The sequence below is a fragment of the Haliotis asinina genome, chromosome 11 (genome assembly GCF_037392515.1).
Source record: "Haliotis asinina isolate JCU_RB_2024 chromosome 11, JCU_Hal_asi_v2, whole genome shotgun sequence".
NCBI lineage: Eukaryota > Metazoa > Mollusca > Gastropoda > Lepetellida > Haliotidae > Haliotis > Haliotis asinina.
In genome coordinates, this window is record NC_090290.1 from 4,101,604 (window position 1) to 4,173,692 (window position 72,089).

Sequence of the window (72,089 nt, forward strand, 5' to 3'; positions counted from 1 at the left end):
CAATGTATCTCAAACAGATTGGTCTCAAATTACAACTTAAGAGACGTTTTCCATTAGATTTACCTTACCAGAAGACTTGATTCCACGAATTAAACAGAGAAAGATTATTACATAGCATGCGCAAAGACATCCAACTATGTGCCACTGCACCGCTCCCACGTCCTCTAAACCGGTAGAGACATTCAGCACGTTATACCTGAAAGGCACACATTGGCAGGGTCAGTTTGGTATAAACATATGTAATATCGTTGGTTCTGGCGCTCCTAATGGTTGTAAACGACTGGTCAAGCATGTCTAAACGTAGTTTTGCTATATACACCTTTGAGCGTAACAGATAAAATGTCATTCCTATTCTGTACATCATATAGGTTTTCTACCTTCAGTTGTTGGCGATCTATAGCCCATTTTTATACTCTCTTGTCGGAATTTGAAATCAAGGTTTGGAGGTTGATTCTAGTTTTACTTGTAGAACAATTGGATATTCTACAGGTTTTACGTAAGTCCCTCGTTAACAGGTTTTTATACTCTATATGTATTTGTCGGGTTTTACAACCTTTTTAGACACGATATGGTTGGAATACTGCCGACGTGACTAAAGTTTAACTAACTTACGCACTGTACATTGTTAGGAGAGTGGATTTTCCTTGATTTGAGTTGTTACTAATTATTACGGCGGTAGTTGTAACTGGGTCAAAATGTTTAAGGTTTTAGTGGTAGGTATTTTAAGTCACATTTCCTACAGAGAATTATTTAAGCGGCACGCCTCTAAGACCGTACTTTACAGTTACCCCCCTTTGAAACAAATAAACACTACCGTACTAGAGCATTCAACATTAGTGGCGATGGTCGTAAGTGCTCGAAAATTCTTGAAACTATGACAGCATATCGGACGGACACGTTAACTGGAGTATACACCATCAATATCCGCCAACGCCTGATCTACATTAACTGCTTGGCCAGTTCGCTGCATAACTGTTTCTCTCTCGCACTAAGACTTTGGTAGTTGTCTTGTTGGACGGACACATTCATATTACTGGAGTACACATCATCAATCGCTGCCAACGCTTTATCTTCATAGCCGCCGCCAGACCGTTCGCTGTGTTACGTTCTGCAGAACTGTTTCTCTCGGGCACTAAGACTTTGGTGAGTGTGCTATACATTTGTGACCCATTGACTTAGATTTTGTCTCACTTGTATTGTATTTGAAATCGGTATTGTGAAATTGACTTGTAACTATGTATAACTTGCTCTCTTTGCTTCATAATACAATATTTGAATGTTTTAGGGGATTTCTTACACCTTTTGTCACGGCACATTTTTAACCGTAACAGCATCAAACCTTTGAAAATGGACATTCAATTCAAGTGTCAGTGAGGTAAATAAGATTCATAGTAAGTGCGTTTGTATTGTTCCAAGGTAATATCCAAGCAATATCACCTGGGGGAGAAGGCAGAGTAGCTCCACATCATACATATAGAGTGCAGAAGAGCTATACGGAATCACTTATTGTAATTCGCGATAACATAATTTGCTATGGACTGCAATACACAGCAAATGACATCGACCACTTCAGGGTGTCATCCCATTATGACTACGACCAGGTATGGCTATTCCTCTAATATACAAACTGAGCGGCTCAGTGATTTCAAATTACTAGCAATGAGCTCTTGCCATTATGTTTTATAAGAATTAGATTTGTTAACCGATTTGTAAACAGATAAGTGTTACATGATTGGAAGATTGTTAGGGGCTGCATCGTCGAGAGGTACTTCAACCCGCCTCGAGGATACAACCACTAACAATCTAGTTAGTTAATAATTCAACCTTTCAATCATAAAATACTGATCTATTTATAATTCATTTAACAAATTTAAATCTTTTAAAAATGCAATGATTAAATGTTAACGGTTGTTGTTAAAAAAATCCTTCATAGTTCTTGGTTTAAAACATGTATCCCTTGTGTTAGAATATTCAACACTCAAGCAAGATATGCTTGACTGTCATTCTGTCATCAAAAGGGATACAAAACGGAGAATGCTCACCCTGCAATAGGTATTCATGAGTGTATCTGGTGTGGCCAATACATCGTCGCGTGAGGCACCCGTGGCGAGCCACCTCCTCGTGGTGGGTGCTGGGTAACGCCAAGAGCTCGCCGACACCCCCGTAGTGAACCCGGGGGGATATTTGGTCCACCAACCCGTTTGCCGTGGGTTGCGGCCCTGTGTCTTTCAAAACTTCACCTATTGATAGTCTCTACGTTGAGGCCGATGAACCATCTCTTACTCAACGTCGTATAAAATTGTCTTTACAGTACATTACTAAATTATATTCTAATGAATCTAACCCTGCCTATAACTGTGTGTTTAATCCCCTTTATGAGGATTTGGATAACAAAAAGGCTTCTCTTGTTCCACCTCTTGGGCACAGAATTTAACCATTTATTTCTTCTGCCGGTATTGAGCTGGAACGCATATCGTCCCCTCTTCTTTCTTCTCCTCCTTGGCAGATGGTTAGGACACAAGTTGACCTAACAATAACATCATTTAAAAAATCAGAAACTAATGACTTGCTATATAAACAAGAATATAATCAATTAAAACATAAATATAGCAATTACAAACCCTTATTTACAGATGGATCCAAGGACGGTGGCGCAGTTGCTTGTGCCACTGTCATTGGATCCAGAACAATATCTTCTACATTACCCGATAATAGTTCTATTTTTACAGCAGAAGCGAACGCCATATTAACAGCTCTCAAATATATTCAAAGACACCCTAAACGTAAACAATATATAATCTATTACGATTCTCTTTCTTGTCTTCAGGCTATTAAAAATATTTCTTGCAAACATCCACTTTTAATAGAAATTATTGAATTGTATAATGATCTTGCAACTGGCCAATACGACATCGTCTTCTGTTGGTTACCCAGCCATGTAGGAATCTCTGGTAACACATTGGCAGACCTTGCTCCTAAGGCAGCACTCAACATATCTGTGACACCACTTCTTATTCCATACAGTGATTATAAAGCTTGCATTAGAACTTACATCCATGATCTGATGCAGAAGAAGTGGGGCACCCAAGTAGGAACAAATAAATTACATGCAATAAAACCTTATATTGGTTATACCCACTTGGGTTGTCAGTCCAGATTTGAAGAGGTAATCATGCAGCGATGTCGTATTGGTCATACTAGATATACTCATTCATACCTATTGAAAGGTGAGGATCCTCCATTTTGCATCCCTTGTGATGAGAGAACCACGGTCAAGCATATCCTGCTTGATCGTGTTGAATTCTCCATCATAAGGGATAAATATTTCAATGTAAAAACAATTAAGGATCTTTTTAACACCGTAAGTTCTCATTTAATTCTTGGATTTTTAAAAGAAATTGATTTCATCTTTGAATTTTGATTATTATGTTCTTTAGATAGCTGCATTTTAATTCATGGTAGCTTAGATTAGTAACTTGAATTGTTAGTGGCTGTACCCTCAAAGGGGGTTGAAGTACCGTAAAATTATTGTCCTCCTCAGAGAGTACGTAAGTCCCAAAACATTTCCTGTACGTTTAGACTTCCACTGTTTTTAATTGTAGTATATGTGTATTTTTAAATTTTGGCTAGATGTGACTAAATTGCTAACAGCTGATGGGATGATGTAAATCCAACTAGGGTCCATGCAGGTAGCAAAGATACTGTAAGTCCCCATGGTCCCTAGTATGGTGATCTACCTTCTGTTGTTGGCAATCTATAGCCTGATTTTATGTTGTATTGTCCGAATACTGATATTATTTTTAACTTTCCACACTAGTTTTAATCATATTTGTGATATTCTAGTTGTTTTACTGTCCCTCGTTGACAGGTTTTTACGGTATCCATATATTTCACTTCAGTATTAAACGTTCTCGTCACGATATCTCTGAGATATTGCCGATGTGACGCTAAATATTAACTCACTCACTCACATTGTCGCATGATGACATCAAATCTGGACTGACAACTATAACCAATGTAAGGTTCTATCGCATGTAATATATTTACACCCACCTGGGTGTCCCACTTCTTTTGTATGAGATCACGGATATAAGATCTAGTTGTAGCTTTGTAATGGAATGGAATGACAAGTGGTGTCACAGATTTCAAGATGGCAAAATCGGCCAACGTGTTCCCAGAGATGCCAGGATAAGGATAATGTCGTATTGGCCTGTAGCAAGACCATTATACATTATACAATTATACATTTATACAATTATACCATTATACAATTCAATAACTTCTACCAAAAGTGGATGTTTACAAGAAAGATTTTTGATCGCCTTAAGACAAGAAAAAGAATCAGAAAAGATTACATATTGTCTATATTTAGGGTGCCTTTGAATATACTTAAGAGCTGTTAATATGGCGTTGACTTCTAGTGTAAAAATACTTCTAGCCTAGCCAACGGCCAAGTAGGAGAAGAAATAAGCCGGGAGGGAGCTATAGTTTGTAGCTCAGTGCCTGCAGCAGAAATGAAAGGTTTAATGCTTAATCCAAGAGGTGGTGTAAATGAAGATTTTGTATCATACAGATCCTCGTAAAAAGTATTAAAACACAGTTGTATGGAGGGTTGGACTCAATGGAAAATGTTTTTGTAACATACTGCAAGGAGAGTTTGATACAACGATGTTTTAGAGAAGGCTCATCGGCCTAGACATAAAGACTGTCAACGGGAGAACGGGAGAATTTCGAAAAGAGCCAAGGCAAAGACTTAGACCTTGGTGATGAACAGAATCTAAAGTTTCAAGGCCATACACGATGGAGCCGTAATCAAGTTTGGATCGTACAAGAGCTCGGTGCAGTTGCAAGAGGGTTTTCTGATCCTCTCCCCACTTTGAACTAGAGAGAATTTTCAGCGAGGTTTATATATTCGGCAAAAGTTGATACAATTAGTTTTTGATTTTGAAAATTTAAATCCATTTTCCAAAAACAATTTATCAATCTTATTTACGCAAAGTTGTAGTTGTTCAACTGTATGCATATTTTCCCACGACATGAAATATTAAAATCATCCACAAACGGGATCCATCAATTGAATCGTTTAAAACCTTTGCTAAACTGTTAATGTTAATGCTAAACAAAGTAACAGACAAAAAACTGCGTTGTGGGTCACCCTGGTCCTGATTATAATAGTTAGACAATGTAGAGCCCACTCGGACTTGAAACTGTGTCATTTAGAAAGTTTGAAATGAACTGAGGTAAACCACCTCTCAATCCAAAACCATGTAAATTTTTTAAAATGCCATATTTCCACGTAGTGTCATATGCTTTTTCGAGATCAAAGAAGATAGACACAGCATGTTGTTTATTGATTAAAGCATTTTTAACAAATGATTCCAATCGTGATCTATGGTACTTCTGTTTTTGCGGAAACTACATTGAATATCTATAAGAAGATTATTAGTTTCCAAATACCAAACGAGACGATTATTAATCATGCGTTCCATGGTCTTGCAAACACAGCTTGTCAATGAAATTGGTCGATAATTCGAAGGATCGGTATGATCACGTCCAGGTTTAGCTATGGGGACAATAACAGCATCACGCCATGAGGACGTCCAATGTCATCAAAAATATTCAAAAGGGTCTCTAAGCATGATTCTGGCAAGTGGATGTTATCAGCTCCTGTAGCAGTATCGTGAGCCTGGTCAAGAGCAGTATGGAGCTCATGAATTAAAAATATTTCGCTGTAATCTTACCCATTATCTGAATTGAAATTAATAAAATATGTGCATGTTGTTCATACTTTTGCTATTAGGTACACAATTAGAGAAAGAAGAATGTTTAGCCAGTGTCTCATCCAGTTTATTTGCAATAATTCAGTCCCATCTTTCAGATGTTGAATGCTAGATCGAGAGCCCTTACCTTTAATTTTCTGGATCCTATTCCATACTCTGGAAGTTGGTGTATGCGCATTGATTTTAGATACATAATTTATCCAAGATTTACTTTGCTTGATAGCACGCCTTGTTTTAGCATTTAAAAAAATAAGCTTGTTCAAATTATGGACCATAGGATGGCGACGGAAATAATGCTCAGCCTTTTTCCGTGCCTTAGGAGCCTGTTTGCAGTCATCGTTAAACCATGGTTTGCGTACACGAGGAATTACAGAGGACTTGGTAATACACTCGTCAGCTATCATATTCAGTTCATCAGAAAAGTATTTTATAGCATCAGGAACATTAATGAAAAATTCCGGTTTAAGCTTGTCAGTACAGATAGTTTCCAGTTGGCCTTTTTAAAATTCCATCTTGAAGATTCAAGAACATCAGATGGATTGACAGGTTGTAGTATGGTAGGACAATGGTCACTTCCACATAGGTCATGATGTACTGACCATTCGAATTCACTTAATAGGTTGGCGTCAGTAATTGACAAACCAAGAACTGAATACTTTCCTGTGCCAGGATGTAAATACGTATTTGAACCATTATTATAAATACATAAATCATTATTCATAATGAAATTTCCAGGATTTTGCCTTTAGCACCCCAGAGAGGACTGTGCCCGTTTAAATCACCCATGATTATAAATGGTTTAGGCAATTCACCGTACAGAACTTGAAGTTCCGCTAGTTGGACAGTCGATGAAGGTGGAGTGTATAAGGAGCACAAAGTAACGGCAACATGTAAAGTGAGTCGTACAGCAACGGCCTGCACATTTAAGTATAACGGGGTTGTGGATTACACCATTCCAAACAAGGATTGAAGATCCTCCAGAGGTACTTTCCCCTGGATGAGAGAAATAGTGGTACTCATTATACTGACGCCATTTAGTGATCTGTCTGCTTTAGATATGTTTCTTGTAAGCAGACGGTTTAAAATCTTGAACTGAAAGATGTAAATTATTCAGATTTGTCCTGAATCCTCTGCAGTTCCATTGCACTAGGGGTGATGAAGTTTTCTCTTCGGGGGATTACCAGGAGAACGACCCCTCGCTCTTCTCGATTTGTACATAACTTGCCATTCTCGCATGTTCCACCAGATCGATGACAACCGGCTGGATTATGACATGACAAACGTGGACAAACTTCTGACAGCTATAACATCTCAAGGGATTCGGGATGAAAACATCTACCCTTAAGTTACAGTATCCAGCCTTAGGTGATTCAGGACGAGCAGTAAGACCAAATTGTAAACAGGTACGTGTTTTTCTTTACCGTTTCATTCTCTTTCTTCATTGTAAAACGTTTTACTTCAATAACACTTTGTGATTTTAACTCTGAGACAATGTCAGCTTCGGTCATGTCCGAGAGACAACGGATTGTATCTCCCACAATCCCCTTGCTGCTGTTCAAAGTCCTGTGAGGAGAATCTGCGACTGAATATGTTTCCTGCACACAAAGACAGCCAGAACGTAACATTTTAACTTCTTTAACTTCCCAAGCTAAACCTTCGACACCCTTTGCAATGGCAAATGAATTCACCCTTAGAGGATTTCCATCAGTGGAAGACATGACTAGAAATCTAGACCAGTGATCAGAGTTCATTTTTTTTGTTGAAGGATCGTCATCTTCCAACGAGAATGAATCTCCTGGTTCATGAGTATGTTTTTTGTAAGGGGTGCCATGTTAGTAGTAGTTATGTTTCCAGCCTGGTTCCCTGGGTCTGATGCGCCTGCGCTAACGCTCCAACACTGACCCAGGCAACCACTGGCGCATGGCGGCGTTCACTGCAGGGAGACGCACCATGCATTTACTATAGAAACATCCGAGGACGGGTGGTTAGAAGTTTTTCATAGCATTTTCATCGATACAGTGGCAAAGTGTGTGCCACCTGAACAACGTCCATCGTTACTTTCAGTGTTGGAAAACGTTATTTAAGCAGTTTCGAGACAATCAATCAATCAATAATCATAAATAGGAATCTTAAATGTTGTGTGTGCAAAAAGTCAGCTAGAAACGGAAAAAAAGTATTTATGTGTTATACATTTATTATGTGTATCCAAAAGACTGTTTTCACGAAACAAACACCATCAGACGTAACACCTAAACCTTTAACATTCCCACCAATGCCACATTGTACATGTGATTTGAGTCAGTGTATATATACCACAAAAAGTATAGGAACACTCTAAAATTCGACAGTCATATATAAACTGACGGTCAGGTCATTTATAATGACACTTTGTGTATGATTAATGGGCATTCTGAACGGTATGTTAGAACAGTGAAGCAACTGAATCAATATTCTTTGAGGTTGAGTGAAATGAAACACCGTCATAAACAGCGAAATACAAGGGTGCTGAAACACACCAGCACACGATTTGATTCAAACCCCTAAACACATCAGCCGAGTGCATGTGGAAGACACATCTCCCATGCAGCTAGTCACTGGCAGGTGTGAACTGGTTCCAAATTGGTTCATTTGTCTAAGAATATAAATGACCTCACAGCGTTTAAGTTTATATATGACTGTCAAATTATAGAGTGTTCTCATACGTTTTGTTTGTAGCATGTAGAACTTGTTTTTTTGTGTCTGGTGCCTGTATTTTAAACACAAACACTGAACACGTTTTTCATGACATTCACGCTCAGCAGTATACCATGTAGGGATAAAATGACATACATTTACTAAATCTCCTCAAAATATTAGCTTGGAAGACAAATAATTAGATCTGCTACTATACTATTAGTCCTTGGTAAGACAATTTCAAAGTATTTATTTGTTTATTTCCATGTTTATATCAATCTCTCACTGCATTCATGTTGTTGCTCTGTTTCACCTTAGAAATTTCACTCATTCTGTGACATAATTTACCTGAGATATTTTACATATTCTATGATTGCATAATTACCTTAGAAATGTCACTCTTTCTGTGATTTCATAATGCACCTAGAAGTGCATAATTCATCTTAGAAATTTCACCCATTCTGTGATTACACAATTTACCTTAGACATTTCACTCATTCTGTGATTGTGCAATTCATACACTCTGTGATTGTATTATTTACATTATAAATGGAAAGACGTCTTCAAAACCCAGAGTGTATTTTATTATAATATTGTAATTATTATGTGGTGATAAACGTTAATGTGCAACTGTTACATGGTAGATAAATGTTTTTGATTAGCCATTGTATCTTGGATAAACGTGTTTTGTGTGTGTGTAACTGTGCTATTTTATGGTGGGTAAACATTTGCGTATAAACATTTGTGTGCAACTATGCTTTCACTTGATGGATAAGGTTTGTGTGTAACTATTATATGGTGAATAAACATTCTTGTACGGTGGATAAACGTTAGTGTGTAACTGTTACATGGCAGATAAATGTTTTTGATTAGCCATTGTACGGTGGATAAACGTTAGTGTGTAACTGTTACATGGTAGATAAATGTTTTTGATTAACCATTGTATCGTGGATAAACGTGTTTTGTGTGTGTGTAACTGTGCTATTTTATGGTGGATAAACATTTGTGTGTAAACATTTGTGTGTAACTATGCTTTCACTTGATGGATAAGGTTTGTGTGTAACTATTATATGGTGAATAAACATTCTTGTGAATTTCAATTTGCGTTGTTTTACGCAAACACATTCGTGATGACATCTAGCGAATTTTTTTTTCCTGTTTAATGCCAAGCAGCACTTTTTTTTGTCATATGATGGTGGTCATTAGTAATCCCGTTATTAACACCATGAACATCGAGACATTGGAGATGCTATGGCAACCATCCAGGAAGTTAGCCATCCTGGCCACTCTTCACGTGAGTGAGTGAGTGAGTTAATATTTAACGCCACGTCGGCAATATCCCAGCCATATCGTGACGAGAACACTTGAATGAACACTTAAATGAAATATATGCATATTGTAAAAATCTGTCAACGAAGGACAGTAAAGTAACTAGCATATCACAATTTTAATTAAAACTAGTATAAAAAGTTAAAACTAATAGCACTATTTAGACATTACAATACAAAAACAGACTATAGATCGCCAACAACTGAAGGTAGATCACCACACTAGGGACCATGGGGACTTACAGTACCTTTGCTACCTACATGGACCCTAGTTGGATTTACATCATCTCCTCAGCTGCAGGCGATTGTACGAAAGGTTAGCCAAAATTAAAACAACAAGAATACTACAATTAAAAACCTGGTAGATTTAAATTTACTGTGAATGTTTTTGGACGTACGTACCCTCTCAGGAGGACAATAATTTTACAATACTTCAACCTCCCTTGAGGGTACAGCGACTAACAATTCAAGTTACTAATATAAACTACCAATCATTAAAATACATCTATTTACAGCACATACTAATCTTAATTCTACCAAGAAATCAATTTCCTTTAAAAAACCAATGATTAAATGAGAATTAACAGTGTTAAAAAGATCCTTGACAGTTTTGACATTGAAATATTTATCCCTTGTGATGGAGAATTCAATACAGTCAAGCAGGATATGCTTGACCGTGATTCTCTCATCACAAGGGATACAAAACGGAGGATCCTCACCTTTTAACAAGTATACATGAGTATATCGTGTATGGCCAAAACGACATCGTCTTAAAATAACCTCTTCAAATCTGGATTGACAACCCAAGTAGGTGTAACCAATATACGGTTTGATTTCATGCAATTTATTTATACCTACTTGGGTGTCCCACTTCTTCTGCATCAGATCACGGATGTAAGTTCTAATGCTAGCTTTGTAATCACTGTAAGGAATAGGCAGTGGTGTCACAGATTTGTTGAGTGCTGCAAGCCGCCAATGTGTTACCAGAGATTCCTACATGGCTGGGTAACCAACAGAAGACGATGTCGTATTGGCCAGTTGCAAGATCATTATACAATTCAATAATTTCTATTAAAAGTGGATGTTTACAAGAAATATTTTTAATAGCCTGAAGGCACGAAAGAGAGTCGGAATATATTATATACTGTTTACGTTTAGGGTGTCTTTGAATATATTTAAGGGCTGTTAATATGGCGTTAGCTTCAGCTGTAAAAGTAGAACTATTGTCTGGTAATCTAGAAGATATTGTTCTGGATCCAATGACAGTGCCACAAGCAACTGCGGCACCGTCCTTGGACCCATCTGTAAATAAGGATTTATAATTGTTATATTTATGTTTCAATTGACTGTATTCTTGTTTATACTGTAATTCATTGGTTTCTGATTTTTCAAATGTAGTTAATGTTAGGTCAACTTGTGGCCTAACCAACTGCCAAGGAGGAGAAGAAAGAAGACGGAAAGGAGCTATATTTTCCAGCTCAACGCTAGAAGCAGCAAGAAATGGCTTAATTCTGAGCCCAAGAGGCGGAACAAGGGAAGACGTTTTCTTAAACAAATCCTCATAGAGAGGATTAAAGACACAATTAAATGCGGGATTAGACTCATTAGAAGCTAATTTTGAAATATATTGTAAAGATAGTTTGATACGACGTAAGTTGAGAGAAGGCTCATCAGCTTCCACGTATAGACTGTCGATAGGAGAGGTTCTAAAAGAACCGAGACAAAGTCTTAGGCCTTGGTGGTGAACAGGATTAAGTAGGTTTAGGTTGCTTTGACAAGCTCCACCATATACGATGGAGCCGTAATCAAGTTTAGATCGGATCAGTGATCTATATAAGTGAAGAAGGGTAGATTGGTCCCCTCCCCATTTTGAATTTGAAACAACCTTTAATAAATCGAGTGCCTTCAGGCATTTGGCTTTAAGGGATTTAATATGCGGCAAAAAGGTCAAATGTGAATCGAAAATAAGTCCCAAGAACTTGGCCTCCTTGACCACTTTGATTGGGGAATCACTGAGAAAGAGGTCTGGGTCTTTATGGGGTTTGTATTTACGACAGAAGTGTATACAATTGGTTTTTGATTTAGAAAATTTAAAGCCGTTTTCAAGACACCATTTATCTATTTTGTTTAAACACAACTGCATTTGCCGTTCAAAAGGATGCATATTCTTACCACGGCAAGAAATATTAAAATCATCCACAAATAAAGATCCATCTATTACATCGTTTAAAACTTTAGATAAACTGTTGATCTTGATGCTAAAAAGAGTGACAGACAAAATACTGCCTTGTGGAACACCCTGATCCTGATTGTAATGATCAGAGAGGGTAGAACCTACACGGACTTGAAATTGCCTATTATTTAAAAAATTGCCTATGAATTCAGGCAAACGACCTCGCAAACCAAAATCATGTAAATCTCTTAAAATGCCATATTTCCAGGTTGTGTCATATGCTTTCTCAAGATCAAAAAAGATAGACACAGCATGTTGTTTATTAATCAGCGCATTTTTCACAAATGATTCTAGACGCACTAAGTGATCGACAGTACTTCTGTTTTTACGGAAACCACATTGTATATCTGTGATAAGGTTATTAGTTTCCAAGTACCAAACAAGTCGATTATTTATCATGCGTTCCATGGTCTTGCAAACACAGCTAGTTAGTGAAATAGGTCGATAATTGGACGGATCCATATGATCACGTCCAGGTTTAGGTATTGGTACTACTATGGCGTCACGCCATGGGGGAGGAAAGTTACCCGATGTCCAAATATCATCAAAAATATTGAGAAGAGTTTCTAGGCAGGATTCTGGTAAATGCTGCAGGAGTTGATAATGTATGTTATCAGCTCCTGTAGCAGTATCATCAGCTTGATCAAGAGCAGTATGGAGTTCATGAATAGAAAAAGTTTCATTATAATCTTCCCCATTACCTGAGTTGAAATTAATAGTTTTCTTTTCTTGGTGTTTTTGATACTGCTGGAATTTAGGTAAATAATTAGAAAAGGAAGAGTGTCTAGCAAGGGTTTCGCCCAGTTTATTTGCGATATCTGATTTATCAGTAAGTAACTGATCTCCATGTTTAAGGTGATGAACAGTAGATTTAGTACCTTTACCTTTAATTTTCTGGACCATGTTCCATACCTTGGACATGGGTGTCCGAGAATTTATTTTAGATACATAATTTTGCCAAGATTGGCGTTTGTTCTGTTTAAAAGTACGCCGCGCTTTAGCATCTAAAATTTTAAATTTATTTATATTATGCACCATAGGATGGCGACGGAAATAATGTTCTGCTTTTTTCCTTGCCTTCCTAGCTTGTTTGCATTCATCGTTGAACCAGGGTTTTCGAATATGTGGAACTGCAGAGGACTTTGGTATACACTCATCAGCTATGGAGTTCAATTCATCAGAAAAGCATTTAATAGGATCAGGAACGTCAAGAAAAAGTTCAGGTTTAAGTTTTTCAGCACACATTGTTTCATATAAAGCCCAGTTAACCTTTTTAAAATTCCGCCTTGATGATGGAGGAACATCGGATGGAGTTGCAGATTTTAATATAGTAGGAAAATGGTCACTTCCACACAGGTCATCGTGGACTGACCATTCAAATTCATTAAGTAGTTCTGAATTTGTGAGTGACAAGTCGAGAGCAGAATAGGTCCCTGTACCAGGGTGTAAATATGTGTTAGAACCGTCATTATATAAGCATAAATCGTTATCTGAACAGAACTCTTCTAATAGTTTACCTTTAGTATTCGTAGTTGTACCGCCCCAGAGTGGGTTATGGCCATTCAAATCTCCCATAATAATACACGGTTTGGGAAGTTGATCGTATAGGGTTTGAAGGTCAGTCTTCTGAAGAGTTGTAGACGGTGAGACATACAAAGAACATAATGTAAGGGTAACATGTAAAGTGAGTCGGACGGCAACTGCTTGAAGATTAGAAGTGAGTGTAATGGGGCTATGGATAACATTCTGTTTGACTAGGATTGAAGATCCTCCAGTGGCTCTGTCACCCGGAGGTGAGAAACAATTATAAGCATTGAAATGACGTAGCTCAAAAAGATCTGTCTGCTTTAAATAAGTCTCCTGCAGACAGACTGCTGACGGCGTACAATCCTGGACCAATAACAGTAACTCATTATAATTATGCCTTAGTCCTCTGCAGTTCCACTGTACAATGTTGTGGGAGTAAACTATCTTTTGGGGGGGTTGACTGGGGATCTACCCCGTACTTTCTTTGAGGGCGACAAGCTATGTGCCCTGGGATGGGTGTTATCACACACTTCCATTTCTTCCATTGAACCATATCTATTATATAATTTTATCTTATTTTCTGACCCCTTTGGAGCTCGATTGGGTTTAGTTGCCTCTGTTTTTGCTTTGGATTTGGATTTGACATTTTGTTTTTCACTTCCTTCAGACTGAGCTCTAGACTGACGAGAAGCAGTCAACTCGATCTGCTGGATAGTACGTGGTGCTATCTGAGTAGAGAGAGGTTCTGGATGCTCCGTATTCACCCATGTCAAGTCTGTCTGACAGGAGTGTGATGAAGTGATCACGGGTGTAGTAGTGCCTTTTGAAGCTGTTTCGGGTGTTTTGGTGATAGAGGCATATGTTTCCGTCTGTTCGGAGGACTGTACAATCTTTTTTGCCTCAGCAAAACTGATGTTTTGAGAAAATTTGATCCTGTTTATTTCCATATGCTTTTTCCAAATTGGACATTCTTTCGAAAAAGCCGAATGACTTCCTTGACAGTTGGCACATTTTTTATGGTTACTATCACAATCTTCTGTTTCATGTGTATTCTCAGCACAGTGAGCACATGTAACAGACAATGTGCAGTTAGAAACGCCATGTCCGTATTTCTGGCACTTAAAGCAGCGGAGCGGATTTGGAATGTATACATCAACATTCAGATTGCAGTAACCTGCCTTGATTGACTTAGGAGGATTTGGAGCCGAAAATGAAAAGAGGTAAGTGCTTGTTTGAACAGTTTCATTATTTCTTCGTGTAAACCTTTTGACACACGTTACTCCTTGGTCCTTCAACTCAGAAACTATATCAAGCTCAGTCATATCTGAAAGGAGGTGGTCACGGTCTCGGACAATGCCCTTGCTAGTGTTCAATGTTCTGTGAGCTGAAACTAGAACAGGTACTCCAATAAACACATCAATTGATAACAAGTTTGTCGCTTGTTGTTTCCTGTTACACTCAATCAACAGTGAACCATTTCTCAAGCGCCTGATGTTTTTTACTTCTCCTGCTATCCCAGAGATTCCTTTAGAAATGGCAAAGGGATTCAGTTTGATAGGAGTCTTATCAAGAGTCTGAATAACTATAAACCGTGGCCAATAATCAACAGATACAGAGGGTCGTTCCTGATCATCATTTTCAAGTGGACGCTTTGTTTTTTTTGGTAGGGGTTTGGTATTCCATGGTTGAGATTGAATGGTTCAGCACCCAAGCTCCCCACCCACCACGGAGTGTCATAAAGACAGTGCTCATCACAAGTGGGTCTCCGACTTGTAGCACCAGGGATACCCGGATGGTATACTCCAGTAGAAAAAATAAATCATTCTACCAGATTGGCCCATGAGCCACCGCCTTCTGGGTATAGGACTCTAGGCAAAATACAAAAGAGAAATAATGTTAAATTCAAATAAATATTTTTAAGCCAAGTCATCTCACAAAACTTTTTCTGAAGTGTCCGAAATTGTGTATCAAAAAATGCATACACAGGGCTTGGCATGACCAGCCGATTGGTTGAACCGGGCCCATTCAACCACCCGTCTAGGTGAAGTTAGGGCCGAAGTAGTGTGTTGAGCATAAGGAACACTGGTCCTGCTCCCATGCCCTCAACCACCAGGATCCCCTCCTCCACCGACACAGGGCTGCAACCCACGGCAAACGGGTTGGTGGACCAAATATCCCCCCCCCCCCGGTCCACTACGGGGGTGTCGGCGAGCTCTTGGCGTTACCCAGCACCCACCACGAGGAGGTGGCTCGCCACGGGTGCCCTCTTCACGTGAGTCACCTCTTAAGCCAAACATGACCTGTGCTGATCTCTCACCCCTGGTGATCTGGGGGGTAGTATATGTGTGCAGCAACCTATGCTTGCAGCAATAGGCGACTAACGGGATCGGGTTGTTCGCTGACGCATGTCTCCGGTTCCCTGTTGTGTACATCGATGCTCATGATTTTGACCACTGGATTATCTGGTCCAGACTCGATTATTTATTATAGCTTGAATATTGATGAGTGCAGCGTGTAAAACTAAACCTACTCATTTTTTTACATATAGATGATGTAACCAATAACATTTGTTTACGGAAACTGGAACCTGGTATTAAATCCGGAAATAGATTTGGAGAACTGTAAACATATAGCACTGAAGCCTGAGAATTGCTGATTGTAATGAAATGAAATAAATAATTAGTAACCCGATTACAACCTATTAGATGTTACTTGGTTGAAAAATGACCCGGGTCTTCGGCATGACGAGTGCAGACTTTAACAACTAGTCCACTCCACCTGCATTATACGACTGTATTTGAAGATATCTGTAAAATATGAATGAGTCGCCCTGAAATGACCTGAATGTACGTAAAACATATTATGAACAAATAAAGGAAATAAAATTAAAAACATACCAGTTTCAAACTAGAATTAAGTGGTATGCAGAAGTTAAAACACCTACTAAATATTTCGATAATTTCGAAAACACGATCTTCGAAAACAAATTTCAACTATAAATCAGTTAATGGAGAATGCATCGGGGACGGCAACATTATTCTACAAAAACAAAAACACTTTTATGAAACCTATACTCATCCTCAATGGAACTGATAATATTAGACCTTTAACCTCTTTAAGAGCGAGAAACTCCAACTTCACCAAAATGTCGGCAGGATACTCTCGAAAAATCTGAATGTTGTTGGCTGACACATGTCATCGGTTCTCAATTGCACAGATCAATGTTCATGTTGTTGATCACTGGATTGCATGGTCCAGACTCGATTATTTACAGACTGTCGCCATATAGCTGGCATGTTGCTGGGTAAACGTAACAGGTTGTAGGCCCTATCTCAGCTCTGAGTCTTAACGTTACTGTGGAGGCATTAATAACATTGTAACTACATAATACTACATAATACTGGCACCCATGAAGAGCCACCTCCTCGTGGTGGGTGCTGGGTAATGCTAAGTGCTCTTCTCCCGTGTGGACCCGGGATAGAATGTGTCCACAGCACCCCATTGCTTGTCGTAAGAGGCGACTAAATTGGGCAACCTGTTGGCCGTGGGTTGCGTCCCGTGTCGGTGGAGGACGGGAACCTGGTGGTTGAGGGCATTTGGGCTTTAAACTCCTTTCCATTTGTCTAACACACCACTTTGGCCCTTACTTCACCTAGACGGGTGGTTGAATTGGCCCGATTCAACCAATCGGCTGGTCATGCCAAGCCCTGTGCATGGATTATATATATATGTCATTGCACAAATTTTATTTGGACTTTTAATTTCGGTCTTGGCTGAATTATTCATCGACTTTTCTGGTTTTGGAATGTATTTGAAGTTCTGAATTTTGCCTAGAGTCTTATGCCCAGAAGGCGGTGGCTCATGGGCCAATCTGGTGGATTAATTCTTTGTAATTCTTCTACTGGAGTATATCATCCGGATATCCTTGGTGCTGCAAGCTGGAGGCCCGCTTGCTTTAGCATTGTCCTTGTGATACTCCGTGGTGGGTGGGGAGCTCGGATGATGAACCATATTACACTAACTATGGCGTATGAAACCCCAACCAAAAAAACAAAACGTCCACTTGATATTGACCCTGTTGATACTGACCATAGACCGTCTGCATCGATTGAATATTGGCCGCGTTTCGTTGTTATTGAGACTCCTGACAAGACACCGTTAAAGTTGAACCCCTTTGCTGTATCCAAGGGTATTCAAGGTGTTGCTGGAGAGGTGAAAAACATTAGACGCTTGCGTTCGGGTGCCCTGCTAGTCGAATGCGGGAAAAAGCAGCAAGCAACGAACCTGATGAACATGAAATCTTTCGTGGGCATTCCGGTCACGGTCTCTGCTCACAAGACCTTGAATACTAGTAAAGGTATCATCAGAGATCGTGATCGATTGTTTGCTGATACGTCCGAAATTGACATAGGATCAGAAATGAAAGATCAAGGTGTGCTGTATGTGAAGCGATTTTCAACCCGAAAAAACAATGAAACATTCCAAACTAATACCTATCTGTTTACTTTTTCATGTCCAAATGCTCCTAAATCAGTGAAGGCAGGCTATTGTAACATACAAGTTGATACCTACATCCCCAACCCGCTCAGGTGTTTTAAATGCCAGAAATATGGACATGGCGTGAATACTTGCCCATTGTCTGTTGTGTGTGCTTACTGTGGTGAGAAGACACACACAACAGAAGATTGTGACAGTGATTATAAAAAATGCACCAATTGCTCAGGCGATCATTCTTCATTTTCTAAGCAATGTCCTATTTGGAAAGAGCAATTGGAAATCAATAAAATCAAATTTACTCAAAATATCTCTTTTTCCGAGGCCAAAAAACTGGTAAAGACATCTGATCTTCCACAAACTTATGCTACAGTAGCAAAAACATCATCGGGATCTAAATCTAACACTACATCAACCACAGGCTGCCAAACTACCTTGACTTGGGTAAATTGCGATTCTCCACAGCATTTGTACACTGCTATATCATCACAGACTGAGGGATCACTTCCTAGTACCTCAAAGTCTTCTTCTGATAACAAATCATCATCTCAGTCTAACTCAAAGTCTCAATCCACAGCTGATAGTCAACAAACTGTGAAAAATAAATCGAAGCCAAAGCCTGATGCTTCAAAACAACAAACTGGCAGAGCTCCAAAAGGGTCACAGAACAAAATTCAACTGTTCAATAAATACGGGTCTCTTGAAGACATGGACGTTTCTGAAAACGTCCATTCTAGGGCACATAGCTTGTCGCCCTCCAAAAGAGTGCGGGGTAGATCCCCAATAAATCCCCCTAAAAGATAGTTTATTCCAATAATATTGTACAGTGGAACTGCAGAGGATTAAGGACTAATTTACATGAATTACAGCTATTAGTCCAAGATTTTATACCTTCAGCGATATGTCTCCAAGAGACATATTTAAAAGAAACAGATACATTTAATTTTCGTCAGTTTAATACATATCATTGTTTTGCACCTCCGGGTGATCGGGCCACTGGCGGATCGTCCATTCTAGTCAAACAAAACGTTATTCAAAGCCCTGTTTCACTTAATACTAATATGCAGGCTGTTGCAGTGAGAATTACGTTACATGTAGCGTTTACGCTATGCTCTCTTTATATTTCTCCGTCTTGGACGTTTGCTAAAACTGATCTTCAAGCTCTATGTGATCAGCTCCCGAAGCCCTGTATTATAATGGGAGATTTAAATGGGCACAACCCACTCTGGGGTAGTGTAACTACAAACACTAAAGGGAAATTGTTGGAGGACTTTTGTTCTGAAAATGATTTATGTATTTATAATGATGGTTCCAACACATATTTACATCCTGGTACAGGGACCTATTCTGCTCTTGACTTGTCACTGACAACTTCCGAACTACTAAATGAATTCGAATGGTCAGTCCACGATGACCTCTGTGGAAGTGACCATTTTCCTACTGTATTAAAAGCTGTAACTCCATCCGATGTTCCTCCATCATCAAGACGAAATTTTAAAAAGGCTAACTGGGCTTTATATGAAACACTGTGTGCTGAAACTTAAACCTGAACGTTTTATTGACGTTCCAGGTGCTATTAAATGCTTTTCGGCTGATCTGAATTCCATAGCTGATGACTGTATACCAAAGTCCTCTGTAGTTCCACACATAAGAAAACCATGGTTCAACGATGAGTGCAAACAAGCTAGGAAGGCAAGGAAAAAAGCAGAACATTATTTCCGTCGCCATCCTATGGTGCATAATTTAAATAAATATAAAATTTTAAATGCTAAAGCGCGGCGTACTTTTAAACAGAACAAACGCCAATCTTGGCAAAATTATGTATCTAAAATAAATTCTCGGACACCCATGTCCAAGGTATGGAACATGGTCCAGAAAATCAAAGGTAAAGGTACTAAATCTACTGTCCACCATCTTAAACATGGAGATCAATTACTTACTGATAAATCAGATATCGCAAATAAACTGGGCGAAACACTCGCTAAACACTCTTCCTCTTCAAATTATTTACCTAAATTCCAGCAATATAAAAAACAACAAGAAAAGAAAACTATTAATTTCAATTCTGATAATGGGGAAGATTATAATGAAACCTTTTCTATTCATGAGCTCCATACTGCTCTTGATCAGGCTCATGACACTGCTACTGGAGCTGATAACATACATTATCAACTCCTTAAACACTTACCGGAGTCCTGTTTAGAGACGTTCTTATATATTTTTGATGATATTTGGACTTCAGGTAAATTTCCTTCTTCATGGCGTGACGCTATAGTAGTACCAATACCTAAACCTGGACGTGATCATACGGATCCATCTAATTATCGTCCGATTTCTTTAACTAGCTGTGTTTGCAGGACCATGGAACGCATGATAAATAATCGACTTGTCTGGTACTTGGAAACAAATAACCTAATAACAGATATTCAGTGTGGTTTCCGCAAAAACAGAAGTACAGTCGATCACTTAGTGCGTTTAGAATCTTTTGTTAAGAATGCCATAATTAATAAACAGCATGCAGTGTCGATCTTTTTTGATCTAGAAAAAGCATATGACACCACTTGGAAACATGGGATTTTAAAAGATTTACATGACTTCGGATTGCGAGGCCGATTGCCTCAATTTATAGCCAACTTTTTAAATGATAGACAATTTCAAGTCCGTGTGGGTTCTACCCTGTCTGATCATTACAGTCAGGATCAGGGTGTACCACAAGGCAGTATTTTGTCAGTTACACTTTTTAGCATCAAGATAAACAGTTTGTCAAAGGTTTTAAACGATTCAATTGATGGATCACTTTTTGTGGATGATTTTAACATTTCATGTCGAGGTAAAAACATGCATACTATTGAACGGCAAATGCAGTTGTGTCTGAACAAGATAAATAAATGGTGTTTGGAAAACGGCTTTAAATTTTCTAAGTCAAAAACTAACTGTATACATTTCTGCCGTAAATACAAACCACATAAGGACCCTGAACTGTATCTAAACGGCACACCTATTAAAGTTGTTAAAGAGGCCAAGTTTCTGGGTCTTATATTTGACTCCCACTTGACGTTCTTGCCACATATTAAATCCCTTAAAGTTAAATGTTTGAAGGCACTCGACTTGTTAAAAGTTGTTTCAAATTCAAAATGGGGAGGCGATCAAACCACCCTACTTCACTTATACAGATCACTCATTCGCTCCAAACTTGACTATGGTTCCATTGTATATGGTGGAGCCTGTAAAAGCAGTCTCAAAATGTTAGATTCTATCCATCATCAAGGTCTTAGATTATGTCTTGGATCTTTTCGAACTTCTCCCGTTGACAGTCTCTATGTCGAGGCAGATGAGCCATCTCTCACTCAGCGACGTATAAAATTATCTTTACAATATGCTACAAAACTATACTCTAACAAATCTAACCCGGCATATAACTGTGTTTTCAATGCTCTCTACGAGGATTTATACAACAAAAAGTGTTCTCTTGTTCCACCTCTCGGACACAGAATTAAACCCTTTCTTTCTTCGGCCGGCATTGAGCTGGAAAACATAGCTCCTTCCCGTCTTCTTTCTTCTCCTCCTTGGCAATTGGTTAGGCCACAAGTTGACCTAACATTAAGTACATTTAAAAAATCAGAAACTAATGAACTACAATACAAACAAGAATATAATCAGTTGAAACATAAATATTGCGGTTATAAATCCTTATTTACAGATGGGTCTAAGGGCGGTGGCGCAGTGGCTTGTGCTACTGTCATTGGATCCAGAACAATATCTTCTAGATTACCAGACAATAGTTCTATTTTTACAGCTGAAGCTAACGCCATATTAACAGCCCTTAAATATATCCAAAGACATCCTAAACATAAACAGTACATAATCTATTCAGACTCTCTTTCTTGCCTTCAGGCTATTAAAAACCTAGCATGTAAACATCCACTTTTAATAGAAATTATTGAACTTTATAACTATCTTGCAACTGGCCAATACGACATCGTCATCTGTTGGTTACCCAGCCATGTTGGAATCTCTGGTAACACATTGGCTGACCTTGCTGCTAAAGCAGCGCTCAACAAATCTGTATCACCACTTCTTATTCCTTACAGTGATTATAAAGCCACCATTAGATCTTACATTCGTGATCTCATGCAGAAGAAGTGGGACACCCAAGTAGGTATCAATAAATTACATGCAATAAAACCATTTGTTGGTTACACCTACTTGGGATGTCGGTCCAGATTTGAAGAGGTCATTATACGACGATGTCGTATTGGCCACACTAGGTATACGCATGAATATCTTTTGAAAGGTGAGGATCCTCCGTTCTGCGTCCCTTGTGATGAAATAATCACGGTCAAGCATGTCTTGCTTGACTGTGTTGAATATTCCATCACAAGGGACAATTATTTTAAATCAAGAACTATGAAGGACCTTTTTAGTAATGTAAGTTCTCATGTAATTATTGCATTTTTAAAAGAATTGAATTTATTGACTGACATGTAAATAAATAAGTATTTTATGATTGGAAGTTGAATTAGCAACTGAGATTGTTAGTGGCTGTATCCTCGAAGGGGGTTGAAGTACCGTAAAATTATTGTCCTCCTGAGAGGGTACGTAAGTCCCAAAACGATTTAATCGTAGAATATGTGTCATTTTAATTTGTGGCTAATCTAGCATACAGTCGCCAACAGCTGAGGGGATGGTGTAAATCCAGCCAGGAACCATGCAGGTAGCAGAGGTACTGTAAGTCCCCATGGTCCCTGGTATGGTGATCTACCCTCTGTTGTTGGCGATCTATGGCCTGTTTTTATATTGTATTGTCCAAATAATGATACTGTTATATTTTTATAAGTTTCCACACTAGTTTTAACATTAACTGTGATAGTCTAGTGGTTTTACTGTCCTTCGTCGACAGGGTGTTCATAATATGCATATATATTCTTTTTTGTCATGTATGTTCTCGTCACGACATGGCTGCAATATTGCCGATGTGACGTTAAATATTAACTCACTCACTACATAATACTACATAATACTACATTACACTACATTATAGTACACAATACTACATAATACTACATTATACTACATTATACTACATTATAGTACATAATACTACATAATACTACATAATACTACATTATACTACATAATACTACATAATACTACATTATAGTACATAATACTGCATCATACTACATTATACTACATAATACTACATTATACTACATCATACTACATAAAACTACATTATACTACATTATGTTACATTATACTACATAATAATACATTATAGTACATAATACTACATCATACTACATTATACTACATAACACTACATTATACTACATTATACAACATTACACTACATAATACTACATAATACTACATTATACTACATAATACTACATTATACTACAATTATTCCGACCCGTGAAGGTCCCGGGGTAGAATAGGCCTTCAGCAACCCATGCTTGCCATAAAAGGCGACTATGCTTGTCGTAAGAGGCGACTAACGGGATCGGGTGGTCAGACTCGCTGACTTGGTTCACACATGCCATCGGTTCCCAATTGCGCAGATCGATGCTCATGTTGTTGATCACTGGATTGTCTGGTCCAGACTCGATTATTTACAGACCGCCGCCATATAGCTGTAATATTGCTGAGTGTGGCGTAAAACTAAACTCACTCACTCACTCACTCACAATTATTCCATGTTACAACTTCCTTTCAGTGGTACATTCTAACATAGATTAATTTACGTTCAGTTGTGATGAAACATATATTCATTAAATCAGTGAAAGTTTTCACGTGAGCTGTAAAATATTTCGCGGCCACGTTCGTTACAGTTTGTAGATACTGGAGTATACCGGAAAAACTTCCGATTACAATGGCAAATCATGAAGTCCTTGGACATTTATTGTTTTCCATTTTGTCCAGTTACGCACGTGAACATTAGACTCGCTGTGGCAGTAGTGAGCTGAGCTTGTGCCGAGAAAGTTGTTGTCATTGGCTGACAAGATGTCACTCTAAAGCAATAACCGACTACCACACCTGTAAATGTCTCCTTTAACAATATTAATACGAGGATTACTAAAGCAATGCATTGTTTGAATACCCTAGACCATCTAGGACGTGCACCAAACTGAATATGTCAAATATGACAACTTTTCAAGAACTGGACAATATCACCACGCACCACGTAACAAAGCAATATAATTTTATTTATTAATACATTCTTTGTGGACTTGTTCCATGATTCTTTAGCGATCTTCTGAATGAACTTAATTTTACTTGCAGAGATGATCTATAGGCTTGACAAAATGTCCTCTGGAATGACTTGAATGGGTTTTTTCACAATGAGTTGTCCCGTTATCTGTAAACCAAAAGAGATCAACCATTTAATATTCCTAAGGTAGTTCATCGAAAATAATAAATCCTAAAACATGCTAATGCTTCCAGAATGGGGATAGGAACCCCGATTGCTGAGCAGAAAAAATCCAACATTACTGCAAGGTGTTTTACACAAATAAACGTTTAGGCTCGACATGTCTAATGACCGATTGCTGATGAAAACAATGAAGTGTGACAAATAGAATATGACTATCGATTAGTTATATAGAAAGAGATCTTTGAAGAACTGAAAAACTGTAACAAAACACAAACTTCCAAAGTTAGACGTTACTAAGTGATACGATTCGTTTAGAGAACTTGTAAACTGATCTAGAATATACGCATGCCAAGAAACGCAATACGAGGGTTGATTTTATGTCACGATTATCATGATTTGACGGTCATGTCATCACAGAGTTTAATGTTTACACAACTGTCATATATCGTGACATCTCAGTTGTGAAGATGACCATGCTGACCAATGGACTTTCTGGTCTGGACTCGACTGTTTACAGACTATCACCACATAATGTCGTTTAGCGGCATTTAGAAGTTGCATATATGTCTAAGACAATTTAGGGATAAATCTTCTTTGTAACGATATGAAACACAACGTTTGGGGGTCATTTCAGACCCCTTCATCCGATGAACTCATTCCAGAAATGAAATGAAATGACCCCGAAACGTTGTGTTTCAAAGAGTTATAAGACGATTTATCCACAAAAGATCTCGTCATCGCCATATAGTTGGAATTTTGCTGTCTGCTGCTTTAAAGAAGCAAAGAATATAGTGAGTGTTATGACAACGCAAATCATTAATCGAACTGGAGGACTATTTGAAATGTTGTCTTGAGATATGATAATTTTCTCTATTGAAGTGTAAAATGATATCTTTAGGGTCACTATGTCCAACACTTGGTTCTAAACGTTGAGCAGTGCTCAATTTTGCATTCTAAACAAGAGGGAGCTTTTTCATTTCCAAAGAAGACGATTTAAAAAAATCGATTAAATCATCAGTACCTAAGGCCTAAGAATCACAGAATTCAACAACGTTCCAACGACATTCATTTTCTGTGTATCGAAAAGTGTAAATATATGAATGATTGCGTCTGTTTGGGAGATGGCAGACAAATATTCACATCGTCGCGATAAACTGGTACTGTACTCAGTATTACAGACGTTAAAGTTCCGTCTTTTTGGATGAATAATTCACTCATATATTTTTATCCCCCCGTTCACACAAGAGGTGGAATGAGTCGGAAGGGTTTCGGAATGAACATTTCTGGAAATTCCTGGAAATTCGAACTGAATTCTAAAACTTCTTACTGCATTCTAACTATTCGGGTAAAAAAATTCGGGTTAAAAATGTCGAGGTACATTCGAAGGGGGAAAAAACATGGAACTGCATTTGAGGTGCATTCGAACTGCATTCAAAGTATTCTGACTGCATTCTAAATATTTTTAATTCATTCTAACTGTATTCTATCCACTTCATATCCTGTCAGAATGTCTCAAATACGCCTCGAATGAGACGGAATGTATCTCAATTGCTGCAGGATTTCAGGTGGAATAGTCTCCAGATATATCGGAATATTTCCACTGATGCTGGAATGCAGCTCGAGTGTACCTTAAATGCACCCGAATACAGTCAGAATGTCCCGAATGCAGTCAGAACGTCCCGAATACAGTCAGAACGTTCCGAATGCTCTTCAAATGAGCCCTGACGTCATCAGAACACTACCGAATCGCATACAAACGTGTCACTGAAACGTCAGATGGCATGTGGGCGTCGTATTCTTACAAAGCTTGAAATATTGTTGTTTTGACATTCTCTCCTGAATGCGATTGGAATTTGGAAAATATTTTTCTTGCTGATTCTCGTTTATATCTCTCAATTCGGAACACGTGCGAAGAGGTCTTAATAAATCTGCATAGCTTCAGCAAAGTAACGCTTATATAATTATTATCAGAACATACATGTTTCAACACAAAGAACAGAAAATGCCTCTTCAATCTTTCTGAGTATCCATAAATGTTCTTGCGTTTACTACTGCGCGTATTTGGGAGGTGACATTTATTATTGTACAAACATGAACTACTATTAGTGTACTCAGTTAAAATATAGACACTGTTCAAACATTAAAGTTCAATCTGTTAATTTGAACAGTACCGTGAGGGCTGTCTTGTGAGATAGTTGTTATGTTGTAGATTCATTAATGTAATCCTCTCGGCTTTGAGGTCGCCATTCATCATCTGGCCTCAAGGCAAGTCGTACACTCTGTCAACGAAAGGGAATCGTATCACTCAACAGCATATCTTTCCCTCAGCACATGCAGGCAAATTGTCCACTTTGACGTTTTGGTACGTTGCCAATACGGACGATGTCCACATTTTTTTTTAATCTTGCCAGTCACATCAGAATCAAAAGGGATGGACAATTTAATGGAAAAATGGTTTCATTGGCCATGTGATAAAGTACAAGATCTGGCTTGGATTTTTATGACCCTGGGTGCATTGCAATAAATACTCATGAGTATACCTGCTGTGGCTAATGCGACATCGTCGCATACAGACCTCTTCAAATCTGGACAGCTCAGACAGCGCAAGTAGGTGTAATCGATAGTAGGCGTAATTTGACATAAGTTATCGATTCCTACTTAGGTGTCCCACTTCTTTTGCATCAGATCACGGATATACTATCGAATAAGAACTTTGCACTCAGAGTGTGCAATAAGAAGTGGTGTCACAGATTTGTAAAGGGCCCCCTTGGTAGCAATCTCAGCCATTGTGTTACCCAGAGATTCCAACATGGCTAGGTAACCAACAGAGGACGATGTCTTATTGGCCAGTAGCAAGCTCATCATATAATTCAAGAATTTCAATTAAAGTGTTTGGAAGAGTTGAAGGTCCGTGATAGAATAGGCCTTCATATTTTTCACTTTTCTGAACCCCTGAGGATGCGTTTAGTTGTTGAGGTAACACAGATATCCCTGGGCAGCAGCCAAACTGACAATAGACATTGTCGGAACTGATGGTTGCCTTGAAACATCCTGGAGATAAACACTGAATGTGATATGTTAAACAGTTCCTGTCAGTTGGGACCCGTGAAGGTCCTGGGGTAGATTAGGCCTGCAGCAACCCATGCTTGCCATTAAAGGCGACTATGCTTGTCGTAAGAGGCGACTAACGGAAATGGGTGGTCATGCTCGCTGACTTGGTTCACACATGTCATCGATTCCCAGTTGTGCAGATCGATGCTCATGCTGTTGATCGCTGGATTACCAGGCCAGGCTCGATTATTTACAGACCGCTGCCTTACAGCTGGAATATTGCTGAGTGCGGCGTAACAATTAACTCACTCACTCATTAACTCACTCAATGACTCTTATAACTTGAACTTAACGGTTCTGCAAACAACAGCCATGGGAACCAGCAAAGGACATCTCCTGAGAAGGGGTAGGACGGTATAGTTACTCCCACTGCGTGTTCTTCATTTCATGTTAAGACTGGGATGCTAGGTTGATGTTAATACTATTATTTAAAATAATTCGATACAGTTGAGTTACAAGCGTGTTTACCTTCTTCAGGGAATTGCTCGCCATGTGCTTCCTGACAGTGATGACCATATAGATGGGTATCGGTAGAAGGGGCAGCACTGCTATGAACCAGCCGATTGTAGAGGCGTAGCTGGGATACTCGTACTTGCCATAGGTTGGCGGTTCATAGCGGAGGAGCGCCAAGATGAAAGTTACCTGGATTTGTAACAATTATATCATATTCATACTAAGAAAAGGTACATGATTGCACAGTTAGTGTTTAACATTTCCTGACACATGTTTATATATATATAAAGATACACTTTAAATGCCCGTTGCTACTCGTATGTTCAAAAAACATTTTACTTTAAACTGGTTCCCGTCGGTGTAGAATATGCTCACCTTTCACTGAAGTACCTATATGATTAGTATCTAATCTGATAAACGTTCACATAGCATGTACACTAATTCTTGATTTATGATGATTGTTTTTGAGACCCGAGAAGGTACGGGTAGAATAGGCCTTCAGCAATCGAGGCTTGCCATAAAATGCTTGCCGTGAGAGGCAACTAACGGGGTAGCATGGTCAGGCTCGCTGACTCGGTCGACACGTCATCGGTTCCCAATTGCGCAGATCGGTGCTCATGCTGTTGATCACTGGATTGTCTGGTCCAGACTCGATTATTTACAAATTGCCGCCATATAGATGGGATATTTCGGCGTAAAACTAAACTCACTCACTTGCTTATGTTTGAACAATATCATGAAGAAGTTTGTTCGGTGTAATGGTCACAGATTCAAGAACATGTAGTTCACCACTGTGCCACCACTGTATCGTTCACCTTTTTCACACTTACTATCAAAATTGTCGGCGTTACCAAAGCCCAGAGGATCTTTACGGTCATCGGCAGTGGCTTACCAATCATCATCTCCACGTCTTTACTGACTCGTTTTAAACCTGACAGAACATATGTTCACATTGATTAGGAACATTGTAAAGTCACGTTCATTACTGATTATTGTGTGCGATTAATATGTGAACTCTGTCAACATTATGGCTATAATACTACCTGCTGTGCATGGTTCTCTACGCCATGGATATAAAAGCAAAGAAATCTATTCGTCCTTCTTGTAAATATATTTTACAATAAAATTTCTCTTGAACACGTGTCTGGTAGAAAAATTTCTTTCTAGGAACTGAAAAAGTCCCAACTTGCTCAAAGATTATAAAATACAAAGAATGAGTTTCACAATTCCATCAATTTTGTCAAATCGTTTATTTCCAAACCCAATATTCTCTGTATAGTTACGCACCTTTTCATGTGTTCATTCACAAGAAATGGCCTGTTTAGCTATTGTTTATGAGGAATTCTTGAATCCAAATGAACTAGTAAATATACGCACCATATATCCACGACACGACTATGCACTCCATTGTACTTATCACCATGGGCCCTAGAGACAACACGTACCAGTCGACCAACTGAAACATGTAAGGCCCTCCCTGCAACAGGAAGTCAGCATGTCCATATCGTCCTTCAGACAATATACCATTTTCACACTCTTGGGTACATGCTCCAACTTCTGCTGTTAAAACAACTACTACTAATTTTGCCGTTCACATTACAGCTAACAGTGCTACAACTAGCACCACCATCTTGCCTGAAAATACCACCAGCTCTGACACAGATGCTGATGGGAAACCAATACACTAACTTGTTTGTCCTACTGAATTGGGTAAGCATAGTGACCTGGGTACAGAATATGATTCCAGTCAGAAATACTGTCAGGCAACATCCGCCTGTAAGGAACACCCTCCTCTTGCTCAGCTGCCGCGGATACTGGTCAATCAGGGCAGTAATAATGACTTCAGTACTCAGGAACTGGAAGGACAACAGTTGACGTTATATCTCGGTGCAAACCAGTAATATGTTCATAAACTATATCTTATTCTGAATTTCGTTGCTAATGTTAAGACTTTGCGCTTGAAATGTCATTTAACATAACCTTCAGACAGACACATTCCTTAAATTGCATTGCTGCTTGCAGATAATATGCTAAACAGGGACGCGACCATCAGTAGCTATTGTCTGTGTGTTTTTACTCCACGCTCAACTTGGAGAAAAGGATAATTTTATGAACTTGTTCAGGCTATGTCTACTAAAGTGTGCGATATCCGTTCTGAGTTTGGTACTGTTTGCTGTCAGCACTGCACAGGATGCGCACTTTGGCACATGTGAAGGTACCATTAAAATAACCGAATATGAACCCAAGCATTGGTCCGGTTACTGTTTTAGATACGATGACGTGCCCACTTGGTAACGACCAGAACACACTGCTCTAATCTAGACTATCCTATCCCATATACCAGCATTAGTCTGCCAGTTTTATCTGGACCATGTTTCTTTCTGAGCTGTCATGATGATGTAGAACATTGCATTGAATACTTCATATTGTACCTGTGAATCCAAACCAACCATGAGCAACATCAGAAAGAACATGAATGACCACAGCTGTGGGAACGGGAGTTGTGCAAGGGCGTCTGGATAGGTCACAAATCCCAATCCTGGACCTTCAGTAGAAACGTATTATGCATATAAGGATCTCTTATGACAGTGCATGGTTTTGATACTCAAGATATGACTGGTTCCATTTAACGTTCGGACCAACCTTACCCACAACTTTGTAAAAACTGTGAACTTTGCCTGTATTTCACATCCAAGACATATCGTGTGCCTATGTTTTTTCTTTCGCTTTTTTAAAGATTTATATTTATATAGCGCCAATATCCAACTCCTGCAGCCACAAGGCGCACCGAGTCAATGTGACTGTTCCATCCTTACCCATTCACAGCTGGGTGGACTGGGACACATAGTCACAGCATTTTGTCCAAATTTACTGCACGTTGCTGTACTCGCAACTAGGTGTGTGCACATATTCGTGTGGCCACCATCTGGTCATAAACCAACAGATTGGTTGTTTTAAGTGCACAGGGTTGTGTACTGCACACTAGGGATTGTGACAATACTGAAATAGTCTGTAAGGTTTTAACACCCGGTCACAGGTGGGCTCGATCCCATCATTTCAAGCTAGCTGAATCACTAGTCTGGCGCTTTAGCCTGGATTAAGGTTACAACATTCAAGGTGTCAGTAAAGCTTTCAAAGATGTTTTATAGTGGATTTCTAACAGTTTGCAGCAGTCAAAAAGTAATGTCAGATTCATTTCCCAATTTTGACCGGTACCATACGCTACTGTATGTATACTGTATGCTGTGAACAATTGACTAGCCTCGCACCTGTTTATGGTGGGTGCCACTGGTGGGGCAAGGTATGCCCACATCGTCGCGAACATCGAGTATCAACAGTATTTGATAGTGATTCATAAACACATGCTCAGAAAACGTTTCGGAATGTTGCAAACATCGACTCTGCCTTAAGCAGCGATTTACAATGGATAGTGAAAGGGTTTGATTTCTTATATATATTATTATCTAAATAATCTACATGTGACCACACAGTAAGTGGACAATCAAACCTTTGGAAACTCTAAAATACAAGCCGTACTGGAAGAGTCGATCCACGATTGTGTTTCTTTAATACAAAAAAGACCCAGGTTATCTTCCACCTGCGACAAGAGTTTCAATTATTCTTCATTTCTTTAATCCTATTTCATATTAATGAAAAATAACGAAACAAATAACCTACCCCCTGTCACAACACTTTCAATTGGGACACCCGTTTTCTGGGACATGACCCCGAGAGCAGCAAACGTCACAAAGCCACAAAAGATACTGGTTCCTTCGGAGATAATCGTCAATATTATACTATCTCTGTGAAAAGAAATGCACAATTGTGTAACATTCTAATCCTTTCACACATTCAGTGACTTTCTGGGATATTATTACAGTCAATAATATTACTTTGAGAAAGTTTCCTGGACATTGCAATGATGAAGAAACGTGTAGGTCCTAAGTGGTTGTTAGTAAAACACGCAGAAGTAATCACCAAGCTTGTTGTCTTTATGAATTAGTCATGTGAGGTCACATTTTGATACTGATGTGTTCATAACTCACCGTAGACACGGTTCATGGAAGTTGTTGTAGCTGGCAGCAGTACCGATCATTCCAAGGCCAACACCCAGTGAATAGAACACTTGCAGACATGCTTCCAGCCACACCTACGTCAGATGGTAGCGGTACGTCATCGTCAAACAGAATTATTTGTACTTCATTGTTTCTATCAATATCCGTTACTATATCTAATCAGGGAGTTGATATTGAATAATATTTTTATCACATGGCTAAATAGTGAATGCCAGGCCCGTTCGGACTCAGAATTGAAATTGATTTTATCGGCTGTCGTCATAAATGCACTATTTAAAAAATATGGCGATGTTAGCTTTGGCCCTCACTCTTGTGAATAGTATTGGTTGTCACACTTGATCTGCTCTTAAAATCACTTGTAGACGGTTTAGATTCAGTAGACGTGCTTGTTCACGTATCAAGACTGGAAGCCTAGGGTTGTAAGGAAATACGTAGAACTGCAAATTTATTACTCGCCCGTTGAGGATACTACAATGTAATATTTTTACGGCAATATTGCACTAGTGTAATACCGCTTGACGTATGACGCCAAAATGGTTCCAAGATGTAACGTCACAATGCTAATGCCGATTTCGCAATTTTACTAGACCTTGCTTGACTCGAGGAAAGCTGAGAGTCCTAAAACTGTAGGGAATTTCACGGCAGTTTCTGTCAATTTATGTTTTCGAGTAATAAACAGAATACTAAACTCGCTTCCGTGAAATACCATTTTTATTAAACTCGTTAAAGATTTAGTATCAAACTCGCTTTCGCTCGTTTGATGCCAAATCATTGACTCGTTTGATAAATATAGTATTACACGGAAGGTTGTTTAGTATCCTCTATGTATTACACGGAAGGTCCTTTAGTATCCTCTATGTTTGCCTCACGTGATTTATGATTACATTTAGAATTTCGTCAACTGAAACACACCTGTATATCAAGTAGTTTGTTGAAGTCAGGTACGAAGAAGTAATACACGCCATTTAGAGCACCTGGCTGCAGCAGTGTTGTGATGCAGATAGAGATGAGGAGGATGTACGGCAGCAGCGCAGTCACGTACACAGCCTGCAGGGAGGAAAACCCAGAGTTATCCTGGACATATTGTAACTTTCATGGCGTCTATATGATTTGAATTAAGACAGGGTTTAGTATTAGCATGTGAACAAGTATTACTTACATTAAAGATAACACGCCATAGCTAGCAAAGACATAATCAAACGAATTTGTGAGAGAATATGGTATTTCGAAGTTGTATGTTTATTCTTGCAATACCACGGTAGGCACCCATGTAGAGAATCCAGCCCGGGTTTTCGGTTTAACCATTCGGCTGTCCTACACAACCCCCATAGCCATCCTGTCCTACACAACCCCCATAGTCAGGCTGTCCTACACAACCCCCATAGCCAGGCTGTCCTAAATAACCCCCTTAGGCAAATGGATACACTTATGTGTATTTCCTTCTGTTAATGTGAATTACTTTCTTAGATAAATCCCAGGCAAGACAGATTATATTATTAATCGAGTTTGATTAGTTCAAGATTCAAGATTTTTATGAAGGCTTTAGAGGCTTCCAGCCCAAAGTACATGTTTTCTGACAAACCTCCTTTTACAAAATCTTTACATTAAATACAATATTGAATACAAACAAATAATACAAATATAATTTGAATAGTGCGAGAGAACATTTCAAAGATTTCAAAGAGCTTTAAGCAACATATGGACCATGATATATTTTACAACCCTTTAGTCACTTTTGATATTTATGTTTATCTCCCTTTAAAGACTTTCTTGCTTTGCTTGAATAAGTAGTTATTTCTGTTTCTTGTGGGAGATACAATTAATCTTGACGTTTCAAATGTAAAGACATTCATAGCCTTGGTGAAGGTATTGTTACGGTTAATAATATGCCGTGACAAAAGGTATAAGAAATCCCCTCAGAACCAGCAAAATATAACACACTGAGAAGTCTAAAATTTTCAATATTTTGTATTGATCTAAAACAAAGGCAAGATACAAAGATTCACTATAGAGGTTTCATGTACAATGCAACTGAGTCAAATCTAAAGTAATTGGTTTGAGAGTGAGAAACAGTTATACTGAATGTTACACAGCGAGGTGTCAGGCAGCGGTTATGTAGGTCAAGCATTGACGGAGAGGCAGGCTGACTGATGCATTCCATTTATCCGTGTGTCGTGCGTGTGTAATACAACCAGCTTTTATATACACAGTCACTCTCTAACACTGTGACCCAACAATAATTATCACTTATTCAGTAATACAATTTACAGAAAATACATTCTCGTAGCAGTATCAATGCATCTAAAGATGTTAGTAGCAACGACATGAAGAATTTCTGATAACATTACCTTACCAGCAGACTTGACTCCACGAATAAGACATATAAAGATTACTACACTTGAAAACAAGAGACATCCAGCAATGTGCCACTGTACAGACCCTACGTCCTCCAAGCCTGTTGAGACTCCCAAGACATTGTAGCTGAAAGGATAACACAGGGTAGGTTAGGTGTCAGCTACAGGCCGTGGAACTGTAGGCTGTGGGCTATACATTAACTGGTTTGGACTGGACAAAAATAATATGAGCACCCACCCCGATGGATATGTTGGTCTTTGCGTAACTTTAATCAAACAGTTATATACATTCATTTACCTGCATTAGGTTTGTGGATTGGGATTGGGATGTTTCGCTTATATTTGAACCGTGAGCACCATGTTGATACAATCTTTATACGGGAAACGCATTTTGACAAAGCTTGTCCTAACAAAATTATTATGAAAATGTATCGTACTGCCAAAACTCCTCCGCAGGTGTGTGGCCTAGGGTCACGTTTTCCCACTTTTCGGATTTGGTGATGGTATATGACGTATCCGTGTTGTTACTGCCATACGTTGTATTCATGTAGTCAATGCACATGTCTGTGTTCCAGCTGTTGCCGCAAGTTGTCCAGGGCAGGACGCTGGAGCAGCACTTCACCATGTAGTAGACGGGCCAGGCCAGATACAGATTGTAATAGGGCATGTATGTGAATGCAACCACAACAGCGCCAACACCAACTCCTGGTAGGCAATACAAAACACACTGATGCACCTTCATCAAGAACAATATATAACCTTACTGATCCTGAACTTGGACTTTGGTAGGGGAAATACACAGGTGCAAAATATGCATGTAGGTAGTGGAAGAGTTTTTAGTCAGATCTTGAGGGAGTGAAAAAGTGAGACGTGGAATTTGAAATACTGATTGAGTTTTCGATTTATTAGGTGACTGAATAATTTACGCTACCAACCCAGTTTTATTTTAACACCAAGCAATGTCTGATTGATGTGGGAGAAAAACCCGAAGTACTGCAGCTGTTAATGCTTACAATCTGGTTAAAATATCCAGGAGGACCGTTCACTGATGTTTAAGGGCAGTTAGACTAAGCTGTAGCCGACCTGCAGTTCGTCCACCACTAACACCACATAACGGCGAGTTTGAGCTAGTATCAACAAGTTTCCGTGAGGTCTACCTAGATGAGAGCAGATTCAATTTGTTCTTACATGATGTATTGCCAAAAAGGAGGGCGAATCACAGATGCAACTCTGGCCACGCGTAACCAATTGGCTAGGCGTCAATTATGGTTTGGTCTGGTATTGCTCCTAGTGGATATACGCCAATGCCAGTGGTCTTACAGGACAGCGTATCAGGATGAGATTCTGGGTCCTATAGCAGTGTCATTCCTGCAAATTCCTACAAGTGGTTTTCACGGCCGACCCTCCTTAGGGCTTTCTGAACTTTGAACTTGTCTTGTCGTGTCTGTATGTCACATTTTTGAGAAACTTGTCTTTAGTATGCATGTACTGTATATATCACTTGACCCTTTATAAATGACGCCTAGTACTATAAACATATTTCTCATCAATGTCAAATTTGTTTTATATTTATACCGCCAATGGACAGTAATCAACCGATGGTAAGCGAACACATCAGGACGACACATTTCAAACACAAAGATAGCCTGCTAGAAGTCATTATATAAACCTGACATGTCATCAATACATAATGCATGCAATGGTATTGTTCAGAATAAGAAGACTTTGGTGCCACTGACCTTTAAACATGGGACAGAAGCTCCAGACTTGTTTGGCAGCCTTTCCCGAGAACTGCGACATAGTCGCCTCCACGAAGAATGATGGGAACCCAGCGATGGCCAGGATCAAGACAAATGGGATGAGGAAAGCGCCTATGGGTATATGTAGTCACGTGTTCATGTAATCACTGTGTTTCAAAGGGTAATCTTGAAAACATACCGAAAACAGAAACAACACACCTTTTTAAGATGTTGTCCCTCCTCACCAACCAAACAAAGTGTTATGTTACAAATAAGGGGCATATGTGTCAGGGGTGTGAAGCGTGTCGCAATTCTCTGTGCAGAGTTGCCTTATTTGAGCACACTGGATTGTGGGTTCATTTTTCAACCATGCATTCAGTTTAGATACGTCGGGAACGATGTTAAAAGTGACATCAATCACAATTAACTCACTCCTCTGCCGAAGTCACCATTATACTTGACACCTCTATGGTATCTACCAGCAGGTGACTTTCAGTTACTGGTGTAATCTCAAATTAAGCACATCAAAGATATTGATTAATGGAAATTGCTAAGAATATTCAAGAACGACTGATTAAACATATGTTGTTCTCCAGTGACCCTTTACATTCCCCTCAGGTAGAACAAGAAGTGTTTGAGATCTCATCTTAGCGGTCACATTTATCATAGAGTTTTCCATCCTTGCAGATGGAGCAGTGATAACGTGAGACTGTAAATCCTGAAACTATTCAGCTTCGTAAAAGTGGATATTTATTGGATTGTGTGTTTGTGTCGAATCGTTTATAGATTATACAGGCATCACAATTTGCTGTCTCCAGAAAATAATAAGAAACAATTACATATATAGTCTTACCTCCACCGTTTCTGTTGCAGATATAGGGGAACCTCAGTAGGTTTCCTAATGCAACACAGTAGCCAACCATTGTCAGCATGTAGTCCAGATGTCGGCTCCACGAGTCTCTCTGCGGTGTAGGTTCGCGTCCATTTTCTCCTTTACAATGTAACTCTGTCATGGGAACCCCTACTTCACTGTCGTCTTTGCTCGTCATTGTCGGTACTAGATGTTGTGTCACCCTGTGAGGTAATTTAACAATATGGAAATTAGTCTGCACAGGGACAGAAGGAAGACGATTTAAATACCACCAAATACAAACAGTGTTAGTAATGAGCCACTTCACTCCTATGACATTACTCATAGTCAAATAATGCCCCACCCATGGTCGATAAATAGAGAAAACGGCGTTGACAATCATTTGATGTCTCCCAATTTTTATATATTAAAATGTAGTACGTTTGGATAGACCACATGAGGTCGGTGGTGATTGATTAAACAGTTTATAAGAATCATATTTATGCTAGGGCAGCCCATTCATTCAGCAGCCACTTTTTTTTCGACATGACACCAAGACAGGTATATAAGTAGCTGTCACCAAAGTTGCTCCAACTTTTTTTTTACCTTGACTGTTTTTTACCTTGAAAGTTGCCGATCCTCCATTTTCATCTGAGATGAAAGTATAACTGTGAAGCTTGTTCTGAATATTTATTCACAAAGGATAAGTAAACTATTTCAAGGTTTTATGAATGAGATTTCAAGGTTTCATGAATGAATGATCCTTTTTGGCATCAGGTTGTAATTAGTAATGGCATTTGAAAAAGTGATTTAATCAATATATTTTCACAAGAATTTAAATAAGCAAATAAATATTATCTTTTTTTAAATTTTGACGAATGAACAAATAACTTTGATTGTAAGTGGCTGTACCTTGAAAAGGGACTGATGGAGAGTAACACATTTGGTCTCCGTTGAAGATACGCAACTCCCTTGATTCGGTTATCGTCTGTGGCTTTAATTGTATCATTCCTGTTAATTTGAACTGTTTGGCTTCACTGTCTACAAATCACGGGTAGCCAGACAGTTGGTATAAATCCATCTGAGATACCATACACGTAGTAGAAATACCTGAATTTGGCTTCTGGTGATGCATAGCTCTGTTTTATATTGTAGTCACATTTTCATACTAGCGTGAATGTTTTAGACATATATCTGTGGATATGTGTTTTGTTGACAGGTTTATTTTGACATGTAATGTTTCAACATAGCATGACTAAAATACTGCCAACATGACAGAAATTTGACTCACTGACTCTTATGGTTTTCTGTTCATCGCCTGGCCATTGTGTGTCCTCCTAATGATCCCCAATCCTAGTTTAATTAAGTTTGTCAGTCCCGTAACCATCTTGTGTATACTACTCACGCTGGCCATCCGCTGGATATCACCTACCATCAACGACGGACCAACATCATCAGTAGCATCAACAAGCTGTTTAAAAATCCTGAAAGGAAAGGAAATAACTGACGACTACTACAGTATGCATTCACCGGAGGACGAAAAAATTCAAACCTGTGGGAGCTGATAAAAAAAAAAGAAACAGTCTGTGATACCAGCTGTTGGTGAGAACATTTGGGTCGTCGGAAATACCACGGCTAACTGTGCATACATCTCGATTAGCTGAGCATGATGGACAATGTTCAAGGTGAACAACCTTCTACACTGCTGAGAGTCATGTCAGTTAAACGGAAAGCTCCCAAAATGCCAGAACAAAATCTTTTTCATCATGGCAGTACAAGAAATACATCCGAGACAATAAATCAAGGAATTGAAAATACCAGTTTTTAGACATTACACGTAATCGGTTATATGTCAGTGACTCAATCTTCTGTTTCCCAAATGCCCAGGCAATTGAGAAAATCACCAACATAGTGATCTCCAGCTTCGAGGTCAAGCGGAATCAATGATAAACTGTACGCCTCGTACCTGATTAACATTTACAAACGTATTGAAGTGCCCTCTACAGGCGGATCTGGCGACAGCAACCTAGGTAGCTTCATCGACACCAAAGGAGCCAGCAACACCCTGTAGGGCCCAGTCCACAAGAATGAGGACAAATGGACGATGTCCCCAGCATTTGACCTGGATGACGTCAAGACTATGATTGTTGCCAGAAACAAACAGTGCAGTCTCATCTTCACCATAGACCACAAATGGGTACTCATGCCATCTCAAATTTACTGGAATCTCAACACCATGCTCGGCTCATCCAACAGTTTCATGGACAACAAAGATCACGACCTGACAATAGTTCTGAATGAGAGAATATTCGTCGTGGCTTACGTACTGACACAAAGACGCAGTGTGATCATCAGTGTCCATGTTTACTGCACGTTGCTGTACCCGCAGCTAGGTGTTTTGCACGCATTGTGCAAACACCATCTATTCATCTACAAACGGATTCGTGGGTTCTTTTAAGTGCACAGGGTTGTGTATTGGACAATAGGGGTTGTGACAAGACTGAATGAGTCTGCACACAAAGTTGACACCTGGTAACAGGTGGGCTCGATCCCGGCACCTCCAAGCTCGTTGGATTAGTAGCCAGGCGTGTATCTCGTAACGCTCCCTCAAATGATTTATTACTTTTGAACAGACTCTCAATAGCCTGGGATGACAGACACATGCATCAACGCTATTGTATCATCATGCAGCCGGTATAAAAACCTGTCACAAAGATAGATGGGTCCGTGTTTTAATAACAGGGCCCATTTATCTTGAGACTATTTACCTGCACGAATGCATTAACTTTATCTACCTCAAATATGTCAACTGGAGATTAACGTGTAAATATACACACTTTTGAACAGACTGCCAATAGGCTGGGATGACAGACACACGCATCAACGCTATTGTATAATCATGAAGCCGGTATGAAAACCCGTCACAAAGATAGATGGGTCCGTGTTTTTATAACAGGGCCCATTTATCTTGAGACTATTTACGTGCATGAATACATTAACTTTATCTACCTCAAATATGTCAACTGGAGATTAACGTGTAAATATACACACTTTTGAACAGACTGCCAATAGGCTGGGATGACAGACACACGCATCAACGCTATTGTATAATCATGAAGCCGGTATGAAAACCCGTCACAAAGATAGATGGGTCCGTGTTTTTATAACAGGGCCCATTTATCTTGAGACTATTTACCTGCACGAATACATTAACTTTATCTACCTCAAATATGTCAACTGGAGATTAACGTGTAAATATACACACTGTTGAACAGACTGCCAATAGGCTGGGATGACAGACACACGCATCAACGCTATTGTATAATCATGAAACCGGTATGAAAACCCGTCACAAAGATAGATGGGTCCATGTTTTTATAACATTCATCTTGAGACTATTTACCTGCACGAAAACCTTAAGTTTATCTTCCTCAAATATGTCAACTGGAGATCAACGCGCGTGTGTGTGTGTGCGTGTGTGTGTGTGTGTGTGTGTGTGTGTGTGTGTGTGTGTATGTAGGTGAATAGACAGCATTACATCATAGGGCTGTCAATACCATGGATGGTGCAGAAACCGCCCTGACGACAACCAGCATGGAACTAGGCGTGGCAGGTGTTGTATTGTTTTCCACCATCATAGCCGAACCCATAGTGCTAGGCATTGAAATAACAGCTGGGTCAGCAGGGTAGGCTGGATTGGTGTTTAAGTATGTATCTCGTAGACTCCGACGTAAAGCATTGAAACACAGAAAAATTAAAATCTGGCCAAAGTGAAGGCAAACACAACAGTCGATCATATTTCCATCCCGATCACAGAAAGTAAAGTCTCTGAGGAAGAGTTTTCTTTGGTGCTCTTTAGAACTTGCAAAATACCACACAAGAGATTTGAACCAAGTGTCCTAAAAGCATTGTCTTTAGCAAAGACGTGATGAAATGTTCATAGAACAAGAAAAGCAACAGGCCCAACAAGCCTTCCTTATGAAACCGAAACAAATTATACGATGTATTCACAATACATTGTTTCCTCAATGTAGACATAGCCAACCGCTGACTGAGTGAGTGAGTTAATATTTAACGTCACATCGTCAATATTTCAGCCATATCGTGACGAGAACAAACATGATTATGAAGAATAGGTATATGTTCTAAAACCCGTCGTCAAAGTACGGTAAAATAACTAGAGTATCACAATTCGAAATTAAAACTAGCATATGAAGTTAAAACTAACAGCACAATTCGGACAAAACATAACATAAAAATAGGCTATAGATCACCAGCGACTGAAGGTAGATCACCATACTAGGGACCAAGGGCACTTACATTAATTTTGCTACCTGCATGGACCCTAACTGGATTTACATAATCCCCTCAGCCGCTGGTGATTGTAGGAAAATATAGCCGAAATTTTAAAATGACAACAACAAAAAATACTACGTTTAAAATACTGGTAAGTTTAAATTTCACTTTGAAGGTTTTGGGACTTAAGTACCTTCTCAGGGGGACAATAATTTTACGCTACTTTAAAGGACCACTAAACTCAATTTTTTGGTACTCATTTTATCGCTGCATATGAAAGACTCCTAGTTAGTCATAAACGAAACACCATTTGTTTTTTGTTGTTTTTTTTTAAAAATATATAAAAAAAATAAACACTTGTGGTTAATTAATATCAAGCGCTTAAAAGTTGCTAAAAAGCCGTCTGCTTCTCTCTCGCCCGCAAACGAAACCGCTAACAGGCTACGTAAATCTGTCGCCAGAGCCCTACAGAGTCGTCATAGAAGGAACGGTTTCCAGTTACATGTATAGAAAATGTGTAGGAAGCTCGTCATTTTGCTGTTTTCCCGACGTCACCAAAGCCATGCCCAATTGTTGTGTTGCCGTCAGTTGTTCCTTGGGGTCGGGTGATGGTGTCACTATGCACATATTTCCACCAGACATTAGTTTGTGCTTAAATTGGTTGTTAATGTGTGCGAAGTGGGCGTTGTGGTAGCCTGTGGTATATACTAAATCGGATGGTTCGCCTTCTACCACGCTTCCAGGATAGAAAATGGACTTCAAGTTTCATCGAGTTTATAAAATCAAGACTGCTTACTACACATTGCTGACCAAAAGGGTTTTGCAGGGATATAACGCTTTCTTCCTCGGAAACGAGGTTGTGGTCGAAGTAATATTATATTGACCCCTTATATTGACCGCTTCCAAGAGTGAAATTGTTATGCTATAAGCAATGTCATGTAAAATCCTGATGTCCATCAATAAAATACATATTTTACTACCAGTAGAAAGTAATTTTGCTTTTGTAAGTCGGTGAAAACAAATTTAAATAGCATTCATCCTCAGACAGGGCGCCGTCATTTTTGAAAATCGTGAAGTCACGTTAGAATTATTGAGATTATGATTTTTTCTCATCAAGTTAGAAAATCAAAACTACTTTTTACTGGTAGTTAGATATGCATTTGAATCATGGCCAAAAGGATTTTGTATGACACAATTTTTAACATAAGGACGTCTTCCAAGGAAGCAAGGTGGGGGTTGACGTGACATTTATATTGCAAGCAATGTTATTTTGACCTCCACCTCACTTCCAAGAGTGACATTGTTATGATATAGGCAATGTCATGTAAAATCCTATTGTCCATCAATAAAATACATATTTTACTACCAGTAGAAAGTAATTTTGCTTTTGTAAGTCGGTGAAAACAAACTTAAATAGCAGTCATCCCAAGACAGGGCGCCGCCATTTTTGAAAATCGTGAAGTCAAATCCATTTGAATTAATGAGATTATGGTTTTTTCTCATCAAGTTAGAAAATCAGAATTACATAGATATGTATTTGAATCATGGCCAAAAGGAGTTTGCATGACACAACCTGTAACATAACCTAAGCGAGGTCGGGGTCGAAGTGAAAGTACTTCGCGATAGGTTTCTTCACTTGCTAAATTTATTTGGTTTGTAACGTTCACTCACCAGTATGTAGACACTTGTCAATATACGTCTTTAAACTTGGTCTCATAATCATTATTACTTTATAATCATACTTGTATGCATTTTAAAACTTAATAAAACGAAGCGATCTGCGAATGGATAACAGGAATGTAATATGCAGACATTTCATAGTTTGTCTATATGAATCATAATTCGTACGCACGCCCAAGTGTATGTCGTCTGCATCATTACACTTCACGATGAAAACAATGATTCTGTTGAAAGCTACGACAACTTATTAAAGACAAAAATGCAAATATTTAAATTAAAGTTATAGGAGCAATGTCAGGCTATCACCTTCTTCGAGGAATGTATACACCAATATCCACAAAAACAAGTGATATATAATTCATCTGCAGATTTCCCAAGTGATGTGTCTTTTAACAGTCTAATATACGAAAACACGATGTATTGTTTCAGGTTTTTCACATTGCTGAATAGTTTCATTGGTTACCAAAGATAGCACACCTGGCAACTAAGTGCATAATGTGTGTCATTCTTTGTAAAAAGTTATTTACTTAGCCAATAATGAGCAATCAATCATTGTATTGGCGGTTAATCCTTTGAAAGAGGAGTGCTGGTTTACATAGACACAGACACGACAGAGTGTATTCAGTATAGATTAGTAAATGTACATACATAAACACTACCTTTTGACAAATCCCCCATTTAGCCCCCATAAAACTAATCAATCAATCTGCGTGTTATCGATTAATCCTTAGATCGATCCAGACAAAAGAAATGTCAAATGGGGGCCTTTGTCGGGTAATCTACATGGCGTTACCACTAATTATACCTGTTATAAATTCATTAACTGAGCATCAAGTCATTGATGACAAATAACGTGTAGGTTTATACAAGGGTTGTAACTCGAAAACTAGGCAAAGCAGGAGACAAAACTAAATTTATAACAGGTATAATTAGTGGATTGTGATAACATATAGCTTTCATTTTTCTCAACAGCTTTCGCAATTTCAGGTTTGTACAAACCTGTTAACATATAATTTACCCCCTGAAATGTATCACGGTGACGCGCTGCCCTAATTGGTTGAAATTTCGTTTGCGGCTGAGAATTGTGAACTGTTGACAAAAAGGTCGATTTAAGGTAATTAAAGATCGAAATGAGCAGTTTTAATGACGGGGTTTCATTTATAACGATGTCAGCAAGTGATTTTGCATTTGTACCCTATTAGAGTATATGTGACCTTTAACCCCCTTTGGGGGTACAGCCACTAACAATCGCAGTTGACAATTCATACCACCGTGTTTAAAATATCAGCTTTCTATTTAGAAAACATATTATTCAAAATGTATCTAATAATTCTTTTTCCTTTAAAAATTCAATGATTAAATGATAATTAAGATTAAAAAGATCCGTCATTGTTTTGACATTGAAATATTTCTCCCTTGTAATGGCAAAATCAATACAGACATGATTGACCGTGATTCCTTCATCACGAGGAGTGTAACTAGTATGGCCAATATGACATCGTCGCAAAACGACCTCCTCAAATTGTTACGGTTAAGAATTTACCCTAACAAACAATGTAAGAAATCCCCTGAGAACCAGCGAAACTGAACAAAGGCAAGTTTAAAATATTCAGATATTATATTAAAGCAGTGAGAGCAAGTTATACAATGTCACAAGTCAATTACACAATACAGATTTCAAATACAATACAAGTGCGACAAAATCTAAGGCAATGGGTCACAAAATATATACTATATTGAACTCCCCAAAGTCTTAGTGCGAGAGAGAAACAGTCGTGCAGAATGTAACACAGTGAGCGATCTGACAGCAGTAGATCAGGCGTTGACGGATATGTTGGCCATGTAACCTCAGTGAATGAATGTGAATCTGTGTCCCTCACAACATGGCAACGAGCCCTTTTATCTATACTTTCAGTCATTTCCCGAAAGTACGAGCACCTACGGCCATCGCCAACATCGTAGAATGCCCTTGAAACAATCTCCCGGAAGTAAACAAACAGGAAGTCAAGGGCAGATAATTCCCGGACAAGCCTGCTGCGAGAATCCTAAATATGCGGATCATCTATTATACGAAATGTGACCCATTAATAATTATTACTCAATTAATAACAAAATATTCAGAAAATACACACGCATAACAAAATCTGGACTGACAATCCAAGTAGGTGTAACCAATATAGGGGTTTATTGCATGTGATTTATTAATACCCACATGGGTGTCACACATCTTCTGCATAAGATCACGGATATAAGATCTAATGGTAGCTATATAATCTGACTATGGAATCAGAAGTGGTGTCGTTGAGTGCTGCCTTAGCAGCAAGATCGGCCATTGTGTTCCCAGAGATTCCTGTGTGGCTGGGTATGCAACAAAAGACTATGTCACATCGGCCAGTAGCAAGATCATTATATAATTCAATAATTTCAATTAAAAGTGGATGTTTACTAGATAAGTTTTTAATAGCCTGATGACATGAAAGAGAGTCAGAAAAGATTAAATGTTGTTTATGTGTAGGATGTCTTTGAATGTATGTGAGAGCTGTTAGTATTGCGTTTGCTTCTGCTGTAAAAATAGAGCTGTTATCCAATAATCTAGAAGATATTGTTTTGGATCCAAAAACAATGGCACATGCAACGGCGCCACCATACTTGGACCCATCAGTAAATAAGGATTTGTATGTACTATATTTACTTTTTAATGGATCATATTCTTGTTTATATTGTAATTCGTTAGTTTCTGATTATTTCAACTTTGTCAGTGTTAGGTCAACTTGTGGCCTCACTAATTGCCAAGGAGGAGAAGAAAGAAGACGGGAAGGAGATACATTCTCCAACTCAATGCCAGCAGCAGAAACGTATTGTTGAATTCGTATCCCAAGAGGAGGAACAAGTGAAGTTTTACTATTATACATATCCTTATAAAGAGGATTAGAACGCAGTTGTGAGCAGGATTGGATTCATTTGAATATAACTGTGTAAGATATTGTAAAGACAATTTGACACGGCAAAGTTTCAAAGATGGCTCATTGGCCTCAACGCAGAGACTGTCAGTGGGAGATGTTCTGAAAGATCCAAGACATAGCCTCAGACCTTGGTGATGTACAGAATCTAATAGCTTTAGGTTGCTTTTGCAGGCTCCACCATTCACAATGGAACCGTAATCAAGTTTCGATCGAACAGAGATCTATATAAGTGAAGGAGGGTAGTTTGGTCCCCTCCCCACTTTGAATTAGAAACAACTTTTAACAAATCGAGTGGCTTCAGGCATTTGGTTTTGAGGTACTTAATATGAGGCAGAAAGGTTAGATGCGAGTCAAAGATGAGACCAAGAAATTTAGCCTCCTTCACAACTTTGATGGATGTACCATTTAATGATGGGGTCTTTACGGGGTTTGCATTTCCTACAGAAATGTATACAATTAGTTTGAATTTTGTTTAGTTTGTTTGTTTTGTATTTATAACTGTCTCTCAATAGTTCACATATTTTTACCACGGCAAGAAATATTAAAATCATCAACAAATAATGATCCATCAATTGAATCACTCAAAACCTTTGAAAGACTATGTATTTTAATACTAAGTAGCGTGACCGACAAAATACTGCCTTGTGGGACAAACTGATCCTGATTATAATGAGCAGACAGGGTTGAACCCACGCGGACTTGAAATTGCCTGTCGGTTAAAAACTGTGATACAAAGAGAGGCAAACGACCTCGCCAACCAAAATCCTTTAAAATGCCATGCTTCCGCGTAGTATCGTTTGCTTTCTCAAGATAAAAAAATATAGATACTGCGTGTTGTTTGGCGATAATAGCATTTGTGACGAAGGACTCTAAACGTACTAAATGATCAATAGTTCTTCTATTCTTCCAAAAAACACATTGAATATTTGTAATGAGGTTATTAGTTTCCAGATACCAAATTAGTCTGTTATTTACCATTCGTTCCATGGTTTTACAGACGCAGGTGCTTAAAGATATCGGTATGTATTGTGATTGATCCGTGTGATCCCGGCCAGGTTTTAGCACTGGCACTACAATGGCATTACGCCACGAAGGAGGAAAAATTCCACACATCCACATCTTTTCAAATACATCTAATAGTGTCACCAGACATGGCTCAGGCAAGTGTTTCTGTAGCTGGGAATGAATATTGTCATCACCTGCTGCAGCATCATGAGTTTGATCAAGAGCCGTGTGGAGCTCATGTAATGAAAACACTTCATTATAGTCTTCACCAGTATTGGAATCGAAATTAACTTTTGTTTTTTCCTGTTGTTTTTGGTATCTCTGAAATTCAGGGACATAATTTGCCGAGGAAGAATTTTTTGCAAGAGGTTCGCGAATTGTATTTGCAATGTCCGCTTTGCTAGTTACTAATTTGTCACTATCTTTAAGATGTTGAACAGCAGATTTTGAACCTTTGCCTTTTATTCACTGAACCATGTTCCACACCTTAGACATGGGTGTATGTGAATTAATTTTTGAAATTCCTCTAAGATTGGCACTTGTTTTGCTTATACGTACGTCTTTCCTTAGCACTAGTAATTTTAACATTGTTGAAGTTATGAACAGTAGGATTTCTGCTTTCTTCCAACGTTTTCTTGCCTGTTTGAATTCGTCAGTAAACCATGGTTTACGAATATGAGGAGTTGCAGAGGACTTAGGAATGGTTTGATTAGAAATTTCATTCAGTTGTGTTGAGAACATCAGGATGGGATCTGGTACATTACTGAAGTGATTAGGTGTTTTCATATACAGGTCAATTTGACTTACTGAAATTCCACCGTGATGAAGGTGGATTGTCACTTGGTGTTATAGATTTCAAGAGAGTAGGGAAGTGATCGCTTCCGCAAAGGTCATTATGTACAGACCATTCAAATTTATTGAGAATGTTCGACTATGTGACGGCTGGATCAAGTGCAGATTACGTTCCCGTGGCTGGATGCAAATAAATGTTGGAATCATCATTAAAAACATATAAGTTATTATTGGAAATAAAGCCTTCAATAACTTTCCCTTTATTGTTTGTATTTGTATTACCCCATAGAGGGTTGTGCCCATTTAAGTCGCCCATGATGATGCATGGCCTCGGGAGTTGATCATACAAACTTTGAAGGTCAGTTTGACGAAGAACTGATGAAGGTGGTACATATAATGAGCACAAAGTTAGAGCAATGTGCAAGGTCAGTCGGATAGCAACAGCTTGAAGATTAGTATTCAGCGGAACGGCACTATGAATCTTGTCCTGTCTGACCAGGATACTAGATCCTCCTGTAGTTTTGTCCCCATTGGGAGAAAATGAATGGTAACAACTGTATTGTCGTAAGTTAAAAACATCAGTATGTTTAAGATTCGTCTCCTGGAGACACAATGCTGAAGGTTTAAAGTCCTGTAACAATAGAAGAATCTCATTATAATTCTTCCTAAGTCCTCTGCAATTCCATTGTATTAGTGTATCCGTCATTTAGGATGTGTTATCGGTGAAAGTTCACGACCCTTTTTCTTAGGAGAATGGCTCTGAGAGCGGGTTGTCAGAGAAGATAACACCCCCATGTCATCTAAAAGATCAAATCTGTTTAAAAGTCACACAGGGCCTCTTTGTCCTTTAGGAAGACGGTCACTTCTATTTTGCTTTTAAGAGTAATCTACATTTACATTCTTCTTTTTGATAACCGGTGTAGGTGCTGTTTGAGTTTCAGAGGATTGTGATGTTTTTCGTGAGGAAGAAACAGAAGGAAGATCCTGAATACTCATAGGTGTCTGAGCTGTCTGCCAGGTCAAGTCTGTTTGGCAGTCAATAGATTTAGTGGAAGGTCGCGTCACCTCTGCATATGTTGACTTACCTCTCAATAGTGTTACCAGAGGGTGTATCTGAAGTTGCCAACTTCCTTGCTTCTGAAAAGCTTATGTTCTTTTCAGTTTTAATACGTTGGATACTCATTTCAAACAGCCATACTGGACACTCTTTAGAAGACGACATGTTAGATCCAGAACAATTTACACATCTTATTTCATGTGCTGCTGTTGTGATCTTTACCAGCACAGCATGAACAAGAAGCATAATTTTTACAAGTGTTCTGCTTATGACCAAACTTCTGACAGTGAAAACATCTCAGTGGATTTGGAAAATACATGTCAATTTTCATAGAGAAGCATCCTACTTTAATTGATTGAGGTAAACTGGGTACATCAAACGTAAGCAAGTAAGTATTTGAGGGTGAATTTATTCCATCCTTCTTAAAGCTGAATCGTTTAGCTTTGACCACGCCTTGCATACGCAGCTGACTGACAATGGCATCGGTTGACAGATCAGCAAGTTTCTTATCTCTGTCTTGGATGATTCCTATGCTAAATTTTAAAGATTTGTGAGCATAGCATTTTACAGAGATAATTGCGAATGATTTTGCTTCCAGAAGATTGGCCGCTTGCTCTCTCTTTAGACATTCTATGAGAATTGAACCCGATCTAGTTTTTGTAACACTCTTGACAATCCCAGCAAATCCTTGAATTGCTTTCTCTAGTAGAAAGATAGAACAAGATGTTAACTTTTTCTCACTTGATTCAGCGACAATGAATCAATGCCAAGTGGTACCTTCAGACGTTCAGTCTGGTCCTCATCATCAGTATCATCAATGTGATAACGTTTTCGCTTTTGTTTGGTTTTGATTTGCCATGTTAATAGATTTGTGTGTCATCCTCCTGGCTCCCCACCCACCATGGAGTGTCAACAAGGACGATGCCTAATGCTTGTGGGCCTCCAACAGTCGGCGCCAAGGATACCAAGAGGATATACCCAAGCACAGCATTATAGATATGCACCACAAGATTGGCTCATGAGCCACCACCCTCTGGGCATAAGACTCTAGGCAAAGTTCATGTATACAAAATTCAAGTTGAATAATATTCACTAAACCAAGGGCGCCAAGATCAAAATTTAAACAATCCCAAATCACATTTTGTGCAAATTTAAACATAAAATCCATGCACAGGGCTTGGCATGACCAGCCAATTGGTTGAACCGGGCCCATTCAACCACCCGTCTAGGTGAAGTCAGGGCCAAAGTGGTATGTTGAGCAATAGAAACACTGGTCCTGCTCCTATTGCCCCAACCACCAGGATCCCCTCCTCCGCCGACACAGGGCTGGATCCCACGGCAAACGGGTTGGTGGACCAAATATCCCCCCGGGTCTACAATGGGTGTGAAGGCTTCTTAGCGTTACCCAACACCCAACACGAGCCGTTCACGGGTGCCTCCAACCGTTCAGAGAGAGACAATATAAACACCTCAGCTGAATAGCCAGCTGGGAGGAAGCGATGCCCTCAAGCGATGCCCATCTGTTGCACGTCAACAGATCAAACCACCACCCCCAACTCCAGTAAGTGACTAGGTGAGTAACTTATCAATCACCGGAAGAGACATACAGCCATGTATTGGGATTGGCGGCTTGTATCAGCAAGCTGAAATATCCACCGGGTGTACTGTCGAGAGCTGCTGTCTGCCGTGCTGCTTTATAACAAGTAGGGCAATACCATGGATAGTTAGCCTTTTGTACACAGCCTACCCTGTACTCACTATAAAGTGACTACTTCCTAAATTATTTGACCGATTTTCGTGGAATTTTGCATGCACCTCGAATGATGCTCCAGGAAGTAATATACACAATAGAACAGGAACGGTTCCCCCTAAAACCTTAACTAGGTTTAATTAGGGGTTTAGAGTGAAGTGGTCGCGTTCCCTACTGTGTATACTACTAACTGAGGGACTGAAAATGTGAGGGAATGTCACCAGACACAAGAAAGAAACCAGTAGTTGTCAGCGTGTGTTTCATGTAGGAAGGTTTTCGCTGCCCTGATCTTTCTTTACTGTGAAAGAAATCTTTCTTCAGTTCTGTTACTAACACGGGACCAAAACCCGGATAATACACTATTGAAATCAACGTAAATACAGGAGAAATTACATGCAATAACCGGAGTTTCATATTTTCACTGGAATATCCCAACTTCGGGCATATATTTCTTTCAAATCTAACCTTTGAAACATATGCTCATCATATATTTTCGTAAGCACAAATACCTCGTTCGTGAATGCCCTGACCGGATTATCAGGTATTTCCAAACACGAAATGCAAAACAGATACTTCAATACCATGATCATACAGTATTTCCAACGCATACCTTTGTGGAGTTGGAAACATGTAAATTTATTTTTCAAATTTGCAAATCTTTACACACTTCTAGATATGTTTCTATCACACAGGATTTTTAGGATTATTTATATGAATGGTGCACATATCTTCATGTTATCGCCTTGTCTACAGTGTTGGTAAGGTGCTTGTTTTGAGGGATTAAAAGGTTCATTGGGAACAAGGGGCGATGATGTGACCATTTGTTCTCGTAAGTGTACCAACTCGTAATTTCTTAAATCTAGTAGCTCACTATTGTAAACCATTTTTGGCAGTTCATAACTGGAATATTATTGCAGTGCATGTGACCTTTCTTAATAGTCTCACAGTGCCTGAACCATGTTATTTCTCCTTCTGCTCAGCCTTTGCAATAAGAACAGCCTTTGTCCACATTTGTTTAACTAACGCAAACGTATACGACAACTAACAATGCCATATCAAATTATACATTCGGTAAGACATGAAATGAGCAATAGTTTTAGCGATATGACGAGATAGTGTAGCTATATGACCAGATAGCACAGCGGGAGTGAGTTCTCTCCATATACCATGGGCATGATGGACCTCCGTGCCTTTCGTAAAATTCGTCCTGATTGTCCTGTTTAAAGTGACTATCAATAAACTCAGAATGTGGAAGCTAATGTCACAAGAGTAAATGTGATATTGCATTTCTGTAATTTTCCACATTGGAGAAGTCCTTTCTACAAGATTATATTTCGTTGTTTGGCTTATGGCTGTTACGCCTCCGTGATACAAATGACGTTAGATCTTTAGCCCAACAGTAAGAGTTTATGTGCTTATGTGGTTATGTGCTTAAACTAGACATATCATGAAGACTTTAGAAAATAATACGACGGCTTTAGTCTAGACGATTGTGGCGATCCAGTTCATGACAGATCGGTTTCATGAACAACGAGCAAACGCCACAAATTCTACGACTTGCATAGTTGGACATGATGAATAAGACACAGCGGAGAAATATAGGACCAAATGTCTTTCAAACAAGCACTGCTGTAAGGGCACGCAAATAAGATAATTGATAGGGCATGTTTACAAAACTAACTCACGTCGCTGATTGAAATCTTCAGCACCCAGGATTCCTCGCGATGTTGAATGATATCTGATTGTTTCCACGGATGGACAGACTGCACTGCGTACATGACAAACGTCATACATACGAGCCAGAATTAAGGGAAATGAAAATTAATTCATGATTTTGCAAACGAATATTGCATTAGTAATTCAAATGTGATTGTTTATATAGTAGCCAAAGAGAATATATCTTCGTGTACGTGTGTGCTAAGGTAAAGCTCTGGCTATAAATGCCGTTCATTTGTCTGGCTAATATTTGCCATCGAGTGCTCCGGGACCTATAAATTCATTCGGAAATAACCCATTTGTAATAGTGAACACACGATAGTCGTCCAGTGACAACTGAAATAATGTGTGATTTAGGAACAGGAATAAATCTCTTTGTATTCAGTGCTTTTGTTTTATTCTGTGTGTTCGAATTGACTTTCGAACCCGAGCTAACAGTAGAGTAAGGTAACCTAACACCTTTATAGCGCCGATCATCTTGTTTCGTAAGGGGGGGGGGTGGGTTTGGGGTTGCAGACTGCTTAATTGGCATTATTTGATGAACATTGTGATGATTTTTGCTCTGGGTTGCTTCGTTTTATTATGGCGTACAACGTTTCAGGGCGTGTTCTAATGGTTGTGGGGCTAGAACAAGCCTAAAACGTTGTACAGCAGAATATAAAAGGGGAAGGAATAGTCATGAAGCATGGCGCTGTGACATTTGTATATGTAGGAGGCACCTAATATGATGTCCAGATGCCCGAAAACTAGACAACTGAATGTAGAAAGCCAGGTCACTGCTATAGAGCTCTAGGACGACCTTTGATATGGGTCGAAGCTCTTCTACTGATGACGGACGTCCCCACCAATCAAAGCCCACCTAACATAATTAGCCTCCCATGTGGCCTACCAAATTTTCCATAGTGTGGAAACATGGTTACTTTCCGTTGCAGCAAGTGCGAAAATATGACAGAAGCATTCCGACAGATGCTGTTTTGTTTTCTTCGGTTTTCAATTAAAGAAATGGTTATGTACCGGCAGTCTGCCCAACAAGAGTGAAAAATGCTTTCTGGTCGTGGCGTCTTTTCAATTCTACATGATTTGATGATATATCAAAAATTGGATAAATGTGGTCACGTTTATCATTTTAGACAAGCTTCAGCAAGTGGAGTGATACCCATACAAAGAAGTATGAGCGCACAAAACCTGCGCTCGAAAACCGACACTAGCTACCAGTCAAGGAGAGGATTGAATTAAAACTGCCATTAATGTTTGTCTTCAAGGATCTTATTGCCTTGCGCCTAAATAAGTTAAGGAGCTAATCACCCTCTATCAGCCAAGAAGGATATTACGATCAAAGTCAACTGTCTTGGTTTTGATCCAGTCACATGTACTGCCACACACGATCATAGAGCATTAGATGCGGAAAACAGTAGCTGCGATGTGGAAGTGAGTGAGTGAGTGAGTTAATGTTTAGCGCCACATCTGCAATATTGCAGCCATATCGTGACGAGAACAATTTAATTTTAGAATAAATAAACTGAGAACGTAAAATCCTGCCGTCGGAGGACAGTAAAAGTTCTAGATTATCGTAGATATGAAACTTAAAACTAGCATGTGAAACTAAAACGGTGTAATTAAAGACAATACAATATAGTGTAAAACATCCTGAGTCAGTGCTTGTTATCCTAGTCAACGTATAGATTTTGTAAACGATCACCCATTTCCCCAGTCAATGATTACAATGACACAGGTTGTGAGTGAGTTAATATTTAGTGTCACATCGCCAATATTTCAGCTATGTCGTGACGAGAACAGTATAACATATCCTCTCGCATACGTCGTTTCTACAACATCAGTACTTAAGCGGATAACTATAAAGTACGTTTCTTACCTTAGCTGACATATTTAAGCAATCAATAAACACATTGTCCCATGTCAGAAATATCCCCGTTAAAAGGCGCGACTCCCATTTGTATGCGATGTCAAAATCTGATCAATAAAGTAACGTCGCCAGTTTTCGAACGCTTTCATAGATTTAAAATTCTGACAGGGCTTCCCCGCTGAGACAGTCCAGTGACTTTCATTTGCCATCTACATATTGCACACGACGCTTCACAGTGATGTTTGTGTGACATATTTAAGATATCCTAACATTTGATAATTGATATGCATTCAAGAAAAGGAAGCAAGCATTAATTGCACTATATTTACAATATTTCCAATGTGACACTAACATTTGGAACCTTCAGTCGAAGCGTTGTTTTGGAGCTGATGCGAGGGAATTCCTGCTGACTCGTTATAACGCGAGACACCGCGAACAAAATGGCCGTTCGAAAATAGGAGTCATTCGAAAACAGGTTCCGCGACTAGACATCAATATGAAACTAATAACTTTAAAACCTGTCATTGAATGACAGTAAAGTACTAGAGTATTACAGATGTACATTTAAAACTGGTATGCTATCATATAACAATATCACTACAGACAGTACAACATAAAAAACGAGCGATGAATCACCAACAACGTGAAGTAGCTCATCACACTAATCTCTATGGAGACATACAGTACTTTTGCTACCTGCATGGACCCCGTTGGGTTTACGCCATAATTTAAAAAACACTAAAATACTACAATTTAAGTGTGTTAACATTTCCTTCGATATTTTTTTGGACTTTTGTATCCTATCAGGTGGACAGTAGTTTTACAGTGCTTTAATCCCCTTCGAGGATACAGCCACAAACAATTGCAGTTTATGACCTCAAATACCAATGATAAAGCACTTAGCTATTTAAGAATAACTAGTTCAAAATTTAGATTGTCTACCTACCTGTATACCTAACTGTGAAATACGGTCCGTACATGTACGACGTTCAGTGTCATCACCCACGATACGCCCTAATCAGATGGCATATCGACCGTTTGGGTGAATGTACTATCGGGTAACACGAGCGTCATCGGTTGAATTGAATGTGTTGTAGTGCAGTTTGCACTCGTGCATGCAAAATCTTTTCATGGTGCTTTTATGAAACTGAATTCATTCGTAAACACATGCTTAACAAGCAAGCATTTTCAAGAAACCCCTTTGTGCTTGAGGGGAGAGCTCTCAGTCAGTTCATAAATGAAACTCAAGCAGACTATGGCTTAGTGAAAGCTAACTCAATAGACTTTATCAGGTAGATAAAGTTTGATTTTGTGAACTGGTTCACTTTGGGTTTGATGAATACTGCTCACTGTCTTTGTTGTCTTTTAAGTTAGTTTTGAGTCCGACGTATAACTGTTATTCTACCATGTCTTCAGTAAACACTGGATTATGATTGGTTAATCCAAGTAATTCAGAGGTTTATATCACGTTACGTGTTCGGTTTTAAGTCAAATTTAGAACTATTATAATTTCGTTATACCTCTGATTTTCCAGCAGAGGTTTATCTAGTTCACCTTCAATATAATAGTGATCTAACGTGTTCATACACGAGTGCAATGTAAGCACAACTCATCCAAGACAGCACATCTAGTTAGTTCATTTACCTATTCAATAACGACTAGAGATATGATGCTATGACATGGACTATAAATTGGCTATAGAAATGGCAATGTACTATATCCTTACACACACCTAATTTGAGATCCAGTGGACCATTTCTGAGCAGGGTGAGGGTAGGCCGTGATGGATGGGTGTTTATTTTTTACTAAGGTTATGGCGCATGTACGGAGCTGTGTACTCAGTTTGGTGATTATCTGTGATATATATATATATATATATATATATATATATATACATATATATAGATAGATAGATAGATAGATAGATATGTGTGTGTGTGTATGTATGTATGTATGTAAGTATATATATATATATATAGAGAGAGAGAGAGAGAGAGATATATATATTACTTCATTAGTAGTGTATATCTGGCCTTTACCGGAACATTTTCCAATGGAGATTAACATAGGATTTACTACTGCGGACAAGTCCAGACAAATCGAGCGAAACGATACGACCGTGGACCACGTGACCCACCCCGCACGGAGACGATGACCTAGTGACCTACTATTGCGGGGAAATTAATGACACCGTACCTTTTTTGTTGAGCGGGGCATAAATAGTGCTGAATAAGTCGCCACAAAAAGAGCTATTGAAAGAATATGTGTACATACCGCGTCAAGACTGATTTAATCACTATACGAGTATTGATCGTTGTGGTTGGATATTAATGGAGGTATTTTTATTGTAGACGAAAGGAAAGCAGACCAAAGTGACATTACAATTCTTCTTTGTGTACCGTTTTCCTATATCAGGTCGAATCGCGCAAGCGGTAATAATATTTAGAGAGATATACTGGGAGTGTTCTCTTTCTTTCAATTATTTAGATAGTTCTATTTTCCTCACACACAATAAATGTCTGAATATTCGTGGAGTGTGGTATGCATGCCACCACCCAAATCCAAGCAACGTTACGACGATGAAGTCGAAATCATATCATCAACATCCACGTTCACATCAAGACCCGCCTGTATGGAAGATATCGCACGTGCATTAAACGAAACAGATCTCGACACCCCTGATTCCTGGGGACAATCTATCATTATTATAAGAGAAAGGACACCTCAATCATTACTCCCAACCCTTACGAAAAGCATGACGACATAGTGCAATATCAACAATGGAATCGGGTCTTATCACACTAACACTGGATTATCTATTGACGTTGGCCTATGCTGAGATCATCTTTCAAGACTTGAAATCAACAACACCCGAATCATTCCAGGAAGCATTGTTCTTTATAAACGAAGAAGCTGTTATTACCAAGTGGAGAGACCACATAAACGCCATTCCTAGTCTACGCACTATATCACCACTGTATTATTTGAGGTATGAATGCAAGGACTATCGTGATACGGATTTTAAAACGAATCATTGGCAAGAACAGCTATATCGTTGTATATTGATGATGACGGAAAGGAGGCGGATCACAAGCAGGGTGGGGAAGAAACAACATGGGACAGATACTGGCTCATAAGTATTATCAACCAAGAGAACCCGGTGCGTTTGGGGGGTATCAAAAATTTGTACATACTTTGAAAAGAAATCATCCCCAAATCAGGACATCATGTGTGAGGAAGTGGCTTAACAAGCAAGACGCCTACACCTTACACAAAACACCCCAGAGAAGATTCAAGAGAAATAGGGTTATAGTCGGTGGAGTCGGGATCCAAGCAGACGCCGACTTATGTGATGTGGCCAACATCGCAGATAGCAGTGATGGAGTACGACACCTGCTTATTATCATTGACTGTTTCTCCAGATTTGTTTGGATCAAACCGATAAAAAACAAATCATCAGAAAACGTGTCTCGGGTAATGAAATCCTTGTTCACAAACATAGGGTCGAAGGTACCGTTCACACTGAGGACAGACAAAGGCAAGGAATTTCAAAATAATGCTGTAAAAAAGGTTTATAGACGGTTTCACATCAAACACTTTGTTACCCAAAACGATCATATAGAAGCCAACTACGCAGAGCGTTTTATTAGAACGTTGAGGACTATTCTATACAGATATTTCACATACATGAGGACCTATAGATACACCAACATTCTACAGGACACTGTTTATAATTATAACCACCGTCCACACAGGTCACTCCCGAATGGGAGAACCCCAGCCGACGTTAATAACGCGAATGAAGCCCTTATATGGTTGAATATGTACGACAGTAAAAAATCAACCCCACCTCAAGCAAGAGATAAAGCGAGAATCATCGTTGAAGCAGCACCATCCCTCCAGATATGCGTATAAGGTAGGAGACCTTGTACGACTATCCATCAGCAAAAGAGCTTTCGAAAAAGAGTACCAAGAGAAATGGACTCAGGAGGTCTTCAAAGTCGTGAGTCGAGAGCGAAGTGATCTGATTTACAGTCAGATCCCATCCAAGGTACATTTTATCAATGAACAAATTCCATAAAGATCCCAAGGAAGTGCTTTGGCGGATAGAGAGTATTCTGAAGTATAGGACAGTGAAGACCAACCGAAATAAGAAAGGCATTAAGCAGGCGCTTGTTAAATGGGTGGGTTTCCCAGTGAAATTCAATTCGTGGGTTGACGTTAAAGAGATCACGAAAAGCCTGATTCACCAACACAGTTGAATCAACCGCTCGGACACAAGAACCAAGTTATTTGTGAGAAGTGAGGAGAAACGATAAATAACGAGTTACCATGACGACCGAATGGACAGTTGCCCATAGCAACAACAGTGTCCTATACTTCCCAGACAACCAACCACACAAGTTCTCCGTATACCTACAACAACCGCTAAAGTTGGATGGGCACTGGACTGTTGCTTTAAGGGAATTCTACGCCAAACGAGCAAAGGGTGGGAAAAAGTCCAAAGTAACAGATGACATGCTCTACATATACTGCTCCATATGCGAACCGATCATTGTTGATGGTGAACGTCGACCTCTCCTTCGAAGTGTAAAGTCAACATCATCGAGTGTTGGGCAGTTGTGGAACATAAAAATAGTTGAGCCGTATGACATCAGGATTCGACTAGTCAATGACACTGTTCATCAGATTGACATATACGTAATAGACGTAAGCGGCACTCCAGCCACAATCTTAACGGATGTGTCATCGCTGATGCTTCAGTTGAGACGGTACCCTTTTTTGGTTTAGGATATATATATATCGAGAAAGCAATGTCTGATAGCTTCATAGAACACCATTATGGAGGGAAAGAGGAAAGCGATGATGGTCTATATATTCCAAATATATCTATGTGGCGAAAATTCTATGGTGATGTTGCAGAGGGAAGGAAGAAGGGCAGCGACACAACAATTCAACCATATCAGCGCATAAGAGTTGGCACCATCAGTTTCAAGCCGACATCTACTATGATCGCAATGGAATGGAACCCATCGTCCCTTGACCTATTACCCCCACCTCCGACCTCTTCTACCACAAAGACGACATTATTAACACCGGATGACAAGACCATTCCACAAAGGGACATAAGAATAGTGAGCCCGAGTGAACAGGTAGTAGATCAAGCTAAGGCAGAGATTAGACGACACCCGCACTCGGTCTCTACCAGCGCAATGGGGTTTATCGATAAAAAACGAGGACACCGTCGCACAAGGGCCAGTGCAGGACAGACTCTCACTGGGAGGGGAAGAAGTAAAAGAAGGAAAACAAACTATCTTGGTAGGCGTGTGACCGCTGTGGGGTTTAAGAGAAAGAAGAAAAAGTGCAAGAACACTGGTGAAGTGAAAAAGAAGAAGAACAAACACGGGCTGGGACGGAAGAGAACCATCAAGGACATTTTCGACTATTAAGTAGTCAACCATGACCGCACTAACGAATGATCCGAAGTGTGTTTTTCACTGAAACACAACCCCCGGAACTATCCTTTTTCGACCTGCCACCCACACAAACAGCCGTTGAAAGGGTTTATTTTTTTTGGCTGTCGTCCAGTGTCACCTCTGTCATCATCCGCACCGATTGAATTTCACATCAGTGGTCAAAACGGGTTGGAATACATCGATCTCGGAAGGTCTTCCTTGTGTGTCAAATATAAGATAACTCATGCTGACAACATAACACGAATCTGATCTGAGGGGTGACGAAGAATGCGCCATCCATACAAGTCCATCATTCAGACGCTTCTGGACACCAATTACATTGACAGCAAGACAAAAATGGAGGCACAACTGTTTTTCAAAGACACAGCAGGGGAGTTAGACATAACTGACCCGAATGGGACTAATACGGGGATGTTCGCCAGGTATGAGTTTACTTCCGAGAGTAAAACGTTTGACCTCGAATCCCCCCTGATGCATGACCTTTTTCAGATGAAACGCTACATACTGAACCAGGTCGACATACAAGTAAAATTGTACAGATCTACACCCCAGTTCATGCTCATGGCAACAAAAACAGACACCTCGTATGTGGTTCACATTGAAGACATAGTTCTGAAGGTAATGAAAGTGTGTGTGAATCCCGGTGTCATATGGGGTCACAATGAGACGCTCTCAAAGACCCCAGCGAAATACCCATATCGCAGGACGGAAGTTAAGATGTTTTCCATCGTCAAGGTTCAAACTAGCTTTGCGTGGAATAACATTTTTCAGGGGATTCGTCCTAATAAGATCGTAGTGGGGTTCGTCTCCGCCAAAGCAACAGAGATGGGTGACCACCATAAGAATCCCTACAACTTTGCCAACTGGGGCTTATCCCAAACTGTATTGTTCTGCGATGGGACCATTGTGGGCGAGTCCGGTCCCATGAAACTACAATTCGGGGAGACAACTGGACGAGCCTTCATCCCGGCATTTGTTAACCTATTCCGATCCACTGGATGCTGGTTGACGGATGACGGTGGAGGTCTCAATCGGGTAGACATCTCAAGAGATGAGTTCCACGGAGGTTACGCGCTGTATGTCTTCTCATTGGATCCCGTGTTTGGTCAGAACAATGACGGAACATATCTACGCCTTCAAAAGCAGGGTACTCTTAGACTTGAAGCACAGTTTGGAACACCGCTTCCCGAGACGGTATCATGCGTTCTTTATGGGGAATTTGATGACATTTTCCAAATAGAGAAAAGCAGAAACGTTGTCGTGTGAGCAAATAGGAACAGTGAGCAAAGTAGAGGTGGGGTAAACGAGGCGGCATGAACACTCGTCAACTAGAATGCATCATACAGTGCGACCCCATACTTAGACACCACGTTTTGGGTGTGTTCGCCCTGAATCTTTTAACAAAAGACCTAGCATAGCATATGGCAATGGGAAACATTCTTCCATCTGCTATTATAGTAAATACAGAGAGAGCCCATGAGGATGGTCAACACTGGTTTGCTGTCTACGTAAACGAGGAAAGTATTGAAATTTTTGATAGCCTTGGATTTGATCGAGGATTCGTCCATAGACTAAAAGAGGTACAGGATTTTGTGGAGTATATAAACGACAATAACCATCATCATCGCCGTCGTCATATCAGCAAAAGAGCACTTGTGTGGAGTCACATCAGAGTCCAGAGTCTCTCGGGAAAAACCTGTGGACAATATGTACATATATTCTTTATTCCTCCAGAGGAGAGTTACAAGGGAAGTAAGTTATAACAGCTTTACATTATATCGGCATCTGGAATTTTAGTAACTTGTAGATTTAAAAGCGGTGATTATAATACTCCTTTTCGAGGACAGTTATTTTTTTAAACTCGAGTAAGCCTTTCATTACTACTTCAGAGAATGTGTGTTCAATGTCCGGATTTGGCACAGGAGAATGGCAGGACAGTAAACAGCATACAAATTCTACATCAGGCTTCTGATGTAGAGCTGCACTGACCTCCACAGAACACCTGTCCACTATGTTGCACCAGAGGCTGTCTCTTTGTTTTTCTGTTTCATGACACATGCACACAATGTGTACCAGTAGGCCTGTGTGACTGTTCCTGCACAGTCTGCACACACCCTGGAGGTTTCCTGGCCTCCACATGGCGCACATGTGGATCACAAAGACTGCAGCTTCCTTCATACCTGGAACTCTCTTCGCCTTTACCCACGCTTTGTGGGGGGAGATAACTGGATGAATCTGTAGGAGGTGTCTCAGGTCTGGGTTGGTTTCTATTCGTTTTTTCCATGTGTCGAGCTCTCTCCCTTTAATAGCATCTTTTACAATCCTCTTCCAGGTAAGTCTATTAGGGAATGATCCATGGCTACTGAAGGCGTTAAGGAAACTTGTGAGGTTGTATTTCTCTGCAATCCGTTTGATGTCCGGGACAAAGCCAAGAGGATTTTTTGAATACTTGTACTTAGACAGAACCAGTCTTGTTGACAAGATACGCCTGGGGAGGAAGTCTATTTTCCCTTTACACAGGTTTCCAAGGAACAGCAGCTGACGCTTGTCTATTTCAGACTCCAGTGATGTCCAGCCGAGCAGTGCGTTGCAGATATCTGTTCTCGTAGAACGAGGTAGGCCTTGTGCTATCTTGAGGGCTGCTCTCTGGGAGCGTTCTAGCGCCAACACTTGTGCTTTGCTTAAGTTGTTCCACAGTTCACACCCAAAAAGGGATCTTGGGATACAGATAGATTTAATGATTTTAGAGCTGACTAAAGGATTTAATCCTCTGACGTGTAGCCCTGTTTTTAACAGTGACATTGTTGTTGATCTCATCTTCGAGCAGGCATCGATGGTTCTATTCCAGGAGTTGTATTCTGCTGAAAGAGTTATTCCAACGTGTTTTATTTCTCTGGTAATTGGGATTTTTTTACCATATAACTTAATGTCCAGGTTAGAATGGCTGACTGGTCCAAACGTTAGAACTCTGCTTTTTGATGGAGAAAATGTAAATCGCCACTGTCTACTGTATGATTCGCACATAGATACCATGTCTTGTAGATGGGATTTGATTGGTGATATCAGGGTTATATCATCTGCCTGGGTTGGAGCTGTTACACTGATGTCCATTATGATTGATCCTTTTCCGCTCTTGTGGAGGTTTCTCAGAAGTTCATCTATATACAGTAGATACAATTTGGCAGATAAAACGCTTCCTTGGCGGACTCCTCTATGAAGCTGGAACCAGTCAGATTTCTCGTTGTTTGCTACGACACAACTCTTCATGTTCTGGTAGATGTGATCTAGTACTGACCATAAGTGATGAGGTACGTTCATCCGATGGAGCTTCAGCAGGAGACCAGGCTGGTACACAGTGTCAAAAGCCTTAGAACTATCCAGAAAGGCTACATGTACGGAGTCCGAGCGCTCTGAATAGTGGTGTGCAGTTTCCTCTACTACAAACGATGTGTGAATAGATGACATGCCTTTCTGGAATCCAAACTGTTGGTTGGACGGAAAACTGTCTGATTCGGTTATTTGTTGAAGTCTGCTAGAGATGACGAGTTCAAAAAGCTTAAGTATCGCTGGTAGCAGAGTGATACCCCTATAAGAGTCTGGGTTCATTCTGGATTTATCTCCTCCTTTGTAAATTGGTACTATTACTCCATTCTTCCAAGCCGTCGGTATATAGCCCGTTTGCAAGATAAGGTTAAAAAGTACCGAGAGACAATTGGATAAGTATTTACCGCCATACTTTAAGTGTTCATAAGTAACTCCATCTTCTCCAGCAGCCTTGTTGTTTTTAAGGGATCGGGATAGTTGAGTTATCTCCTCTTGAGTGGTGAGGACAATGTCTGACAGATTCTTTTCTGTTTCTATTTTCTGACGTATAACTTCGACTTCTTTTACAATGTTTAGCTTGAAGGTTTCACAGAAATGTGGTTCTGACTTGTCCATGAAGACGTTTTTAAAGTGATCTGCAAGGACGTTGCATATCTCTTTTGGATTACGAACATGCTTATCCTTGGACATTAAACATGTTATTTAGTGTCTTGTGCTACCTCGCCGCAGCAGGGACCAGAAAAGTTTTTGGTCAACATCGCTAAGCTTGTCAAGCTTGCTGTACTCATCAGTCTCAAACTGCAGGGCCGCCGTCTTGAGAGCAGTTCTAAAAGCATCCTTGTTCCTCTTATACTGACGAAACACTTCGTGGTGCATTCCCTGAGGACGCCCACTCTTGATCCACGTGTCTCTTGCCCTCATCATAGTGCGATGATGATCTTTAACCACGCCTTTCCAATATGGCTTTAAATGTTTTGATAAGTGGGATTGTGGGATGAATTCGTCGGACGATCTCTTTAAGCAGCTAACAATTTCAGTGTAGAACATTTCGATGTCTTCTGAGTGGCACTCACTTGAAGGAAGTTGAATCGTCCAGAGTAGATTGGAAGCACTGCAGGTATAGTCAGTCAGTGTGCCATCACGTATTGCTTGTCCCAGGATGGTCTGGAGAAGCTGTACTCTGGAGGAACAGCTCCATTGATGACGTTGGGTACTGAGCATATAACTGGGTGGTGGTCTGATATGTTGTATGGGTTGTCGTCCTTTACCTGAATACTCTGGGTAACACTGGCTATGTCTTCTGGGACTAGAATATAGTCTAAAACTGTTCTAGGACCACCTTCATAAGCTTGGAAAGTAGATGTTGGTCCTCTGCAATTGTTCAGCATGTTAACCGGGATTAGTCTGTTCTTCTGAATGAATGCAGTGAGAGCAACTCCTCTACTGTCTAGTGTTCTGCTGTGTCTGGGCCCACAGAGACCTGTGTTGAAATCCCCAAGGAAATAAACTCGTCCTCTGAGTGAGTAGGCATCATATGTATCTTGTAACTGTTGGAGATAATATATGAACACATCAAGTGATCGATTGGACGGAGGTAAGTAAACACATATGAAGTATGTATAAGTGTTGTCTTGATTGTCGATTTCTATTCCTGATATACGGCCACTTTCACAGTCCAGTTTTAAATCAGAGACATACCGCTGCAGCTTTCTGTGGATCAGTAATGCTGTACCTCCACTTGCACATGCACTAAGTATGTTGTGAGCTGGTTCTGGGGCAGGGCTAGCAATGGCGTGGTAGTTTTCATTCAGGACATCAATAAAGGCCAGGTTATACCCCCTGAGTTGGTGATCTGCTATAGCGCATACGTCAATGCAGTGTTCTTCTAAGCACCTGTTCAGGTATGGTGCACTAGACATGATGCCTCTTGCATTCCAACACATCAGATTTAACATGTTACTTTTGTTCATGAGCAGAGTTTGGTGATGTCTTTCCTCTACTGTGGATCTTCTGCCAGAACTGATCTCTGGCCAGCCATGGTTTAACCACGATATGTTCAGGCCAAAAGATGTATATAGATATATGTAAGTATATACCTTAAAGAAATATTAAATTTATATTACCACTCTGTGTTTGTTAGTAATGAATGAATTAAACGCTTAGTGTTTTTGGTTCTGTTCTGTACATACATTTGTATTGCCATTCATTTAAAACATGGTGTAATGTGTCAGACCAATGTCATGATCTGTATGTTGTATTGAGGCATATATATATATACAATAAAATTAAATCCACACTCATGCTTAAACGTCTGCTGTGTGTATGTTTTCTCCCCGGGTTGCTGCAACAAAGAGACTACGCATACACATGTGTGCGTGCTCACACACACACACACACACACACACACACACACACACACACACACACACACACACACACACACATATATATATATATATATATATGCGTGCATGCGCGCGGGTGTCTGTGCATAGCCTTATTTCTTGGTGCTGTTATGAATACAGTTTGGCTCGAAGTATGGCTATCACTGAGACGTCAACAACGACAGGAGTAAGAGCTTGTTTGTTTTGATTTCCTTAGGATCATGGCTAGGTACGTGTTGAAACATTACGACTCTTTAAGGTTCATGTTAATGTTTAGATGTTGAGGAAATTCGACAAGACATCTTAGAAATGAACAGAGAACAGGTCCTTGCTGTCAATGTTATCATCAATAGATTATTAAAAGGAAGATTACCAGTGACTCGATATGAAAAACGTCGTTTTCTAAGGAGAAATGATAGAAATAACTATCTAGCAGTGTTACGACGCTTAGTTCATCCCCTATGGACTACTGTAGGTGTTTGGAAAAGTCTTTTTGCCAGTTACATGCCTATCGTAGCATTTGTTTTAAAACCACAGTTTCTCAATGCTCTCAGAGATGAGGCCATTCAAAATGCGTGGGTGCTTGATAGAGCATCTGCTTAGTAATACTTTTTTGTGGATATGCTCACCATGGATGTTATTCAGAGGCGTGGAAGAGTACACATAACAATAGTAAATGTTTAGGCCGGACACAAGAAGAAGCTGTATCAAAGCCGTGAGAAGCTGAATGATCTGCTGTGGAGGTACATCTTTAGAATAAACGAAGGGCCTCAAAAGGGTAGCTCCATTTCCACTCATACCCCGGGACGGGTAGGACGTCATCCTCCTCTTCTTGTGCCAAAAACGATACAAAAAGAATCCATGAAGACGACCACCTGTTCAGATTGCGGGATGACTTTTACACGATAAGACAACCTACAAAGATATCAGAAGCAAAGGCATGGAACAACTCACGTCCTACCACCTCCTCCTACTCCTACTCCTCTTCCTTCGGATGATATGGACAGACATGAGGGATTCAAGTTTCTGATCCCTTCGAATGTTCTCATTGTTGGACCCAGTGGTTGTAGAAAGTCTGTGTTTACCTACCGTGTGCTGCTTCAGCACTGCTTGATCAAACCCCTCCCTGACCGTATCGTTTGGTGTTACACACAGTGGCAGCCACTATATTAGACCATAAAGGAGCAATCGTCTCGAATAGTGACATTTGTGAAAGGACTTCCCTATGATATATTAGCGGAGGATTACTTTGATGCTAGTCAGTGCAACGTATTGGTCTTGGACGATTTCCTGGCTGAAGCTAAACACGACAAACGTATCTCCAGACTGTTTACCCAAACCTCCCATCACAAGAATGTGCTGATATTTCTTCTTGTACAAAACCTGTTTCCGAGAGGTAAGGAATCCAGAGATATTGCTTTGAATGCTCATTATGTCACACTTTCGTATAGATAGACAACAAATCAAGGTCTTTGCTCATAGAATCTTCCCTGAAAACATTGATCGCTTTATGTCCATGTATGAACGGGCTGCAGAACAACCTTTTGGTTGGACTATTGATCTGAAACCAAACAGGAAGAATGACAAGGACCGTCTGCTCGTGAACATTATAAACACCAAGGAGGAAGGTGCTACTAAAGCTCGGAGTAGAGTGAAAGAGCAGCAGTTCACAGGTACCACCAGCAGCATAGTGAGGGGTGCCTCGCCAAATAGTATCCCCCCTCCCAAGCTGGCCACTACTGAAGAAGAAGAGGGCTCAAACGATCATCATCGTAATCAACTCAGTCGGGAAGAAGAAGACACGGATTCTGACATGAGTAGTAGTAGCAGCAGTCAGGGTCTACTTACAATGGCCATGGCTTGTGCTGATTGCGGGGTGGTGATAGATAACATGTACGATCTACAGCGCCATGTCAAGTATTGGTGTCCAGAAAATACTACCTTAAAATCAAAGAGAAAGCATGACAGTGATGATGATGAGATGGACAGTGATGATGATGGTGTCAGTGACTTAGGCTTTCCCGGGAAGGTTGGTCGAGGTGGAGGAGGTACTCCTGCTGTCAAACACCATCGACGTTGTGGTAGGAAGCAGCAGCCAACACCACTCGCTGATGAGGAAGCCGAGGAGTGGCAAGATGTGGGTTTGCAATGCATCTGGGAGCGGTTGTACAACTTGCGTCATGACGTGATGAAACTAAAGAGAAATAAGTACCAGCAGCAGGGTCGAACGAATGACTGGGTGGACAGATATATGATGCAGTTGTGGGAAAATGAAATGGTGAATACCCTCAGCTGCGTGTTAGAATACACGCAGTACTTTAAACAGTCACCTCTGTTTCAACCAATTCTTCGCAGTCTGGATAATATGAATCCTTCCACGGATCCATTAATGCTAAAAAACAAATTTAAACTCTTTTTAAGACCCAGAATGAAAGGCATCCTGACTCGTATAGATATGCCCGAAGCAGCGAGGGTCGCGGTGGCGGAAAGCGACTCTGCCTCTGACATGGCTAATGATGATGATGATGATGATAATGATGATGATGATGAAGAAGATGGTGAGGATGAGGATGAGAATGGTGAAGACCAGAAGAATTAAGTGTTTCTGATATGCTGAAAGTGTTACATGGAATTCGGAATCGTTGAAAATTTGTTACATGGAACTTGGAACTCTGCGTTGGTTTTCCTATAGTGACATTTTACTGAATAGAATTCAGTTTCTTGTATATATAAACTATATATGTATATATCACTGTGAGAATGTATATTAACATACATTATGGTTTTAGTAGTAAAACAATATGTTATATATAGCTCATGCATGTTCTTTGGTTTTCTCTCAGTAATGGTACAAGCTACGGGCCTGAAGCTGCATGGAGATGATTCCTTAATTAGATCAGAAACTCGAACATCTGTCCCATGATTCAGACTGGGTGCAATTTAATTTGCCGTTTGAGCTAGATTTCCTGGATGCCCTCTACAGGTCATGTCTGACTCTTTCGCCTTATCCCATAAGCCCAAAACTCTGGGTGTACTGAGACAGACCCAGAACATAGATACCACACCTTTATATCGTTGACTGCTCACTAAAGAGCATGCTGTACAATGGCGTGTGAGTAGTGTCTATAAGCTGTAATGCCAGCAAACGAAAAAGAGACGACGCTACCAAACTGATCATGAACTAGCTAGACATTTCTTGGTTACAACAAATATCTCAATATTGGTGGAGTGTTGTATGTATACCTCCCCCAAGTCACAGACAACGATTTGGACAAGAAGTCGAAATTACAGCATCATTAACCACATTCCCAACAAGTCCCGCTTGTGTAAACAACCACACCACCCCGCACGCGAGTCCCATTGCACAACAACCACACAATATTTGTTTTGTGCTGCTACTATGACATTTTCCAATGGAGATTTAACATTGGATTTAACTACCTCTCCAAATGGAGCGGAACGTCCCGACCCCGGTGACCCCTGACCTTTTTACCTTCGACCCTCGGCTGCCTATATCCAGGCAACTGCGGACGACACCCCAAGCACGCGAGGGGGAACACAAAATAATTTTCGGAGTCGACCCCACCATCCACAAACGTAACATCTGTGGTGTAAATTGTAACTGGAGACCCCGTTATATGACACCGATCGAGTAATAAAAGCAAGAAACATATTGCATACGAGTTATACAAGGGCTAAGACTATACTCCCTTAGCCTGCGGCGAAAAAAGGATATTGCGCGGTATTGCACAAGCTATAAATATTTTATCATACACACAAAAAGTCATTCACATTTCTATTACACGCATACATGTACACCACCGCTTAAGCACAGACAATGTTACGGCGAAGAAATCGAATTATAACGTCAACAATCACATTCCTAACAAGACCTGACTGGGTTGAAGATGTCAAACGCCCATTTAAGCTAAATAGACACCCCTGATTCGTAGGGACAGCCCATCATTATCATTAGAGTGAGTGAGTGAGTTTAGTTTTACGTCGCACTTAGCAATATTCCAGCTATATGGTGACGGTCTGTAAATAATCGAGTCTGGACCAGACAATCCAGTGATCAACAACATGAGCATCGATCTGCGCAATGGGGAACCGATGACATGTGTCAACCAAGTCAGCTAGTCTGACCACCCGATCCCGTTAGTCGCCTCTTACGACAAGCATAGTCACCTTTTATGGCAAGCATGGGTTGCTGAAGGCCTATTCTACCCCGGGACCTTCACGGGTCATTATTATTAGAGAATGATAATGGACATTCATTATTTTGGAGTCATGACAATATGATATTCTTTTGTGAGTAAAAAAAAGCAAGAGTTTTTGCAAAGATTTTATTGCTTTATGTCATATTGTCATTCATATGATTAGTTAATAAATAGTAATATTTTCACTGTTAAAATCAGTCATTACAAACTATTAGTAACATGATCATAATATATCTGGGTATTTCCACAAGCTCCCGGCTCCATCGAGACAGACATTAACTGTAAAGATGTCCTGCTGTTGTATTACGAACTTTTTGATAGTCCTGACAGTGACAATCTACACTGAGCTTTGGTGCGTGGTCTTTTCAATACCTCGAAACTCCCTATAGTCGCAGAGTCAGCGGCTCTGTTCTTTCCGCTTGATTTGGCTGTTGAGGTAGTAACCCTCACATGACTCGTTTTGCGACGTGTGCCACGCGCTATCAATAACATGTTTATAGTGTAGTGTCATATACTTTTACAACTATTGAAAAACCTCCCGGGTCAGAACTAACCACAATACCTATATAAATTCACATAATCGAGAAACTTTAACAATAGGGATCTCTTGTGAAAGACATTTTCCACTATGTTACTGAAATATTGGCGAGGTGACGTAAACATTTTACCTCACACACGCTAAATATAATGCTTGTATACTAAAAGCGGGTACCTCTGCATGAACACTGAATTATTTCAACTTATCCACACGTCTGGTTTATTATTCAACATGTGAGTGAGTCAGTGTGTTTAGTTTTACGCTGCACTCATTAATATTCCAGCTATATGGCGTCGGTCTGTAAATGATCGAGTCTGGACCAGCAGGCACCCGTGGCGAGCCACCTCCTCGTGGTGGGTGCTGGGTAACGCCAAGAGCTCGCCGACACCCCCGTAGTGGACCCGGGGGGATATTTGGTCCACCAACCCGTTTGCCGTGGGTTGCGGCCCTGTGTCGGTGGAGGAGGGGATCCTGGTGGTTGAGGGCAATGGGAGCAGGACCAATGTTCCTATTGCTCAACACACCACTTTGGCCCTTACTTCACCTAGACGGGTGGTAGAACTGGCCCAGTTCTATCAATCGGCTGGTCACGCCAAGCCCTGAGCTACAACTATTTCATGCTCAAAATTTATGAAACTGGTAATTTGATTTTTCATGCTTGGCTCTTTGGAGATTGTAATTTGAAATTCATCATTTTATATATGTTTTTGCCTAGAGTCGTATGCCCAGAAGGCGGTGGCTCATGGGCCAATCTGGTGGAAATATTAATCTTTTGATTTTTCTACTGGAGTATATCATCCGGGTATCCTTGGTGCTGCAAGCTGGAGGCCCGCTTGCTTTAGCATTGTCCTTGTGATACTCCGTGGTGGGTGGGGAGCTCGGATGATGAACCATTTAAAACCAACTATGGCTTACGAAACCCCCATTAAAAAAGCAAAACGTCCACTGGACCCTGAAGAAGATGATAATGAACACAGACCGACCCAATCAATTGACTACTGGCCACGCTTTATAGTGATCGAGACTCATGATAAGACACCACTAAAGTTGAACCCGTTTGCAGTATCGAAGGCTATTCAAGGCATTGCGGGTGATGTCAAAAATGTTAGACGCTTGCGTTCAGGAGCTCTTCTCATTGAATGTAGTAAACGACAGCAAGCTACAAACCTGATGACAACTGAAATGTTGGTAGGAATTCCTGTATCAGTCTCAGCTCACAGGACGCTCAACACTAGCAAAGGCATAATTCGAGATCGTGATCAGTTGTTTGCGGACATGACGGAATTAGATATTGGGACAGAGATGAAAGATCAAGGTGTGATGCATGTCAAAAGGTTTACAACCCGGAAAAATAAAGAAACTGTTCCAACAAATACATACTTGTTTTCTTTTTCCTCGCCAACTGCTCCAAAATCTGTGAAAGCTGGATACTGTAACATCGCTGTTGACACCTATGTTCCTAATCCATTAAGGTGTTTTAAGTGCCAAAAATTTGGACATGGAGTGAATAGTTGTACATTGTCTGTCACGTGTGCTCACTGTGGTGAGCAGACACATACAACAGAAGATTGTACCAACAACTTTAAGAAATGCGTTAACTGCGCCGGAAGTCACTCGTCTTTCTCAAAAGACTGTCCAGTTTGGAAACGGAACATGGAAATCACCAAAATCAAATATACTCAAAACATTAGCTTTGCAGATGCAAAAAAACTTGTCCAAAGATCAGACTTAACAGAAACTTATGCTTCTGTTACCCGAACATCGCCTTCGCCAACCGTGAATGTAATCAAGTCTTCTGTTTGCTGTCAAACCAACTTAACATGGATTAATACTGACACTCCTCAGACTTTGCTACCTGAATCATCCACTCAAACTGCTGACGTACTTCCGGAGCCCATGGGTGTTCAGGATGTACCTTGTACACAGGAGAAATTATCTCAGACAAATGCAAAACGGACGTCTCAATCCAATGTGAAAGAAACTGAGAAAAACAAGCTTAAATCTAGATGTGAATCTTCACAAAAGGGTA

The 72,089-nt window shown here is 39.8% G+C and overlaps 2 protein-coding genes across 3 annotated transcripts; one reads left to right on the plus strand and one right to left on the minus strand.

The window, feature by feature from the left end:
* Window positions 1-24,249: 24,249 nt before the first annotated feature.
* Window positions 24,250-55,165, minus strand: LOC137256086 (sodium-dependent proline transporter-like). 2 transcript variants are annotated; one of them, XM_067793785.1, is made up of 16 exons: window positions 55,064-55,165; window positions 38,400-38,478; window positions 36,998-37,218; window positions 36,145-36,276; window positions 34,843-35,110; window positions 34,400-34,532; window positions 32,964-33,098; window positions 32,022-32,125; window positions 31,654-31,778; window positions 30,408-30,520; window positions 29,700-29,831; window positions 29,353-29,452; window positions 28,806-28,906; window positions 27,991-28,164; window positions 26,583-26,690; window positions 24,250-24,396 (listed from the first exon to the last, which is right to left on the minus strand). In XM_067793785.1, exons 3-15 carry the CDS (start codon window positions 37,191-37,193, stop codon window positions 26,610-26,612), a joined length of 1,794 nt encoding a protein of 597 aa, XP_067649886.1. In that variant the 5' UTR covers window positions 37,194-37,218; window positions 38,400-38,478; window positions 55,064-55,165; the 3' UTR covers window positions 24,250-24,396; window positions 26,583-26,609. The 2 variants fall into 2 exon arrangements, with proteins under 2 accessions (XP_067649886.1, XP_067649887.1); XM_067793786.1 differs by lacking the exon at window positions 38,400-38,478.
* Window positions 55,166-59,861: 4,696 nt separating this feature from the next.
* On the plus strand, window positions 59,862-60,860 carry LOC137256438 (uncharacterized protein F54H12.2-like). Its single transcript, XM_067794281.1, has one exon. The coding sequence runs from the start codon at window positions 59,862-59,864 to the stop codon at window positions 60,858-60,860; it is 999 nt and encodes a 332-aa protein (XP_067650382.1).
* Window positions 60,861-72,089: the final 11,229 nt, after the last annotated feature.

What these genes read in the sequence shown, in the direction of transcription:
- LOC137256438 (XM_067794281.1), top strand. Translation starts at nt 59,862, where the DNA reads ATGCGCCATCCATACAAGTCCATCATTCAGACGCTTCTGGACACCAAT.
- LOC137256086 (XM_067793786.1), bottom strand. Translation starts at nt 37,193, where the DNA reads ATGACGAGCAAAGACGACAGTGAAGTAGGGGTTCCCATGACAGAGTTA. An exon ending in CCTGCGGAGGAGTTTTGGCA is followed by an intron (nt 34,533 to 34,842) that starts GTACGATACATT and finishes TTATCCTTTCAG; the next exon opens with CTACAATGTCTTGGGAGTCT. An exon ending in GAGTCAAGTCTGCTGGTAAG is followed by an intron (nt 33,099 to 34,399) that starts GTAATGTTATCA and finishes TCCTCCCTGCAG; the next exon opens with GCTGTGTACGTGACTGCGCT.